Genomic DNA, 72,089 nt, shown 5'->3' on the forward strand with positions numbered 1-72,089 from the left:
GCATATGGATATTATCTTGATGATAAAGACGGACCACAAGATGATGTAGATGAACATGTTTTCTGTAGGTACTAGCTTTTTTGTTTATGCATTGAAGATTATAATTTTAGAATTTGTAATGATTATACATCACTAGCTCCAGTTCATCGATATAATGTAGGCATGTATTCCGTAAATAGTCATACATGCTTTATTAAAAGAACTTGCATGACATCTTTTGTCCTACCCTCCCGTGGCAGTGGGTCCATATTGGAAACTAAGGGATATTAAGGCCTCCTTTTAATAGAGAGCCGGAACAAAGCATTAACACATAGTGAATACATGAACTCCTCAAACTACGATCATCATCGAGAGTGGGCCTGGTTGTTGTCACTCTGGGGTTGCCGGATCATAACCGTAGTAGGTGACTATAACTTGCAAGATCGGATCTAAAACATGGATATAATGATGAATTCATAAACGGTTCAGATCTGAGTTCATGGCACCTGTGCCCAAAGTGACAAGCATTAAGCATGGCAAAGTCATAGCAACATCAATCTAAGAACATAGTGGATACTAGGGATCGGGCCCTAACAAAACTAACTCGATTACATGATGAATCTCATCCAACTCCTCACCGACCAGCGAGCCTATGAAGGAATTACTCACTCCCAGTGGGAAGCATCATGGAAATGGCGATGGAGATTTGTTGGTGATGACGAAGAACGAAGCCCCCCCTCTCCGGAGCCCCAAACAGACTCCGAATCTGCCCTCCCGAGGAAGAACAAGGCTTGGCGGCGGCCCCGTCTCGTGGATCGTGATAATTATTTCTCCCTAATTTTTTTCTGGAATAATGTGATTTTATAGTATCAGGGGGGTCATCAGCGGGGCCACCAGGTGGGTACAACCCAGCTAGGCGTGCCCAGGAGAGGGGGCGTGCTCTGGTGGGTTGTGCCCACCCAGGGGCCCCTCTCTGGTGGGTCTTCGCTCAAAAAATTCTTATTATTGATATGAAAAATCCTCACAAAGTTTCGTTCCATTCCGAGAACTTCCATTTTTGCACAAAAACAACACCATGGAAGTTCTGCTGAAAACAACACTAGTCCGGGGTTAGTTTCATCCAAATCATGCAAATTAGAGTCCAAAACAAGAGGAAAAGCGTGAGAAAAAGTACATATGTCGGAGATGTATCAACTCCCCCAAGCTTAAACCTTTGCTTGTCCTCAAGCAATTCAGTTGATAAACTCAAAGTGAGAAAGAAAAACTTTTACGAACTCTTTTGCTCTTGTTTGCATAAATAAGCTTAAACAACACCCAGGTTTTCAGCCAACATTATAACTAACCATGTCGACAACAACTCTTAAAGATTATAAGGACTCATATCAATGAAATAATTAGCTAGCGAGCAATAATAAGATATCTCAAACGACAACACGTTGTCAAAACAACCATGATATAATATAGCAATAATGGTATCTCGCTAGCCCTTTCTGAGACCGCAAAACATAAATGCAGAGCACCTCCAAAGTTCAAGTAGCGACTAAACATTGTAATTCATGGTAGAAAATATCCAGTCATGATGCACCCAACATTAGCTACACACAATGCATAAATCATGACCGCTGTGCTCTACTCAGTTTCTGGCGCTTGTTTTTAGAAGGTGATGACACAACATAAAAGTAAATAGAAAGTCCCTTCACAGAGGGAAGCAGTGATTTGCAGAGGTGCCAGAGCTCATTTTTTAAAACAGAGATAAATGATATTTTGAGACATGCACCCTTCTTATTCACTTCATGACCATCCATTATCAACACCTTCCATGCTAAGCACGCTAGTGGTGGTTCCCAAGCGGTAAAAGTAAAGGTTTTGACTCCATTGGGAGTTTTTGTTTGATTATTTAAGAGATGAACTCTTTTTGTATTTTGAAGTTTGGGACTGGGCATCCCTATTACCGCCCATTTTCTCGTGCGATGGCAAGTGAATAAACACTCGACCTGAGAATAACCCACTTAGCACGGAAGATATCGACCACCTCCTGTCGTTCCATGAACGATCCAGGCACACAAAACGGATAATTTTTTTAGAAGTTTTTAGAGCTGGCACATGCAAATTTACTTAGGACGGCATGGTAATACCGTATATAGGTAGGTATGGTGGACTCATCTGGAATAACTCTGGGTTCAAGGTTTTTGATGTACAAGCAGAATCCCCACTTAGTATAGGCGAAGGCTAGCAATTTAGATTGAGAAGCGGCCAGCTAGAGAGCAACAACGATCATAACCATGCATTATGCGTAAGTAACATTGGACACTAGCATGAGTAGGATATGAACACCATGAACATAAAAATTATAGAGGCTATGTTGGTTTTGATTCAACTACATGCATGAACATGTACCAAGTCAAGCCACTTGAACATTCAGAGGAGGATACCATATCATCATACTACATCACAATCATTTTAATGCTATGTTGATATCCAAGCTAAATCATTATTAACTCCCATCTACTTATGCATGGCATGAGAAACTATAATCTCTAATTATCATTGCAAACATGTTTAATCATAAAGGGCTGAATCATGGGCACTAGGTTAAACATATTTACCCAGACAAGACAAGTCGAGTTCATACCAGTTTCTCTTTGCCACGGCCAGTTCATCGAATGTCGTCATTATTTCCTTTCACTTGCACGACCGAATGATATGAAAATAATAATAGTGCAAGAGTGCCATGGACTAAGCTAGAATTTGCAAAACTTTTATTCGACAGTTGAAGACAAGGTAAAATGGGCTCTTTATTAGTTCAACAGTTATTCATATGAGAGCCACTCAAAATTTTCATTGTGGTCTTCTCCTCGGTACAACTCGAATAAAAGAAAAGAAATTCATAGAAACACACTAAAATATTTTTGGAGTTTTCGGTTTTCTTAAGAAAGCATATAAGGGAAAAGAAAAAATGAGAATAACTATTTTCACGGGAAAGCTCCCAACAAGCAAAAGAAGAACAAGGAAATCTTTTTGGGTTTTCTTTTTAGTACTACAACTAAGCATGCATAGAAAGCAAATTAACTAAACTATTTGTTTTGGTTTTTCTAAAAAAATTCAAACACACAAGAAGAAAGCAAAAAAAACTAATTCTAAGCATGGATGATACAATGAAAAAGTGTGAGCACCGACAAATGAAATAAGTAGACATGAATGTAAAGTCGGTGGAAACATGTACTCCCCCAAGCTTAGGCTTTTGGCCTAAGTTGGTAGTAGGGATCCTTAGGAGCGGGCATCCATTCATCCCACTGCGGAGGTGCCTGTGCAGCCTTAGCAGCAGCCTGAGCGTTCCAGTAGGCGAGGATGTCTGCAGGCATAATCCGGTATCTGCCCCTGGCAACAGAATCAAACAAAGCAGGTGCAGGCAAGCAGATAACATCACGAGTGTCAACGCTATAAACCAAGTTATAAAGAATGGCAATATCAGAATGATCATGTGCAAGAAAGTGATGTGATCCATGGCTGCACGGTCTAGGTAAACTATGGTAAGAGGGACATCATGGGGGCGTATGATACGTCCATTTTGCATCATGCTTTTATATCGATATTTATTGCATTATAGGCTGTTATTACACATTATGTCACAATACTTATGCCTATTCTCTCTTATTTTACAAGGTTTACATGAAGAGGGAGAATGCCGGCAGCTGGGATTCTGGGCTGGAAAAGGAGCGAATATTAGAGATCTATTCTGCACAACTCCAAAAGTTCTGAAACTTCACGGAAGACGTTTTCAGAATATATAAAAAATACTCAGTGGAAGAGATTCACCAGGGGGGCCACACCCTGCCCACGAGGGTGGGGGGCGCCCCTACCCCCCTGGGCGTGCCCCCTACCTCGTGGGCCCCCTGGTGGCCCTCCGGTGGCCATATTCTGCTATATGAAGTCTTTCGATGGGAAAAAATAGGAAGCCATCTTCTCGGACGAAACTCTGCCGCCACGAGGCGGAACCTTGGCGGAACCAATCTAGGGCTCTGGCAGAGCTGTTCTGCCAGGGAAACTTCCCTCCGGGAGGGGGAAATCATCGCCATCGTCATCACCAAGGCTCCTCTCATCGGGAGAGGGCAATCTCCATCATCATCTTCATCAGCACCATCTCCTCTCAAAACCCTAGTTAATATCTTGTATCCAATTCTTGTCTCCAAATCCGGGATTGGTGCTCGTAGGTTGCTAGTAGTGTTAATTACTCCTTGTAGTTGATGCTAGTTGGTTTATTTGGTGGAAGATCATATGTTCAGATCCTATATGCATATTAATACCCCTCTGATTATGAACATGTTTATGCTTTGTGAGTAGTTACATTTGTTCCTGAGGACATGGGAGAAGTCTTGCTATTAGTAGTCATGTGAATTTGGTATTTGTTTGATATTTTGATGAGATGTATGTTGTCTCTCCTCTAGTGGTGTTATGTGAACGTTGACTACATGGCACTTCACCATTATTTGGGCCTAGAGGAAGGCATTGGGAAGTAATAAGTGGATGATGGGTTGCTAGGGTGACAGAAGCTTAAACCCTAGTTTATGCGTTGCTTCATAAGGGGCTAATTTGGATCCATATGTTTCATGCTATGGTTAGGTTTACCTTAATACTTTTGTTGTAGTTACGGATGCTTGCAATAGAGGTTAATCATAAGTGGGATGCTTGTCCAAGTAAGGACAGTACCCAAGCACCGGTCCACCCACATACCAAATTATCAAAGTACCGAACGCGAATCATATGAGCGTGATGAAAACTAGCTTGACGATATTCCCATGTGTCCTTGGGAGCGCTTTTCTCTATATAATATTTTGTCCAGGCTTGTCCTTTGCTACAAAAAGGATTGGGCCACCTTGTTGCACCTTATTTACTTTTGTTACTTGTTGCTCGTTACAAATTATCCTATCACAAAACTATCTGTTACCACTTGTTTCAGTACTTGCAGAGAATACCTTGCTAGAAACCGCTTATCATTTCCTTCTGCTCCTCGTTGGGTTCGACACTCTTACTTATCGAGAGGACTATGGTAGATCCCCTATACTTGTGGGTCATCAGCGTATCGCCACCTCGCAGTGATCCGCCAAACGAGTAGCAAAAATGCCACCATGTATTTTCCCTTGAGATTTATTAAGATGGAGGCGACGAGCCACAATAGCCCCCATGCTATAAGTGTTGTCTCCCTCTATTGCACGAGTAAAACAGCAAGGTCTGGTGAACTAAGTACACCCACCTTCTCCCTAGCAAGCAAACATTTGGTAATAAAAAGTGCAAAGTAACGAACAGCAGGAAAATGTAAGCCATCGGTAGTGATGGCTGAGACTCTCCTCTCATCACCCACCGTCAAAGTGCGACAGAAATCCTCAAACTCAGCCGACCAAGGCTCAGCCAAGCTCCCATCAGATGGGATCATGCATATGTCACAAAATTCAGTAAGTGGTATCTAGTGGTTTTCAGCATATAAGTCAAAGCTCACTTCAGGAGGATTATTTCTAGGCAAGAATGTAAAGCTTTGAACAAAGACATTTGTGACGATTTGGTGCTGGTCACACTCATCTGTGATGAAGTCGGTGAGACCGACATTGGTAATGAGTTGCATGAACTCCTCATGAATTCCGGCTTCTTGCAGGAACGGGATGTGCGGCCATTCGCACGGCCGTACCTCCACCAACCTCCAAGGGTGGAGATCATTGTCAGAGGACTCCCCAATAACACCCTTGGAGTTCTTCTTAGAGCCAAATTTCCTAAAGATATTCATGTCCGCATACAATTTTCTGAAAATAAAATTTTTGGAGTGACAACAATTTGTCAACAAAACTTTGTAAGATTGATAGCAACTACTCATAGGGATACATAGAGGCCATAGCAAGCATTCAAACAACTTAGAACACTAAGAATTCAACATGCAAGCACATCTACAGCAGCACAAAGAGTAGCTAATTATTCAAAGTATAAACCACTAAAACAAAAACTAATTGGACAAATGATGGAGTCACATACCAAGCAACAATCCCCCGAAACAATTTCGGAAACGGAGCTTCGAGTAAAGAGATCGAAATCCGCGGGTTTGAGCTCAAGAACATGGGAGAGAGAGCAAGAGTGATTTTTTAGAGGTAAGTGATGATGTGGGATGAAGAGGTAAGTGAGGGGGCCCACGTGGGGACCACAACCCACCAGGGCATGCCTGGGGGCTCTGGCGCGCCCAAAAATTCTTAAATATTCAGGAAAAAATCATATAAATTTTTTAGGGCATTGTGAGAACTTTTATTTTGGGTCATTTTTTTATTGTAAGGGAAATTCAGAAAACAGACAAAACATGACATTTTATTTTATTTAACTAAAACATGGAATAAAAAGTAGGGACAGAAAGTAGTGCTTACTAAATTAATCAACTTCATACCGTTCAAAAATGATTCGTTAATAAGGTTGATCAGATCTTATTAACAACCACTTTCGATTAGCATGAAACCGAAGAACTTCCATAAATCACTAAGTTACCTCAAAGGGGATATGCATTTCCCCAACAATAAGCATTTCATATTTCTATTTGGCAGTAGGTAGAGGTATTTGAAAACTTCCAATAGTGATTGTTGGAGATTTTTCAATAACATTAATATCATTCACTTGGAATTATTTCTTCGGAAAGTGCATTGTATGCTCATTACCATTAATATGAAAAGTGACCTTGCTTTTATTGCAATCAATAACAGCCCCTGTAGTATTCAAGAAGGGTCTACCAAGGATAATAGACATGTTGTCATCCTCGGGCATCTCAAGTATAACAAAGTCAGCCAAAATAGTAACATTAGCAACAACAACGGGCACATCCTTACAGATACCGATAGGTATGGCAGTTGACTTGTCAGCCATTTGCAAACATATTTCAGTAGGTGTGAGTTTATTCAAACAAGTATTTTATATAAAGAGAAAGGCATAACACTAACACCAGCTCCTAAATCACACAAAGCAGTTTTCACATAATTCTTTTTGATAGAGCAAGGTATAGTTGGTATTCCCGAATCTCCAAGTTTTTTAGGTACTCCATCTTTGAAAGTGTAATTAGCAAGCATAGTGGAGATTTCAGCTTCCGGTATTTTTCTCTTATTTGTGATGATGTCTTTCATATACTTTGCATAAGGAGGCATTTTAAGGATATTAGTCAAGCGAGTACGCAAAAGACTGGCCTCAGCATTTCAGCAAAGCGCTCAAATTCTTTATCATCATTCTTTTTAGTTGACTTGGGTGGAAAAGGCATAGGTTTTTGAACCCATGGTTCTCTTTCTTTACCGTGTTTTGTAGCAACAAAGTCTCTTTTATCATATCTTTTATTCTTAGGTTGTGGGTTATCAAGATCAACAAGTGATTCTATCTCAACATCATTTTGTGGTTCTTTTTCATTATTTGGTTGAGAGTCTTCATGAACCTCATCATTGTCTTTTTCATTATCACTAGGTGAGTGTTCATTACCAGATTGAGTTTCAGCATCAGAGATAGAAGTTTCATTATCATTATCAGGAGGTTTTTCTATTTCAGGTTCACTAGAAGTATGAAAAGTCCTATCATTTTTATTTTTCTTTTTCTTTCTAGAAGGACTAGCTGCACTAGTGTTATTTCTTTGTGAATCTTGTTCAATTCTTTTTGGGTGTCCCTTAGGATATAGTGGTTCCTGAGTCATTTGACCTCCTCTAGTTGCAACTCTAACAGCAAAGTCATGCATATTATGATTCATTTCATCAAGTAATTCTCTTTGTGATTTAGCAACTTGTTCTAACTGAGTTTGTACCATAGAGGCATGTTTTCCAACACCTCTAACATCATTTGATATTATGAATAACAAGTCACTCAAGCGAGTAATCATATCAAAATTATATTTCAACTGTTTCATAACATTTGCATTGAAGTGATCTTGTTTTCTAATGTAGTTTTCAAACTCATAAAGGCATTGACTAGGATGCATATTGTGAGGATTATCATTTTCATTAAACTTCATAAGAGAATTTACCTCTACCACCTTAGGCATTGGTGGTGTATTAAGCCCATGTATTTCTTCAATAGGAGGTAACTTTTTAACATCCTCAGCTTTAATACCTTTTTCTTTCATAAATTTCTTTGCCTCTTGCATATCTTCAGGACTGAGATATAATATACCCCTCTTCTTTGGAGTGGGTTAAGCCGGTGGTTTAGGAATAGTCCAATCATCATAATTTTTTAATATGTTATTCAATAATTCTTCAGCTTGAGCAATAGTTCGTTCCCTGAAAACACAACCAGCACAACTATATAGGAAGTCCCTAGAAGCATCGATTAGTCCATTATAGAAGATATCAAGTATTTCATTTTTCTTAAGGGGGTGATCAGGCAAAGCATTAAGTAACTGGCAAAGCCTCCCCCAAGCTTGTGGGAGACTCTCTTCTTTAGTTTGCACAAAGTTAAATATTTCCTTTAAGGCAGCTTGTTTCATATGAGCAGGAAAATATTTTTCAGAGAAGTAATAAATCATATCCTGGGGACTACGCACACAACCAGGAGCAAGAGTATTGTACCAAGATTTAGCATCACCCTTTAATGAGAAAGGAAATAATTTGAGAATAAAGTAGTAGTGAATTTTCTCATCATGGGTAAAAAGGGTGGCTATATCATTCAACTTAGTAAGATGTGCCACAACAATTTCAGTTTCATAACCATGAAAAGGATCAGATTCAACCAAAGTAATTAACTCTGGATCGACAGAGAATTCATAATCCTTATCATCAATAAAGATGGGTGAAGTAGCAAACTTAGGATCACATTTCATTCTAGCATTCAGAGATTTTTCTTTATACTTGCATAATAATTTATCTAGATCATCTCTATCATTGCAGTCAAGAATATCTCTAGTTGCTTCTTCACTCATAACATAACCTTCTGATACCTTAGGCAATTCATATCTAGGAAAGCTAGTTCTATAAGGTGTTTCAGGAGATTCAGTTTCAAGCTCATCATCAGATTCAACAACATCATGTTGTATAACTCTAGCAATTTGTTTATCAAGAAATTCACCAAGTGGCACATCATCATTATCAAGCAAGGTACTAGCATCATCATAAGCATCATTCATAGTAGAAGTAGCATCATCAATAACTTGCGACATATCAGAATTAATAGCATGTGGTGGTGTTGCAAGTTTGCTCATAAAAGAAGGTGAATCTAAAGCAGAACTGGATGGCAGTTCCTTACCTCCCCTCGTCTTTGAGGGAAATAGCTTAGTCTTTGGATCCTTATGATAATAACCCCAAGTGACTCAACAAATATAGCTATGCTCCCCGACAATGGCGCCAGAAAAGGGTCTTGATAACCCACAAGTATAGGGGATCGCAACAATTTTTGAGGGTAAAGTATTTAACCCAAATTTATTGATTCGACACAAGGGGAGCCAAAGAATATTTGAAGGTATTAGCAGCTGAGTTGTCAATTCAACCACACTTGGAGATTAATTATCTACAACAAAGTGATCAGTAGCAAAGTAGTCTGATAGTTTTGATTGTAGCGATAGTAGCATCGGTAACAATAACAGCGATAACAGTAATTTGTAACAAGTGTAACAGTGATGATAACAATAGTAACTTAGCAGAAACAATATAAGATAAATTCGTAGGCACTGGATCGATGACTTGTTGGATGATATTCATTATGTGACAGTTATAACCTAGGGCGATATGGCACTACTTCCAGTTCATCGATATAATGTAGGCATGTATTCCGTAAATAGTCATACATGCTTTATTAAAAAAACTTGCATGACATCTTTTGTCCTACTCTCCCACTACTAGGAAAAAGGCTAGTACTAGCGCTGGAAAAGTACCTACTAGTAGCGCGGGTACCCGCGCTACTACTATCGCGCTGCAACTAAATGGTTAGTAGTAGCGCGGGTACCACCCACGCTACTACTAACCTAACTACTAGTAGCGCTCACTTGTTACCAACGCTACTACTAACAATTTAGGAATTAAAAAAAAATAAAAGTTAGATACAGTACTCATGGATGGTAATAAACGTCACAGAACCATCTCAAGATTCCATTTAACATCAGGCACACACAACCATCATCAAGAGGTGGGTACATTCCCTGGTGTTCCATCACCAACCTAAACAGACCACTGCTCTAGATGTATCTACCAAGTCTCGGAGTTTAGACGCCGTTGGACCCGAATCCTCCCTTCCCCCAGACGGTGATGTCAAGGCCCTCCACCTTGGTGACCCCCAGCGTCAAAATCACCTGGACAATCATCCATGCGACGTGGCCACCGGGCTTCACGATGAAGTCCGCCTCCGAGTGGTTGAAGAGCACATCACCCATCGGAGACGCTAGTCAACGTCGATCACCCCTATTCCCACGTCGAGAAAGTGAGAACTTGTTAGTACGAAAATTGCATCAGTTCAACCAAATAGTATATTACAATTCACCAAAGTTTTAAATAGCGCGCTAAGCTTTTTACCAGCGGCTCGGCCAAAATCTATGAAACGCTATAGCGCAACTATAGCGTGCTAAGCCTCATTTAGCGTTTCAGCATAAATCAATAAAAAGTGAACAGTAAAAGAACTTGTTGTTCTACAAACGAACTAGTATTGTAGATATTTAGATATAGCAGAATCATGAGCATTCATTCATTGAAATATAGCAGAATTGCAAGCCCAAGGATTTCTATAGAGAGGCTAGAATTTAGTAGGATGTTGTTTTTTAAGAGCATAGGGTTACACAGTGATAAAGATCCAGCAACAGTCTAGTTCTTGCAAGCTACACAAATGTTCAGGATTACTTGCAATTTGGTTTTTGCAAGCTACAAAGATGTCCAGGATTACTTGCAATCTCGTTTTTGCAAGCTACAAAGATGTTCAGAATTACTACTTATCTAGTAGTACTAATGTTGCAAACATATTATGAAGCAGTCCAGACTGTACAGACAGGTGATGGAACATTGAAGCAATCACTCTCCCATGCTGTTCAGGATCATCAACCAAACTCAATTTGCAACTACAAAACTACGGAAACATTTCTTTCCGTCTAGAAAAGCAGAGAGGCCTAACCTACAGGTTGACCTTTCCTAAGAATCAAACAAATGTTGAGATACAAATCAGCAAATAAACTTCCAATGTATGTGTAATTATGTATATAAGTGAAAACTTCAGCAACATTATTTTTTGTTGCGAATCAGGAGCATTCAGCCATTCACCAGTTTTCTGTATTAGCACAAGGATTCACAAGAAGATGAACAGAGGATAGACTAGCTTATTTGCCGATGGGATTTGCTGGCTCATGATCGCCTCATGGATGCCGTCATTGCCAGCAGCAGAGGAAGTGGCCAGTAGGAAGCAGCCGAGATGAAGTGGCCTTGAGCTGCATCGCCTAGTGGACGCCGCCGCCGCTGGGAGGGAGGGGCGAGGTAGGTCAGCCATGTAACACTTGATTCCCAGTACACTTGTAAAAATAAAACACTTGATTCCCAGTAGATGCTTCTATCAACTCATCAATGTGATGATATGAGGGCATTAGAAAGGAACTAATTCTATACATATTACCACATTTGCTAATAAATACATATAAAGTTATATTTCAAGAGATTCGGTCTTTCCTTTGGAGTATTTAAGAAAATCCCTTGTAATTCTTTTAAGGAAGTCCATAGCAATCAAACGGGGAGGTGTTGACTTGTAATTTAAAAATATATACACCATGACTGCTTCAGATGTTCAGTTATATACGAAAAAGCATGATGCGTGTACAAATGAAATGGTTACTGAAAAATGATCTTACCTTGTTCGAGCAGAACATGTAGTGATCCATAAACATAGTAAATGTTCTCTGAAATCACAGGATCATGCCTCGTGGTTCCACAGGATGGTGATGCGAACACATCATTTTTTTAGAATTAAGTAGCAAACCTGCAATGCACAAAATAGATCAAATGGTTAGCAAACCTGCCATTCGTCCTGAAGCTAGTTTTGTCATATTTTTTTATGTACTAAAATCTTGTGATCAGTCATCACTCAAGGAAGCTTTTCATTTTTTTACTCTCCAGTATGTGAATGCAGTGAACTTACTCCTCCCAACGAAGACTAATAGAGCTGCCTGATTTTTTTACTGCAGTAATTCTTTCGAACTGTTCTAAAATCTTTGCATCTCGCACATCAAGGAACTCCAACTAAATATAGTGTACAAACTACTCATAAACCATATTGCTCTAGTTGATTTACTCACTGTTGTCAATTATGCTTTATAAAATTTTGTAATTTACAACGAAGGTGAAGTAAAAAACAGTAGATTTGTTTAAGAACATGACACTGAGTACTTATAATTTATCTTAAGATTTCTGGATCAAGAAGCTGAAGGAAACAAAGGTGAAGTAAGAATGCGAGGACATGAGTCATACCTGCAAGATGAAGAGGATGCACCCCTTACTGAACTTATCTAGAATGGGGCACAAAACTGACAAGAATGAAAAAATATTCAGGTAAACTAGAAGTGACACATTACTGAAAATTACAGTCCAAAACCACTTTAAATTCAGGCCACCAAAAAGAGAAGGAATACACATTACTGGGCAAAATGCACATTAAATTACACTGTAATTATTGAAGTGGTAGTTTCGGTCTTTTATTAGTCTATCTTACACTGCAATTTTACATTGCAAACACTAAGATTACAAAGGGAATCCACTGAAATTACATAGGGATTTACAGTGTAAGTATCAATATTAGATTGATTGAACTTATCCTTTGCACAAGTGGGAAATCTGAAACCCTTCGTGTACTTGTGCCGCTGCTACTAGTACCACTTAAGCACTGACAACAATTGAGCAAGTAGCGCGGGATGAAATGAATACAACCATCTATCCAATTGAAATGACAAAGTTGCAACCTATCAAATGTACAGAGAAGAAAGGGGTTCAGTTTTCAGAGTAGGGAGCAGAGAGGATGAGATGATAGAACCTAAGGAGTAAGATGATAGAACATCCAGTATGTTGTGCTGAATTCAAGTGTTCATTCCACAAAATAAAATTTGGCTAACCCTTTTAACATAGTTGAATCAGCGCAGATACATGAACCTACTCTTGCATAAGATATAATCACTAAATCTACTCAAATATTTGACAAGCTAGTTATTGTCTATGAGAGCATCATTTCCTGGCCGGCAACTATTTTACAAAAACAACTACTGCAACAGCTTCAAAATAGAGTAAATACATACTTCCACAAAGCATGAACGCTGAACTTAATATGTATGTGTGGCACCCCGGCTCAGAGCAACTGGTTTACCATGCATTGCCAGCCCAGAGACCATGTCTTCTGGCAACACACAACATCTTGGTACAGAAAACAACCTCTTTATTGATGCTAGTGGATCAAAGTTTATATTACAACAGATAGCGAGGTCAAGCAGCACACACGGTGCGACTGAAAAATATGTACATTATTTAGTGAACATAAAGGCCTCGATCATAACAACTACGTGGCAGCGGAACAACATCGTAGTAGAACTCCATAGCACAGGGACACCAATGTGGACACAATCTAGACTCGGACATCACTCCTTTCCGACAATGCTTTCCTGAAATCTGGCATGACATGCCAGGTTAGTACATTGAATGTACTTGCAAGCTCACAACAGACATAAACATAATGACAAACAATATCATGATAATTAACCAATTGTTAATAATGCAACAATATAACCAACATGATGTGATCATGCTCTTGCGAGAAAAATCCCTTTTACCAACAGTGATCACTTCTTGGATCACAGCCATACCATCCTCACAATATTAACTATGAATATCTCGTGATCTTTCCGGCGATCACAACCACGACCCAAATTTGGTCTAAAACGACGATCCTTCCGGGAATCACAACCACGACCCAAATTTGGTCTAAAACGATGATCCTTCCGGCGATCACAACCATGACCAACACTTGGTATTGTCCATCCAGATGGCCTTCCTGCCATCATCAACAGTGCAGAGTTCATAACTTAGTGTGCCAGATTTATTAAATGTGAACCCATGGTGTGACCTACTTTCGAGCGTGTCCGCAACCGTGGACTCGGCTATCAATAAATTAATACACTCTACAGAGGTAGCGCACTGTACCCACACCACGGAACCCATGGCCTCACACTCCCATTCGGGTGGACCAACGGCATTCCGACGAAACCCCTCCATTGCCATGACACTCTCCCGACCACTCCGACTCACTCCCCTCTGGGCTAGTCCTGGGTGGCCCCTTGTCTACCAAAGACACACGACCACCGTCGTGGCCAACACATAAACTATCCCACACGGGGACACGGTACCAAAAATCTCAACAACGGGCACACAAGGTTATGTCTGCTTACCGGCCCAGGGTACCGCACGCCCATAACCTTCCCTCGTTGGAGGCACCGGCCAGAGGCATGACAACGGATCGAATAAAGGCCTTCCCGTAAAGGCAAATGTGGTTGCACTGGGAAAAACTCGATTCAGTGGCACCATGACCCGGTTAACGATATATTCAAGTTGAGTTATTATCAGGTTCAACTTAAAGTGAAAATAACCAGTGTCATAATATGCCATTAAATGCACCACTAACATATGCATCACATATCAACTGAAATGATCGAGTCAACTATCTCCACACCAAGAAAAAACATCAACAACTCATGATACTTCTCTGGTTAGGATCAAACCTTACTTTAACCAAAATCTTTTCTAGCAAGTTTATCATTTTCTCAAGCAAGAAAATAACTCCATATAATTACTCATATCCATAACTATACTACTCTACCATAGCAAACTTTAATTTTAGTTTCTCTACCAACTTAGTTATCTTTAAACTTTCTATAAATCAAGCATATTAACTTAACCAAGCAACTACAGAATATAAATATCATAATAGTTATCTAAATGCATGGATTAAATCATTCATTCCTGTAGGAAAATCACAAATATTGTAATGGCACCATGAAAATGTTGTTGTGGCTTGCCTTAGTGCAGATGAGGTTCACAAGCCTCCTGGTGATCCTCAAGACAAGCCTCACCCTCTAAAAATAATTATAAACACAAAAAGAAAACATCAAGAACCCTTCTGAAATTCACCAGAAAATCTAGACAGTAGGGAAAAATCCCACTTTTGGTGAGCTGCTAGATTTCTTTACAAAGAACACAATGCAAAAAGAATCAATTCATTTGGACTTATGGTTAAAGAGTTTCGGTTGTTTGAAGCTCTCTGGAAAAAATATGAAACTTGAATTAAATAGAAACAGATTGGGGGGTGATGTCGAAGGCATAAAGCCTCGGGGCGCCACCACTCATACCACTTCGCGCGCGTACTGAGTGGCTGACTAGCGAGCCCCGCTAGTCAGGTGATGGGGAGAGGAGGAAAGAAACAGGGGACGGCGCGGCTTCGCCGGAGCAAACGCCGACGACGAGGGCTTCTTGGCCAAAATGAAAGGGGGGAATCGAGAGAGGAGACGGAGGCACACCTGCCCGTACCCGTAGAGTAGCTAGGGGTGGTCAGACGGCATCGGAACCGTCCTCTCTAGCGGAGACAGGAAGCAGAGCTCGCGAGAGACGAAGACGATGGCGAGCAGAGGTGACTCCAGGGGCTCCAACTGGACGAAACGACACCACCACAGAGTGGCGGAGGCCCTGGAAGGGTTGCCCAGGCCTGGGAGGGGCCGGAGCTACGGAGACGACCCGAGGGGATCGCCGGTGATCTAGAGCTCGGGGACAGCGGCCCGCGGCCTGCCCGGCCGGGCTACGGTTCTCTACGAGGTTGTGGAGTGTGTGGGAGTGGAGGATGGTGCTCGAGGAGGCTAGGGAGGGCTCCATTTATAGGCGAGCATCAAGGGGGGGATCGGGCTCCGTCGGTGACACCTGGACACGCTGCCCGGCAACGAGTGGCGTCAGAGAGAGAGGGAGAAGGCGACGCAGCTCACGCGAGGACTGTGGGCGAATGGGGACGAGCACAGGATCGAGAGGAAGGCGACGAGCATAGTGCAGAGTGCACTGTTGTATTGGCCGGACCGCGCCCGTGCTCGCTGCTGTGAGCTCCAGCGTCGGTGAGTGCCAGGGGAGAGTTAATGGAGCTAGGACAAAGATTCTGGTGAGGTTTGGCATGCTTAGGCAGGCGGGGAAGCGAGCACGCGTGAAACAAAGCGCTCGGCGGCACTAAGAGCGCGTCGACACGCAGATTGGCATCGTGTACACGCGTGGTCACCGCGTGAACTTTGCCCTTAGGCTGACCTAAGTCCAAAACTCATGTCTGGCTTGTTGTTCGTGGTAGTTTTGAAGATTACCACGATTTGGTTTGGATCCGAACGCAGTAGGAAAGATTCACAAGCCTAGTAAGTTTCTGATCAGTAACTTTGAGAGGTTACTAAGGTCAGACGGCTGGGAGTTGGGAGCTGGGCTTTGGAGGTTAGCAATCATCTACTAAGGTGATGATGCACAAGAAAAATCAGCCACATTGGAGAAAGTAAAAGGGTAGTTACTGTAGAAACCACCATTTCTGTCCAGAACAAAAAATCTTTTTTGTAGCAAAAATATTTCAAAAAGTGATGAAATATTTTTGCTCAGGAAGGTGCCCTAGGGTTCAAAGAATATTTGTGAATTTTCTCAGATTTTTGTGGGCAAGAAAAACTAGTGTTGCTTTGGAGCACATTGAGATGACTAGGATTTAAGAGAGGAAAATGAGTATTTTTCATTTAAGAAAAATATTCCAGTAATGATTTTGAGATGAACCAGAGTGGGAATGAGGGTTTGAGAGGTAAAGGTGACACTTGGGTGAAAGCCAAGGGGTACCCAAGTGTTTAAGTCCATATGAAAAGATTCAAAACTCAAAATTTCAAATCCAAACCAACTAAAATCCAAGCAAAGAAAAGAGGGCAAAAACCAGGGTGTCACAGTATGTCATGGATAGAACTACTGATATGAATTGTTACATAGAGAATAACCAGGTCGGAGGCTATTGAGCACCCATATAACTATATTGGTTGCTCTGCAGCAGCAATAGAAGAAGAAGAGACAGAGGAGATGGGCAAGAGAGGTACCTTCCATCCATGGCTTCAGGGTCGGAGCCCGCACCTAGCAGCTTCTCCATGGGCCACCCCCTTCAACTGCCTGCACACAACCGCGCGAGCACACAAACACACACATCAGATCCAGGAAAAAAGCAAGTGATCCCCGCCCGAATCCAGCGAAACCCTAGCAAGCAAGCAAGGGAAGGGGGTGCTCTGCTCATCGGAGATGGAGACGGAGAGGGTCACAGGTGGACTGATGGGGCTCCTGCACTTGCTCCTGGCCATGGGCTTGAGGAGGCAGGTGACAATGGATGCAACATGTGAAAGCTTGGTGAGGTCAGCAGGGGCAGCTGTTGCCGCCGAGGGCGCGGGCGCGGCCGCATCATCTCCTCACCTCCTCCGACTCTGGCGACGGCGGCCATCCCCCTCTTAGTCGCTTGGGGGCGGAGGAGGCATCAGCGGTGGGATTGGGCGGAGCTGCGGAGCGGGCAAGATTAGGTGGGGTGTGGGAGGGAGAGGGACAAGTTGCGGTGCGGTGCGGTGCGAGTGCGACTAGCTCACTAGCTGATTTCGTCTATCCATAGTAGTAGCATGGAAATAGTAGGCCCGCGCTACTGCTATTCTGTAGCAGTAGCGCAGCTTTTATACCCATCGCTACTACTATAACGTGTACCCGAAGATACTTATTAGTAGCGTGGGAATAATGGAAAAGTGCTACTACTATTTTTTAGTAGTAGCGCATTGTTTTTACCCATGCTACTACTAAATAGTAGTAGCGCGGGGCTGAAAACCGAGCTACAACTAAGCTCCTGTGTATAGGCATTTTCCTAGTAGTGTCCCGTGGTAGCGGGGTCCATATTGGAAACTAAGGGATATTGAGGCCTCCTTTTAATAGAGAATCGGAACAAAGCATTAAAACATAGTGAATACATGAACTCCTCAAACCGCGGTCATCACCGAGAGTGGGCCCGGTTGTTGTCACTTCGGGGTTGTCAGATCATAACCGTATTAGGTGACTATAACTTGCAAGATCGGATCTAAAACATGGATATAATGATGAATTCATAAACGGTTCAGATCTGAGTTCATGGCACCCGGGCCCAAAGTGACAAGCATTAAGCATGGCAAAGTCATTGCAACATCAATCTAAGAACATAGTGGATACTAGGGATCGGGACCTAACAAAACTAACTCGATTACATGACGAATCTCATCCAACTCCTCATCGACCAGCGAGCCTACGAAGGAATTACTCACTCACGGTGGGGAGCATCATGTAATTGGTGATGGAGATTGGTTGGTGATGACGAAGAACGAAGATCCCCCTCTCCGGAGCCCCGAACGGACTCCAGATCCGCCCTCCCGAGGAAGAATAGGGCTTGGTGGCGGGTCCGTCTCGTGGATCGCAATAATTATTTCTCCCTGATTTTTTTCTGGAATAAAGTGATTTTATAGTATCACAGGGGTCATCAGCGGGGCCACCAGGTGGGTACAACTCACCTGGGCGCGCTAGGAGAGGGGGGCGTGCCCTGGTGGGTTGTGCCCACCCAGGGGCCCCTCTCTGGTGGGTCTTGGCTCCAAAAATTCTTATTATTGATATAAAAAATCCTCGCAAAGTTTCGTTCCATTCCGAGAACTTTCAATTCTGCACAAAAACAACACCATGGTAGTTCTGCTGAAAACAACGTCAGTCTGGGGTTAGTTTCATCCAAATCATGGAAATTAGAGTCCAAAACAAGAGGAAAAGTGTGAGAAAAAGTAGATACGTCGGAGACATATCAGTTACCTGACTGTATTCGAGCAGAACGTAGATGTGGTTGAAGCTATGGTTGCGGCGGTGGTGGTTTGAGATGCCGATAGGGGGAGGCGCGGGGGGGGGGAGATACTAAGGAAATTTGATGGGTAGGGATGTGGTTGGAGGAAGAAATTCTGAAACGCCTAATGAAAATTTCACTGCGAAACTTGAAACTTGGGCGGGGGAAACACACAATGTAGACGAAGCGCGTAAAATACTTGTGTGCGAGAAAACAGAAACTTGGCAGATCCTGTCTCCAAAGAATGTACACGTGTAGTTGATTTTTTTCGGACAATGGTACTCCTGGTTTATTAGGAAACACCGCATAGGTAATTGAATTATGGATCGTTAACGCAAAAAACGCAGACGGGTACGACATAGAAACTGTGTGTTTTGTGATCTTCTAATGATTAACGCAAAAAAAACGCACACGGGCACACATGCTAATAAATGCTCAAAGCCCTCAAAGGATGCTCTTACCGACATTGTATGTTAATACTACAAACTTAAAGTACTACTGGTAATTTTGTCTAATACTACAAACTTAAACTACTTCGCACATGCTGCCATCAGGGCATGCTGGCCAGATGCCGGCGTTCTCCGTCCCGGCCTTGTAGGCGCAAGCCCATCATGCTTCGATCTCCGCCAAGCTCTCCTCACCACAGCGTGCAGTCTCTTCTTTCTTGCGGTGGAGGGACTCTCTTTTCTTGACTGCTTTCTTCCTTTTCCGCTCCTTCTGTGCGGCTTTGGCCGCCTCTAGATCCACCACCCATTCGGCCATGGCAGCCTCAAAGTCCGCCCATGTAACTATGTGGCCACTAGCGGTGATGAACTCAGCGCGGCGAGATGCCATCACTTCCTTACCATGTGTGTGGTCGTGGGCGGCGAGGAATGCGGCGCAACGGGATGATCGCTTCCTTACCAATTACTGTGCGCCGCGGTGCCATGGACGACGCCTGGAGAGAGCTCTGAGACGGAGGGGCCGGGCAGCCGTACAATGCGGTGGTATTCAAGAGCTCAACGACAAATACAACATAAATTTGGCTTCCCATACAATTTTGCTCGTTCATTATCGCACACGGTTCATCTCCATCGCTTCCAAAAATAGTGTGCGATGAGCCTATTGTGTGTTGCGTTATGATTGACCGGAACCCTAGCCACACAGGTCGCGCATGTGCACCGTAGGATGCGCCACGATTGAACGGCAATCCACGTCCCTCACATCACAGCTGTGCAGCTGTAGCAGGATTGGATTTATATGTGCCAAATGCCTAGAAAATGCACATAATCCCCTAAATATGGTAAACGAGCCCGGAAAAATGCTAAATTTGAAGACGGTGATTTGCAGGGTGTATGTTCATCATAGAAAAAAACTCCAGGGAAAAGAACGAAGAAAATTTGGATTCCCCTTCAATCTTGGTGATTTCCCTCTCGAAAGCATGGAACTTCTTTGGTGATGGTTCGTTTATGAAGGGCGTGCATGACAACATAAGCCAAAGCTTCTCAAATTTTTACTAGGGCATGGTGAGGTCATACCATGTCACCCCATGCCAGGCATCATGTTTTTCAAGCATTTATTTCATTTTTCTATAGTTGAAAACCCAATAAACAAACTTTTGTGGTTGACTATTGCCACACATTTCATTGAAATATCTGTCCATTCCTTGTAAAAGGCACGAGAATTTACTAAATGGCACAAGCATGGTTTTCCAAGCCGTTCTTGTGCATCCTTTCATGCATCGATTGTCTGAACTTGAATTATGTGCATTAATGCCTAGGAAATGCACATAATCCGCTAAATATGGTAAATGAACCTGGAAAAGTGCCAAATTTGAACACGGTGACTTGCAGGGTATATGTTCATCATAGAAAAAAACTCATGGAAAAAGGACAAAGGAAATTTGGACCCCTTCAATCTTGGTGATTTCCCCCTCAAAACCATGAAACTTCCTTGGTGATGGTTCGATTTGTGAAAGGCGTGCATCAAGACATAAGGAAAACATTCTCCAATTTTTACCAGGGCACGGTGAGGCCATACCATGGCACCACGCCAGGCGTCATGTTTTCCAACCATTTATTTCATTTTTTGTATAGTTATTAACCCAGTAAACGACGCGTTTATGGTTAACTATTGCCACACATTTCCTTGAAATATCTGCCCATTCCTTGTAAAAGGCATGAGAATATACTAAATAACATGAGCATTTTCTAGACCATTCTTGTGCACCTTTTCATGCACCGATTTTTTGAATTTGAATTATGTGCATTAATGCCTAGAAAATGCACATAATCCCATAAATATGGTAAATGAGCCCAGAAAAATGTCACATTTGAACATGTTGCATTTGAGGTGGTATGTTGATCTTGGAAAAAAACTGAATGACAAACTAGACAGAAATTTGGATTCCCCTTCAATCTTGGTGATTTCCCTCTCGAAAGCATGGAACTTCCTCGGTGATGGTTCAATTTATGAAGGGCATGCATGATGACATAAGCCAAACCTTCTCAAATTTTTACCAGGGAATGGTGAGGTCATTCCATGGCACCATGCAAGGCGTCATGTTTTTGAAGCATTTATTTCATTTGTTCTATAGTAGAAAACCCAATAAACAAGCATTTGTGGTTGACTATTGCCACACATTTCATCAAAATATCTGTCCATTCCTTGTAAAAGGCATGAGAATTTACTAAATGGCACGAGCATGGTTTTCCAGGCCGTTCTTGTGCACCCTTTCGTGCACTAATTGTTTGAACTTGAATTATGTGCATCGATGCCTAGGAAATGCACATAATCCCCTAAATATGGCAAATGAACCCGGAAAAGTGCCAAATTTGAACACGCTGATTTGGAGGGTGTATGTTCATCGTAGAAAAAAACTCATGGACAAAGGACAAAGGCAATTTGGACCCCCTTCAATCTTGGTGATTCCTCCTCAAAACCATGAAACTTCCTTGGTGATGGTTCAATTTATGAAAGGCATGCATAACGACATAAAGAAAAAATTCTCAATTTTTTACCAGGGCACGGTGAGGCCATACCATGGCACCACACCAGGCGTCATGTTTTCGAAGCATGTATTTCATATTTGTATAGTTATTAACCCAGTAAACGACACATTTATGGTTGACTATTGCCACACATTTCCTTGAAATATCTACCCATTCGTTGTAAAAGGCATGAGAATGTACTAAATAGCACGAGCATGGTTTTGCCGACCGTTCTTGTGCACCTTTTCATGCACCGATTGTTCGAATTTGAATTACATGCATAATTAATGCCTAGAAAATGCACATAATCCCCTAAATATGGTAAATGATCCCGGAAAAATGTCAAATTTGAACACATTGCATTTGAGGCGGTATGTTGATCGCTGAAAAAAAACGGAATGACAAACTAGGATGGAAATTTGGATTCCCCTTCAATCTTGGTGATTTCCCTCTCGAAAGCATTGAACTTCCTCGGTGATGGTTCGATTTATGAAGGGCGTGCATGACGACATAAATCAAACCTTCTCAGCTTTTAACCAGGGCGCGGTGAGGCCATACCATGGCACCATGCCAGGCTCATGTTTTTCAAGCATGTATTTCATTGTTCTATAGTTGATAACCCAGTAAATGACACGTTTGTGGTTGACTATTGCCACACATTCCCTTGAAATCTCTGCCCATTCCTTGTAAAAGGCCTGAGAATTTACTAAATACCACGAGTATGGTTTTTCCAGGCCGTTCTTGTGCACCTTTTCAAGCACCAGTTGTTTGAATTTGAATTATGTGCATTAATGCCTACAAAATGCACATAATCCCCTAAATATTGTAAATGAACCCGGAAAAGTGTCAAATTTGAAGACGGTGATTAGCAGGGTTTATGTCATCGTAGAAAAAAACTCATGGATGATGGACAAAGGAGATTTGGATTCCCATTCAATCTCGGTGATTTACTATCGCACACAATGCATCTCCATCGCCTCTGCAAACCGTGTGTGTTCACTCACACATGCAAAAGGAAAAATAAAACCCTCGCCCACTTCATCCGCACCCATTCACCGCGGACTCCTCCACAACTCCCCACCTCATCAACTTCTACCGCGGCAGCCACCCTAAGCTTGACGGTTGTTGTCGACGGTCGTAGGTCACACTCCAAACGGCACGGGATTTCGCCCCTACCGCTTTCTGCCGCCTATCTGCACCGACATTCTAGACTCTAGTCGACTGGGGTTTTCTGCGGGATTGGGCCGAGGAATTTTCTCATGGAGAAGGTAATAAATTTAGCAAAATATTCACTCATCTCTTATCATAGTCCGTCCGTCGCTGTTAATCAACCGGAGGAAATCGCCGTGGAATCATTTTTGTTCTAGCTGATTCATGGGTGTTCATTCATGTGTCCACAGTGCAAGCACAAATCAGGCAAGTGTGGTCGTGGCCAGTCGGAAATGAAGTTCTATCTCACCATTCCGGATGACTTCAAGGAGTGCTCGGTGTTGGGGAACGAAGCATGCAATTTCTAAATTTACCTACGAACACGCAAGGTCTATCTAGGATATGCATAGCAACGAGAGGGGAAGAGTGTGTCTACATACCCTCGTAGACCGAAAGCGGAAGCGTTAGATTAACGCGGTTGATGTAGTCGAGCGTCTTCGTGATCCAACCAATCAAGTACCGAACGTACGTCACCTCCAAGTTCAGCACACGTTCAGCTCGATGACGTCCCTCGAACTCTTGATCTAGCAGAGGGTCGAGGGAGAGTTCCGTCAGCACGGCGGTGTGGTGACGGTGATGGTGATGTGATTTGCGCAGGGCTTCGCCTAAGCACTACGACACTATGACCGAAGGAGTAAACTGTGGAGGGGGGCACCGCACACGGCTAAGAGAACAATTGATGTGCTTTGCGGTGCCCCCTGCCCCCGTATATAAAGGAGGAGGGGAGGAGGCCGGCCACAAGGGGCGCGCTAAGGAGAGGGGAGTCCTACTAGGACTCTAGTCCTAGTAGGATTTGCCCCCCTTTTTTTCCTTCTACCGGAGGGGGAAGAGGGGAAGGAGAGGGAGTAGGAGAAGGAAAGTGGGATGGCGCCCCCTTCCACAGTCCAATTCTGCCTCCTCCCTTGGGGGGGGGGGCGCACCAGCCCCTTGTGGGCTGGTTAGCCTCCCTCCTATGGCCCATATCTTTCTCGGGGGGTTCCGGTAACCCCTCCGGTACTCCAGTATGTACCCGATACACTTCGGAACCCTTCCGGTGTTCGAATACTACCATCCAATATATCATCCTTTACCCCTCGAACATTTCGAGACTCCTCGTCATGTCCATGATCTCATCCAGGACTCCGAACAAACTTCAGTCACCAAAACACATAACTCATAAATACAAATCGTCATCGAACGTTAAGCGTGCGGACCCTACGAGTTTGAGAACTACGTAGACATGACCGAGACACCTCTCCAGTCAATAACCAATAGCGGAACCTGGATGCTCATATTGGTTCCCACATATTCTACGAAGATCTTTATCGGTCGAACTGTTATGACAACATACGTTATTCCCTTTGTCATCGGTATGTTACTTGCCCGAGATTCGATCGTCGGTATCTCCATACCTAGTTCAATCTCATTACTGGGAAGTCTCTTTACTCATTCCATAATGCATCATCCTGCAACTAACTCATTAGTCACATTGCATGCAAGGCTTATTATGATGTGCATTACCGAGAGGGCCCAGAGATACCTCTCTGATAGTCGGAGTGAAAAATCCTAATCTCGATCTATGCCAACCCAACAAACACCTTTGGAGACACATGTAGAGCATCTTTATAATCACCTAGTTACGTTGTGACGTTTGAGAGCACACAAGGTGTTCCTCTGGTATTCGGGAGCTGCATAATCTCATAGTCAAAGGAATATGTATAAGTCATGAAGAAAGCAATAGCAATAAAACTTAATGATCATTATGATAAGCTAACGGATGGGTCTTTTCCATCACATCATTCTCCTAATGATGTGATCCCATTCATCAAATGACAACACATGTCTATGGTTAGGAAACTTAACCATCTTTGATTACCGAGCTAGTCTAGGAGAGGCTTACTAGGGACACTGTGTTTTTGTCTATGTATCCACACATGTATCAAGTTTCCAGATAATACAATTCTAGCATGAATAATAAATGTTTATCATGATATAAGGAAATATAAATAACAACTTTATTATTGCCTCTAGGGCATATTTCCTTCAGTCTCCCACTTGCACTAGAGTCAATAATCTAGTTCACATCGCCATGTGATTTAACACCAATAGTTCACATCACCATGTGACCAACACCCAAAGGGTTTACTAGAGTCAATAATCTAGTTCACATCACCATGTGATTAACACCCAGAGAGTACTAAGGTGTGATCATGTTTTGCTTGTGAGATAAGTTTAGTCAACGGGTCTGCCACGTTCAGATCCGTATGTACTTTGCAAATTTCTATGTCTAAATGCTCTCCATGGAGCTACTCTAGCTAATTGCTCCCACTTTTAATATGTATCCAGATTGAGACTCAGATCCATCCAGATCAGTGTTAAAGTTTGCATCGATGTAACTATTTACGATGAACTCTTTATCACCTCCATAACTGAGAAATATTTCTTTAGTCCTCTAAGGATAATTTTGACCCCTGTCCGGTGATCTACTCCTGGATCACTATTCTTCCCCTTTGCCAAACTCATGGCAAGGTACACAATAGGTCTGGTATACAACATGGCATACTTTATAGAACCTATGGCTGAGGCATAGGGAATGACTTTCATTCTCACTCTATCTTCTGCCGTGGTCGGGTTTTGAGTCTTACTCAACTTGATACCTTACATCTCAGGCAAGAACTCATTCTTTGACTGATCCATTTTGAACTCCTTCAAAATCTTATCAAGTTATTTACTCATTGAAAGTCTTATCAAGCGTCTTGATCTATCTTTATAGATCTTGATGCCCAATATGTAAGTAGCTTCACCGAGGTCTTTCTTTGAAAAACTCCTTTCAAACACTCCTTTATGCTTTCCAGAAAATTCTACATCATTTTTGATCAACAATATGTCATTCCCATATACCTATCAGAAAGGCTGTAGTGCTCCCACTCACTTTCTTGTAAATACAAGCTTCACCGCAAGTCTGTATAAAACTATATGCTTTGATCAACTAATCAAAGCATATATTCCAACTCCGAGATGCTTGCACTAGTCCATAGATGGATCGCTGGAGCTTGCAGACTTTGTTAGCACCTTTAGGATTGAGAAAACCTTCTGGTTGCATCATATACAACTCTTCTTTAATAAATCCATTAAGGAATACAATTTTGACATCCATTTGCCAGATTTCATAAAATGCGACAACTGCTAACATGATTCGGACAGACTTTTAAGCATCGATATGAGTGAGAAAATCTCATCATAATCAACACCTTGAACTTGTTGAAAACCTTTTGCGACAATTTGAGCTTTGTAGATAGTAACACTGCTATCAACGTCCGTCTTCCTCTTGAAGATCCATTTATTCTCAATGGCTCAACGATCATCGGGCAAGTCAATCAAAATCCATACTTTGTTCTCATACATGGATCTTGTCGTGTCAAAACCGGCGGATCTCGGGTAGGGGGTCCCGAACTGTGCGTCTAGGCCGGATGGTAACAGGAGACAAGGGACACGAAGTTTTACCCAGGTTTGGGCCCTCTTGATGGAGGTAAAACCCTATGTCCTACTTGATTAATATTGATGATATGGGTAGTACAAGAGTAGATCTACCACGAGATCGAGGAGGCTAAACCCTAGAAGCTAGCCTATGGTATGATCGTTGATGTGTATGTTGTCCTACGGACTAAAACCCTCCGGTTTATATAGACACCGGGTAGGGTTAGGGTTACATAGAGTCGGTTACAATGGTAGGAGATCTGCATATCCTATCGCCAAGCTTGCCTTCCACGCCAAGGAAAATCCCTCCCAAACACGGGACAAAGTCTTCAATCTTGTATCTTCATAATCCAAGAGTCCGGCTGAAGATATAGTCCGGCCATCTGGACACCCCCTAATCCAGGACTCCCTCAGTAGCCCCTGAACCAGGATTCAATGACGACGAGTCCGGCGCGCATATTGTCTTTGGGAGTGCAAGGCAGGTTCCTGCTCCAAGTACTTCATAGAAGATTTTGAACACAAAGATAGTGTCTAGCTCTGAAAAATAAGTTTCCACATATTGCCATAGAGAGAATACTATTTACACAAATCTAATCTGCTAATGTATTCCATAGTATGAGATCACACCACGGCCAAGCTTTTATTCAAACCGTTTTACTATCCCATCTCAGCGCGTTATGCGAGGCGGTTTCCTTGGCACGTCTTGTTGAAGCAGAGATCGTGTCCCCTTATTTCAGGATTCTCATCAATAGGGCGTGGGTAACCCAATCGCGCCATCGATTACGGCACTTGGAGATAAGCGAGTTTTGCCAGGCTGGTGGGGACATGTAGTTGCGTCCACCCATATAAGGGGATAAAGATCCACCTTTTCACCTACGCCTTCTTCCTCCTTCGCCTATCCATTCTTGCGCACTCGAGCCCCAGTGCCCAAGTCCGCACTCCCCACCTCAACCTTCTCCAGCCATGTCCGGAGCGGGAGGCAAGTGGATGGTCTCCTCCGTCATGGAGGGACATATCAAAAAGCTGAGGAAGGTTGGATACCTGTCTAACGACATCACGTACCAGCTCCCCGAGAAGGGGCAGCTCATTCCCACCCCTAGGCCCCATGAGAGGGTGGTGTTTCTCCCCCATTTCCTCCCCGGACTGAGCATCCCTCTCCACCCATTTGTCCGGGGGCTCATGTTCTACTATGGCCTGGATTTCCATGATCTGGCCCCGAACTTCGTCCTCAACATCTCGGTGTTTATCATCGTGTGCGAGGCCTTCCTCCGCATCCGCCCCCATTTCGGCCTATGGCTCAAGACTTTCAATGTCAAGCCGAAGGTGGTGCGTGGCAGCCAAGCGGAGTGCGGAGGCACCATGGTGGGTAAGATGGCCAACGTCCTATGGCTCGAGGGCTCCTTTGTGGAGACCCTGAAGGGGTGGCAATCGGGGTGGTTTTACATCACCGAGCCCGCGCGACGCTGAATGGGTCGCACCCCCCGAGTTCCGGTCCGGACCCCCAATGCGGCTCACGTCCTGGAAAGAGACGGGCCTGTCGTGGGGTAAAAAAGGAGAGCTGGCCAGACTCCAAACATGCGTCAAAACCCTGGTGGACAAGAAGCTCAAACTTGTCAACGTAGTCCAGGTTATGCTCATCTGCTTGATCCTCCCATGCCAACAACGGGCTTTCAACCTGTGGGAGTTCGACCCGGCGCGGCACCAAACTCTGAGCAGGCTCTTCGACAGGACGTACAAAGATGCCTGGAAGGTGCTTTTCAAGGGCACCGAGGCTCCCGCATTCACTACTGAGGATCACGGATTTAGTGCGCAGCGTCACGCTCTCGCGGTAAGCTGTTTTTTTTTATTTTACAGGGTATCAGTTTTTCATAGTTTGACTCTATGCGGGATCTAAGCTCCCTTTCCTTTGACAGGATTGGCAGGTGATGTCCGAAAAGATCAACTGTCCGGCCCCTTTGCCCGAAGGCCCAGCGGACGCTCGCTTGGCGAGGCTGCTGGTTCCGGCACCCTATGTGGTGCCGGAGAAGAAGGTCAAGAAGAAGGCCACGGGGACTCGAAAGAGTGCCCGACGCCTGAAGGTGTCGGATTCGTCATCCGACGAATCCAAGACGCACTCCTCCCGTGAAGACAAGGAGGAGGAAGAAGAGACCCCTCCCCCTCCAGCGGGGGAAGGGAAGAAAAGGAAGGCCGCCCCAACTGGGAGGCCGAAGGGTCCAAGAAGGGGAAAACCCTTCCTCCGGACTGCTCCACCGACGCCGACGGCGGCAGAGAGGAGTGGGCGCCTAGGGCCAAGCCCCTGGCAAAATCGTAAGTATCCGGCTACCGGAGTAATTCATAGCATTCGTTTATTGCACAGCTTTCCCTAACGTCGAATATGTTTATGCAGCCCACCCAAAGACCGGCTCGACGCGTCGTCGAGTGGCTCACTGGACTCGTCGGATGTGAACTCGCTCCCGACGGCTTCCTCCCCCCGCCCTACGGACGACACCGAAGTGTTGTCTCCACAGTTTCCAAGCCGGGAGGAGGTGGTCCTAGAGGCGCCGCAAGGTGACCTCCCGGACTCTAGGAGTAAAGGGGATGAAACCCCCCAGGGCTCCAAGTCCGGCTCAAGGCCGGACACCGCTCCAGAACCTTCAAAGGTTCCAGAGTCCGGCGGGGGACCTCCTTCCAAGAGGAGCAAGTCCACCGTGTCGGCGGCCTCCGTCCAACCGGAGGCGCCGGACAATATGTTGGAGGCGCTCCAAGGAGCCTCCATCGACGAGGAGCACCGCACTATTATGAGTGCGGTGGTCCAGAAGGTTCAGTCCGCCAAAAACGGACTGACTGAAGCTTGTACTAGCCTTTTGACAGGCTTTGAGGTAAGTAAAGAAAGTGTAAATAATAGTACCACATAGACAGTATCCCCTGATGCTCTGTTTGGCGTTCGGGAAGAAAAGCCGAATAGAGGATCAAATAGAATTCGTAGGAGTCTAACAAAAATGAGTCAATATGCATGTGCAGGCTACCCTGCTTGTGTCCGCCGCACTGACTGCGGAAGTGGACACACTAAAGCAGGACCTCGAAAGGTCCGAGCAAGAGCTCGAGCGTGCCAAGAAGCAGCTCGAGGACAATGAAGGTAAGAAACACCTTGTTAAATATATATATATATATATAAAGGTGCAATTGCAAAAAATGACAGGATTATCGTGGCTATTGTAGGGGCCACGTCTGAGGTGGCGACCCTTAAGCAAGCGTTGGACGAGGCCGAGAAGAGGGCAGCCTCGGAGCGCACAGAACGGGAGAAGTATGAGGCCGAAGTTGGCAAGGTGCGACAAGAGCTCCAGGCTCTCATGGAAAAGCATGAGAGTTTGGAGCTTGACTCAAAGACGCGAGCGTCCGAGCTCGCGTTGGCTATTGAAAATGCCAAGTCTGCCAAGGCCGAATCCCAGAAGACCCTCCAGGAGTTGGATGAGGTGAAGAAGATAGCAGCGGGTAAGGCATTCTTTATGCAAAGCAAACACATAAACGTGAGTTACTTGTTACTTACCTGAATTTGGAGCTCTCCAGGAGCGTTCGCAGATCTTCCCCGGAGTGTATCCGAAGCCGCTGCATTCTATCGAGTTGAGGAGGGCAGCTCGACGGAGAAGGTGTTCTGGTCTCAGTACGCTGAGGCCGGACACCCCGTGCCCCTGAGCGACCAGCTGAAGCAACTGGTCGAGCTTCACAAGGAGGCCGAACAGGCCATGAAGGGCCTCATTGTTCGGCTATGGCCTGGAGGGGCCCTGCCTGGCAGCTATTTCGGGCTGGTGCGGCGGTTGGTGGAGGCCTATCCAAGGCTTCAAGTCATCAAGCGCTCCGTCTGCATTGAAGGTGCCCGTAGGGCCCTTGCCCGTGCTAATGTGCATTGGGGCAAGATGGATGCTGAGAAGCTGGTGAAGGATGGGCCACCGCTGGGGAAAGAGCATCGCAAGCCCGAGAATTACTATAAGGATGTTCTGAAGGGTGCCCGCCTTGTGGCGGATGAATGTTCTATGGATGTAATTTTTGAGTAAAACTCGCTCATTTTGTCCTGCGCTGAAAACTTGTTCATATGCGCTAAGCAATGCTATTTGAATTTAAAATATTACCTTCGGTGCGGCTGTTTATCAATTCTGAGAGATAGCGAGTCATCGGCTTCTGCCCCTGTGCCGCTAGTGCTGGGGTGTTCGGGGATAAACCTGAGCGCTCTTTTTCCCATGTTTGGGTCCTTCGAGGGAGGCGCTCAGCCCAACGAACAAGGCAATCAGACTATAATGCGTGAACACTCTCACTTAGCCATAGAATTCTATAATTTTAAATTTTGGCGAAGCCCCTGGTATTCGGAAGACCGAGTTTGGGGCGCTATCCATGCCTTGGCCGGACAGAGCCGGCTCCTCGCCCTAAGCGGCATAAGTCTTTAGGGACTTGAAAAAACCTCTCGAACAGCGACCAGCTCTCGCTTCATCATGACAGTCAATTTTAGCTTTCTCCACTGAGGTGCTCGACCCAGCTCAACCGGGGCACAATCGCAGTGGTTCTCCTAGTGCTACCTTAGCCGATATAGCAGAACGTAAGGAACCAAAACATAGGAGACGGGCAAACCCAACTATTGACCCGAGACATTCGGAGCCGATGCATATAAGGCTATAAGTTTGGGGTGCCGCACTTGTTAAAGTGTTCAGACTTCTCACACTATATTGAGGGGTACTAAAGCCCCTGGTGTATTTTGGCCGTACCAACGTGTACGGGTGCAACATGTCGTTAAGGAACATATATAAAGAAAAAAAGGTAATGCAAAAATAGACGAAAGCTATGCATTGTTTATTAAAAAGGGCTGCGATCAAAGCAGAACGATACAAATAATGCGATAAGTGGAAGGTTGGACTAGTTAACATGTCCGTTCTAGGGGCAAGCTGCGGAATAGTATGCGGAACGGGTATACTGCTTGTGATAAAGACCACCTGGGAGTTCCGTAGTGCGGCGTGGCTTGTCTGCTTCCCTGGTTCTTGCATCGTTTTGTGCGACAATTAAACTGCCGAATAGGCCTTCCGAAGGATGATGTCCTGAAAGTAAGAGAAAATTAAAAAATCGGCAGCCCCTGGTACGGTTTAAGCCGTGTTTTGGGCGTGCCGTGATGGTGCCCCTCCCCCTGTGCCCATGGTATCTCTAGAGCGTAGTTATGTACGCGAAGTACTGGCGTCGCCTTTTTGCGAGGGTTGGGGTTGGGGCCGCATTGCTACGCCTGCTCGGATCGTGCCAGGCGGTCTTGTTGTAGGTTACTCCGGGTGCGCTTGACGGTGTCTGGTCGTTTAGTGGCTGGACTGGGGAACTTCCTGGAGAGGCTGCTTTGAACTTCCGCTGCAAGGGCCGCCATGTGCTCCTCCATTCGGAGGGAGCGTTCGGTGTCTCCATTGACCGTAATTACTCCTCGAGGGACTGGCATCTTGAGCTTAAGGTATGCATAATGCGGTACCGCATTGAACTTAGCGAATGCGGTTCGCCCGAGCAGTGCATGATAGCCACTGCGAAACGGGACTATGTCGAAGATTAACTCTTCGCTTCGGAAATTATCCGGAGATCCGAAGACCACTTCAAGTGTGACTGAGCTTGTACAGTTGGCCTCTACACCTGGTATTACGCCTTTAAAGGTCGTTTTGGTGGGCTTAATCCTCGAGGGATCTATGCCCATTTTTCGCACTGTATCCTGGTAAAGCGGGTTCAGGCTACTGCCACCGTCCATAAGGACTCTAGTGAGATGAAATCCGTCAATAATTGGGTCAAGAACCAATGCGGTGAATCCGCCATGATGGATGCTAGTGGGATGGTCCCTTCAATCAAAGGTGATCGGGCAGGAGGACCTTGGGTTGAACTTTGGGGCGACTGGCTCTACCACATATACGTCCCTTAACGCACGCTTCCGCTCCCTTTTGGGGACGTGGATTGCGTATATCATGTTCATCGTCCGCACTTGTGGGGGAAAACCCTTCTGTCCACTGTTGTTCGGCGGCCGGGGCTCCTCGTCGTCATCGCTATGCAGCCCCTTGTCTTCATTTTCGGCGTTTAACTTGCCTGCCTGCTTGAACCCCTAACAATCCCTGTTGGTGTGATTGGCTGGCTTTTCGAGGGTGCCATGTATCTGGCATGAGCGGTCGAGTATTCGGTCCAAACTGGACGGGCCCCTAGGATTCCTTTTGAATGGCTTTTTCCGCTAACCGGATTTAGATCCCCTGAATCCGGCATTAACTGCCGTATCCTCAGCATTGTCACCATTAATGTGGCGCTTCTGCTTGTTGCGATGCGACCTGCCACTACTGTCCCTGGTGTCCGAATTACCAGGGTTCTTGGTCATATTGTTGCTATGAGCAAGCCAGCTGTCTTCTCCCGCGCAAAAGCGGGTCATGAGTGTCGTGAGTGCTGCCATAGATTTCGGCTTTTCCTGTCCAAGGTGCCGGGCCAGCCACTCGTCACAGATATTGTGTTTGAAGGCTGCTAGGGCCTCAGCGTCCGGACAGTCGACTATTTGATTTTTCTTTGTTAGGAACCGTGTCCAGAATTGCCTGGCCGATTCCTCTGGCTGCTGAATTACGTGACTTAGGTCATCGGCGTCTGGAGGTCGCACGTAAGTGCCCTGGAAATTGTCGAGGAATGCGTCTTCCAGGTCCTCCCAACAACTGATTGATCCTGTTGGTAAGATGTTAAGCCAATGCCGAGCTGGTCCTTTAAGCTTGAGTGGGAGGTATTTGATGGCGTGGAAATCATCGCCGCGGGCCATGTGGATATGAAGGAGATAATCCTCGATCCACACCGCAGGATCTGTTGTGCCATCATATGATTCGATGTTTACGGGTTTGAAACCCTAGAGGATTTGATGATCCATTATTTCGTCTGTAAAGCAGAGTGGGTGTGCAGCGCCTCTGTACTGGGCTATATCGTGACGTAGCTCCAATGAGCCTTGTCTACTGTGTTCGGCCCCGCCGAATTTGTGGCCGGCGTGACGGTTACCATCTCGAGCCGTGGGGCGCCCACGTGGTCCGTAGATCGACCTTGTTCGCCTTGCCTTATCCTCCAGCATGTCTCGTAAGTCCGGCGCATATTCCCGTGCCTTGGTACGGGGTGCGGCTTGAGTGGAGGGCCGAGAGGCCTCTCTGTCGCGACCACGAGATGGCCGGTCGGCCGCATCAAGTGCTTCCTCCTCTAATCAAGGTAGCAACCTGCGCTTTGGGTAGCTCTTGGAGGGGCGTTCGAGTTTATGCTCTTCGGCCGCAAGGACTTCAGTCCATCTGTCGACTAGCAAATCTTGATTAGCTCTAAGTTGTTGCTGTTTTTTCTTGAGGCTTCTTGCCGTGGCCATAAGCCTGCGTTGAAAACGCTTTTGCTCGACGGGATCCTCTGGCCTTGGCCATAAGACTAGAGAACTCTGTCAATCACTATCTTATCTGGAAGATTAACTCCCACTTGATTCAAGCGATTGTAGTACCCAGACATTCTGAGCACATGCTCACTAGCTGAGCTATTCTCCTCCATCTTGTTGGCAAAGTACTTGTTAGAGGTCTCATACCTCTTAACACGGGCAAGAGTGTAAAATATCATTTTAGCTCTTGGAACATCTCATATGCTCCATGGTGTTCAAACATTTTCGAAGTCCCGGTTCTAAGCCATAAAGCATGGTGCACTAAACTATCAAGTAGTCACCATACCGAGCTTTGTCAAATGTTCATAACGTCTGCATATGCTCCTGCAATAGGTCTGTCACCTAGCGCTGCATCAAGGACATAATTCTTCTGTGCAACAATGAGGATATCCTCAGATCATGGACCCAGTCTGCATCATTGCTACTATCATCTTTCAACTTAGTTTTCTCTAGGAACATATCAAAAATAAAATAGGGGAGCTATACGCGAGCTATTGATCTACAACATAGATATGCAAATACTATCAGGACTAAGATCCTGATAAATTTAAGTTCAGTTAATCATATTACTTAAGAACTCCCACTTAGATAGACATCCCTCTAGTCATCTAGATGATCACGTGATCCATATCAACTAAACCATGTCCGATCATCATGTGAGATGGAGTAGTTTCCAATGGTGAACATCACTATGTTGATCATATCTACTATATGATTCACGTTCGACCTTTCGGTCTCAGTGTTCTGAGGCCATATCTGCATATGCTAGGCTCGTCAAGTTTAACCTGAGTATTCTGCATGTGCAAAACTGGCTTGCACCTGTTGTATGTGAATGTAGAGCTTATCACACCCGATCATCACGTGGTGTCTCGGCACGATGAACTGTAGCAACGGTGCATACCCAGGGAGAACACTTGTACCTTGAAATTTAGTGAGGGATCATCTTATAATGCTACCGCCGTACTAAGCAAAATAAGATGCATAAAAGATAAACATCACATGCAATCAAAATATGTGACATGATATGGCCATCATCATCTTGTGCCTTTGTTCTCCATCTCCAAAGCACCGACATGATCTCCATCATCACCGGCTTGACACCTTGATCTCCATCGTAGCGTCATTGTTGTCTCACCAACTATTGCTTCTACGACAATCGCTACCACTTAGAGATAAAGTAAAGCAATTACATGGCGGTTGCATGTCATACAATAAAGCAAGAACCATAAGGCTCCAGCCAATTGCCGATAACTTTTACAAAACATGATCATCTTATACAACAATTTATATCTCATCACGTCTTGACCATATCACATCACAACATGCCCTGCAAAAACAAGTTAGACGTCCTCTACTTTGTTGTTGCAAGTTTTATGTGGCTGCTACGGGATTCTAGCAAGAACCATTCTTACATACGCATCAAAACCACAACGATTTTTCGTCAAGTGTGCTGCTTTAACCTTCAACAAGGACCAGACGTAGTCAAATTCGATTCAACTAAAGTTGGAGAAACAGACACCCACTAGCCACCTGTGTGCAAAAGCACGTCGGTAGAACCGGTGTCATGAACGTGGTCATGTAATGTTGGTCCGGGCTGCTTCATCCATCAATACCACCGAATCAAAATAAGATGTTGGTGGTAAGCAGTATGACTATTATCGCCCACAACTCTTTGTGTTCTACTCGTGCATATCATCTACGCATAGACCTGGCTCCGATGTAACTGTTGGGGGACGTAGCATGCAATTTCAAAATTTTCCTACGAACACGCAAGATCTATCTAGGAGATGCATAACAACGAGAGAGGAAGAGTGTGTCTACGTACCCTCGTAGACCGAAAGCGGAAGCGTTAGGTTAACGCGGTTTATGTAGTCGAACATCTTCGCGATCCAACCGATCAAGTACCGAACATACGGCACCTCCAAGTTCATCACACGTTTAGCTCGATGATGTCCCTCAAACTCTTGTTTCAGCAGAGGGTCGAGGGAGAGTTCCATCAGCATGACGGCGTGGTGACGGTGATGGTGATGTGATTCACGCAGGGCTTCGCCTAAGCACTACGATACTATGACCGGAGGAGTAAACTGTGGAGGGGGCATCGCACACTGCTAAGAGAACAATTGATGTGCTTTGGGGTGCCCCTGCCCCCATATATAAAGGAGGAGGGGAGGAGGCCGGCCACAAGGGGCGCACAAAGGAGAGGGGAGTCCTACTAGGACTCCAGTCCTAGTACGATTCACCCTTTTTTCCTTCTACAGGAGGGGGAAAAGGGGAAGGGGAGGGACTAGGAGAAGGAAAGGGGGGTGGCGCCCCCTTCCCTAGTCCAATTCAGCCTGCTCCCTTGTGGGGGCGCACTAGCCCCTTCTGGGCTGGTTAGCCTCCCTCCTATGGCCCATATGGCCCATATCTTTCCCCCGGGGGTTCTGGTAACCCCTCCGATACTCCCGCACGTACCCGATACACTTCGGAACCCTTTCGGTGTCCGAATAATACCTTCCAATATATCAACATTTACCTCTCGACCATTTTGAGACTCCTTGTCATGTCCGTGATCTCATCCGGGACTCCGAACAAACTTTAGTCACCAAAACACACAACTCATAAATACAAATCCCCATCGAACGTTAAGCGTGCGGACCCTACGGGTTCGAGAACTATGTAGACATGACCGAGACACCTCTCCGGTCAATAACCAATAGTGGAACCTGGATGCTCATATTGGTTCCCACATATTCTATGAAGATCTTTATCGGTCAAACTGTTATGACAACATATGTTATTCCCTTTGTCATTGGTATGTTACTTGCCCGAGATTCTATCGTCGGTATCTCCATACCTAGTTCAATCTCGTCACCAGCAAGTCTCTTTACTCATTCCCTAATGCTTCATCCCGCAACTAACTCATTAGTCACATTGCTTGCAAGGCTTATTATGATGTGCATTACCGAGAGGGCCCAGAGATACCTCTCCGATACTCGGAGTGACAAATCCTAATCTCCATCTATGCCAACCCAACAAACACCTTTGGGGACGCCTGTAGAGCATCTTTATAATCACCCAGTTATGTTGTGACGTTTGATAGCACACAAGGTGTCCCTCCGGTATTCGGGAGTTGCATAATCTCGTAGTCAAAGGAATATGTATAAGTCATGAAGAAAGCAATAGCAATAAAACTTAACGATCATTATGCTAAGCTAACGGATGGGTCTTGTCCATCACGTCATTCTCCTAATGATGTGATCCCGTTCATAAAATGACAACACATGGCTATGGATAGGAAACTTAACCATCTTTGATTAACGAGCTAGTCTAGTAGAGGCTTACTAGGGACACTGTGTTTTTTCTATGTATCCACACATGTATCAAGTTTCCGATTAATACAATTCTAGCATGAATAATAAACATTTATCATGATATAAGGAAATATGAATAACAACTTTATTATTGCCTCCAGGGCATATTTCCTTCACTCGGTATGTTCAATCTCAAGCTACCACGGGTCTGCATGGCCTAAATTTGGGAACATATACCGTCTGTCGCTATATTATCTATATATATCTGCATCAAATCTTTGTTACATTATCTATTTTTAATTCTATATTTTTGTACTTTGCTTTCATCTATATATTGATATGTTCTATCAGTTACTCCCATATTTGGATCTTGCTATGTTATTTCAATATATCTAATTTATGATCTTAATTTTCATTTCAAGCAGTACATCCCTTGCTTTGCAAGAACAGGAGTAGAAGGAAATCTTGGGCTTTACTTTGTTGATGAGTCACAGGATGTCATATTGACAACGCAACATGGATTTACAATGACGATTAGCGTAAAACTTGATAAAGATGGTTCACTCCTATTTTAATGCGGACCTTTGGAGAAAAATGTCTAAGTGTTATGAACTGAAAGCTGGCAATAAAATTCTAGTGCGTGCACCACAACCTGGTCTAATTAACACGGATGTTTACTTCCCCAACGTCATCAGACGATCAAAGTTGGATTGAGGTTAATGTCCTTTCAACTTTCTCCATGCTGTCATATTACTTAGCAAAATCAGGGTATTTGTTCTGACTAATTGATCACTATTTAAGCAACCAATTGTGATTTCATATTATGACTCTATTCCAAGGCAGTAACAAATTCTATTTACCAATTTATGTGCAATATATATTCTTCCGCCATGTTCTGAATAAATAATACCTTTCCACCTTTTAAGAAGGATATGTTGGATGCATAGTGAACGATCTGTATGTTACTAAGCGTACCAAATTTCATTGGAAGGACTTGAAGCATGTCATAAACTTTGTTGATAATCTGACAGAGATAGCACATCCTATGAACGCTGGATTTTGGGTGGGGTTAATTAGACTTATGGTGCACACATTGAACAAGACCAATTGTGTGCACAAAACATTGGTAAAAAGTCTTATTTTAATGTTGATGCTCATAAACTATATATATCTTCAACGATATGTTACAATTGGTTTTTATTCTACATGTCAATAGAAATTGCTCGCTGTAGCAGTTCCTGGATCGATTTCCCGGTGTGGTCGAATTACACTTGTGCCTGCTAATAATGCCAAAGTGACTGCAAGGTACTGCATTTCCCACAGAAATGGAACCATTCAAATTAACAAGTTCTCGCTTGTCGTGGCAATACATCCATATTGGAAAATTGGAGACACTGTTCTACTCATGCTCTACCAAGGCACAGGAGGGCTCTTCCTTTTCATTGACGAGATGCCGAGTCGCTGTGATCAAGCTGCTTCCAGCTGATAGTTGTGGTTATTGGCCCTCAACCTCTTAAAATGTGGTAGCTATTACTATGTTAAGTATGTAGATATGGACCATAGGGTTGTTGGCCCTTAGCCTCCTAAAATGTGATGGTTGTTACTATGTTAAGTATGTAGATATGGACCATATGATTGTCAAAACCGTGTTACGAAGATCCTCCTTTTGTTGAATAGTGTAACCACTATATATATGTTACTCAAATGCTGTTACCCAAGTTCTTAAATTTTCATGGAAAGTATTAGTATCGTACACAGTTCATTGATTTTAAGCGTGTGCCCGATGTCCAAAAGGCATTTACATATTAACTGTCCATATTGCAAATTCACACACATGTTAAAATAAGGAAACGTATGTGTACCTTACTAATCATCGCACACGAGTACTCACAGACGCATCGTGCGTGATACTCCTAGCCACCGCAAGCAACTAGTTTGCATTTTTCAAAGATTTTGTACACACAGAATCACACACGAACTAACTGTATTAACCATCTGTGTTGTAATTTCTCATCGCAAACAGTTCATCCGAGTCGGCTGTTTGCCACATATCACACACATCTTGTTTACACAACTCATTTGTGTTCCTTTGGCTCATCACAAATAGTTAATCCATGTGAACTGTATGCCGCATATCACACACATCTTGTTAAGTTGAACCATTTCTGTTGTGTTCCCTAATCGAAAACAGTTTGTCCGAGTGAACCGTATGCCGTATATCACACACATATTGATATGGCTGCCCATTTCTATTGTTCTGCCTATTGCGAACAGTTCCAATGGATTAACCGCGTGCCCTGCATCGCACACACAACTACAATCTGAATCGTGTTTGATGGCTTCGCCATCACAAACGTTTTGCACCTTTTTGACGGTTTTTTAACACCACTGTTTGCGATTATTGCATCGCACACAGTTTCATCAAAGGGTCTCTGATCGTAGTGTCGCGTTAGCAGTATCCTCCAGTAGTGATTGTAGCATTACATTGAGCGATACTTCATACATCCACAATCTTTGGAAAAGGTAACTTTGGTATTGTTCTCTCATTTTCCTTCTCACCACCACTTGGTTATGATGGATAGGCCAACTTCTTCGACGAACCCACTATTTGAGGAGCAAGGTGACAAACGCGACTACGTCACCAAGAACCACTTTTTCGTCACCCAATGAGCTCTCCATCAAGAAAGTGAAGCTTTGGGTGAGCGCATTGAGCAACTCGCTACCGACCTCCATCAATCGGAAGCAAGGAACCATGACTACCTCGACGCCAAGCTCACTACACAAACGGAAGAATTCCACAACATGATCATGAGCCACCCGTCTTCCTTAACCTCTTTGCCAAGACAACGCCACTCAAGCCACCGCTCAAGTCATCAATCTTTGGCCTACTCTTCTTCCGATGGAAGTCCTCCCCGATCTCGCTTTCATCGACGTGACGATCCACACGATAGCCAAGCTCAAGAAAATCCATTCCATGGAAATGGTTTGCAAGACCGAGTTCGAGCACGTGAAAGGGCGAGATGCCAAGCACAAGACGCCGTGGACCAAGAGCAACCTCCACAAGTGCAACGTCAAGCACCTCAAGACGGTGAGGCAATCCGACAAGTACAAGAGCGTCGTGAAGCACAAGCACTTGAAGCACAACCACCAAGTGCATGAACAAGAAGAAGCACTTCATCAAGCACGACAAGAAGAAGCCGTCTAACATGAAGAGGAACAAGAAAGGCAAAACCAAGCGCATATGCCTCGTCCTCCTCAATGACAAGAGCGACACCAAGTGGAATGAATGCTTGAAGACTCACCTCCATGCCAAGAGCGACATCAAGAGGAACGAGCATTTGAGGACCTTCCTCCATGGCAAGAGAGGCATCAAAACCACCACTATGATGAAGAACTCCGCCACGACAAGCTCAAGTTCACCATGCCCAAGTTCTCCGGAAGCAATGATCCCGAAGAATACCTCTCATGGGCATTGAAGGTCGACAAGATATTCTGTCTTCACAACTACGACGAGGAAAATAATATCACCATGGCCTCCCTTGAGTTTCAAGACCATGTCCTCATTTAGTGGGAACAAGTGATCGAAAGACGATAAGCAAGAGGTGAACCACCCATCACAACTTGGACGCAAATGAATGATGTCATGAGAGCTCGCTTCATGCCTACACACTACAGCCATGATCTTTTCAAGAAGTTACAACTCCTCAAGCAAGGCATGAAGATGGTGGAAGAATACAACCAAGAAATGGAGATTGCCATGATAAGAGCCAATGTCAAGGAAGATGATGAGAAAATTATGCCACGCTTCTTGAACGGCCTCAACCACCCCATCAAGCGGATTGCCGACTTTCAACCCTACTCCAACCTCCTCGAGTTAGTTCACCAAGCAACCAATGCCAAGCGACAAGTACAAGATGACTTCAAATATGCCAAGTACTCGTCCAATACCTTCGGCTCATAAACTCAAGCTCCCATGGCTTCGGCACCTCCTACCTTGACTAGAACATCACCAAGTACCAGAGACAAGTCAAGTTCCAAGCAAGGTACGCCTTCCTCAACTCGTCCTTTGGCAAGAAACTACAAATCCAAGACTCCCTCATCATCGGTGACATCGAATGATATCGTCAAGACAAGTTCTCTCAAGTGATTCACATGTGGTGGCCGAGGACACAAGTCCTTCCATGCGCCAACAAGAGAACCATGATTTTCAACGATGATGGCACATACGACTCCATGAGTGAAGAAGAATTGGAAGCCCTTGAGCATGTGGCCATGCACCAGCACATGAACAAAGATGAAGATGATCAAGTCTTTTGGGATAATGATTCAAGTCCCGCCCTCGTGGTTTCCATGGTCTTGACGCTCCAACACCAACAAGACGAAGACCAACGGTGCCACATCTTCCACACCAAAGCGGGCATCAATGGGCGTTCCATGAAGGTCATCATCGACGAAGGAAGTTGCCACAATTTGGAAAGTGAAGAGCTATGTTCCAAGCTACAATTGGTCAAGAAGAAGCATCCTTGTCCCTACAAGGTCCAATGGCTTAGCGACTCAGGAACCATTCAAGTGGAGCACACCGTACAAGTTTCCTTCAAGATCGGCGCCTATGAGGACACCTTGGAGTGTGATGTGGTTCCTATGTCCGTGTGCCATCTCCTCTTAGGGAGACCTTGGCAATTTGACTGCGGCGTCATCCACAATGGAAGAACAAACCACTATAGCTTCAAGATGAAGAGAAGGGAGTACATGCTACGACCCATGTCACCAAGTCAAGTGATCGCCGACAAGAAAGCATTGACCCATCATGGAGAGACTAGTGAGAAAGTGAACCACCACAAAGAGAGTGAGCGACACAAGCCCAAAATGAGCGACTCTTCACCGAGAGAGAGAAACTTAGTCCTCCTAGCCACCAAAAGAGAGATGAGAGAAGTGTGTGAGAACCCATCGAGTGTCATCCACTATGTCCTACTATGCAAAGATGAGGTGTCAAGAACTAACCCTTTTACTCTTCTCACTCTAGTGTTCTCTATATCTAACTTGTTGCAGGAATTCGCGGATGTCTTCCCCGATGAGCTACCTCTGGGTCTCCCTCTGATACGTCTCCAACGTATCTATAATTTATGAAGTATTCATGCCAATATATTATCATTCTTGGATGTTTTACAATAATTTTCTAGCAAATTTATATCATTTTTTGGGACTAACCTATTGACCCAATGCCCAGTGCCAGTTGCTGTTTTTTGCTTGTTTTTTACATCGCAGGAAATCAATATCAAATGGAGTCCAAACACCGCGAAACTTTACAGAGATTTTTTTGGACTAGAAGGAACCCAATGGGCCAGAGCTACACCTGGGGGGTGCCCCGAGGGGGGCACAACCCACCAGGGCGCGCCAGGGCCCCCTGACGCGCCCAGGTGGGCTGTGCCCACCTCGGTGGCCTCCTGCACCCCCTCTTTGCACTATAAATTCCCAAATATTCCGAAACCCTTCGGGGTTAACCTAGATCAGAAGTTCTGCCGCTATAAGGCTCCGTAGCCACCGAAAACCAATCTAGACCCGTTCCGGCACCCTGCCAGAGGGGGGAATCATCTCCAGTGGCCATCTCCATCATCCAGGCGGCCACCATGATGAGCAGGGAGTAGTCAACCCTCGGGGCTGAGGGTTTGTACCAGTAGCTATGTGTTTAATCTCTCTCTCTCTCGTGATCTATATCACGGGCTTTGTAAATATAGATGGATAATATGATGTTTCTCCCCTCTATACTCTTGTTGTGATGAATTGAATCTTTACCCTTTGAAGTTTTGTCATGTCGGATTGAATGTTCAGATTTGAGAACAATGATGTATGTCTTGCGGTATGAATACTTGAGGTGACAATGGGGTATCATATTGATTCACCTGATATACGTTATGGCACTCAACTTGCGGATTCCCGCGGTGATATTGGGGTAATCTATGCATAGGGGTTGATGCACGTTTTTATTATCTTTTTCTGATAGAAAGTTTGGGGTCTCTTTGTAGTTCTTTGTGTGGATTGAGTATTATGAATATGAATATGCTTTGGTGTTATTCTAGTACAAACTCTAGGATAGATCAAACATAAAAAATAGCTTTGCGTTATTTTAGCATGAACTCTTGAATAGATCGAGCGAAAAGAATAGCTTTGAGGTGGTCTCGTACCCTACAAACAATTTCTATCTTTTGTTCTCCGCTAATAGGAACTCGGGAGTGATTCTTTGTTGCACGTTGAGGGATAATTATATGATCCAACTATGTTAGCATTGTTGAGAGGTCGCACTAGTGAAAGTACGGACCCTAGGCCTCATTTTTAATCATTGCAATACCATTTTTGTGCCCGTTTACTATTTTCTACCTTGCTGTTTTTATTTATTCAGATTATAAAAATATATCTCTACCATCCATATTACACTTTTATCACCATCTCTTCGCCGAAGTAGTGCACCCATACAATTTGCCATTGTATTAGGTGTGTTGGGGACACAAGAGATTTCTTATATTTGGTTGCAGGGTCATTTGAGAGAGACCATCTTCATCCTACACATCTAACAGATTGATAAACCTTAGGTCATCCACTTGAGGGAAAATTGCTACTGTCCTACAAAACTCTGCGCTTGGAGGCCCAACATGTGCCTACAAGAATAAAGTTGCATAGTAGACATCAAGCTCTCTTCTGGCGCCGTTGCCGGGGAGGCGAGTGCTTGAAGGTATATCTTTAGATCTTGCAATTAAATCTTTTAGTTTCTTGTTTTATCACTAGTTTGGTTTATAAAAGAAAACTACATAAAATGGAATTGAGGTTGCATCATATTATTGATAATCTTTATAATATCTTTCTTGAAAATGATGGATCGTAAAATTGTGCTCAATTGTTAGAAGAAGAAGTCAATAAAATGTTTGGCACAAAATATTTGAATGATGAGCATGATTGCAATGTTGTTAGTGTGAATTCTTTGAATATCCAAAATGCTAATGATGATTGCACAAGTCATGACAAAAATGTTTCTTATAAGCATGTCACTTTTTGCGGAATGAATTGGGAGTGCCTTTGCACACTAAAAGGGAAGATAGATTTTGTAAGAAGCATAAATATTTAGAAATGAAAAAGTTTCAAGAGAGGCTAGATGATTGTGCTGAAAGATGTAATTTTTTTCGCCATCCTTGTGAACTTTGCAATGAACATGGTCATTTAAATCTCCAATGCAAATTGTTTCATGTTCAAACCGTGTCAAAAAATTGTGATAACTTGATTTCCCTTGAGCATCATAAAGAGCTTAGTCTTCTTTTGGGGTATAAAGAAATGAAACATAGAACTAAGGGGTTTCCAAATCCCGAGAAATTTCTTGATTTTGATCTAGAGGAAATTTATATGTTTTGTGCAGTAAATTGCATTGAGAATTCTTATATTGCCAACTATCTAAAGACAAGAAAAAAATGGAATATGAAGAGAGTACTAATGAAAGGGAAAATATTTCCCAATAACCTCCTAGCGTTTATTATGATGAATCAAGTATGAGGAGGAGCTTCCTATCCATTCAATCTCTTCACCAAAAAGCTTGAAAGAATTAATTAAACCCACACATGATGTGGTGAAGAAGAAGAAAAGAAGAAAGAATAGAGGTAAAAAGGTATCTTTCCCAAATAATGTTGCTCCTTCCATTGTGCCTCATGAAAGTGAATCAAATATGTTGATGGAGGATGATGATATTGAGCATGATTTTGTGATACCTACTACTTTATGTAATGATTATGATTGGGAAGACAACGATATCAATTATGATCTTGAAAATCTTTTTAGCACTTGCTTGTAAGAATATGATAATAATGTTTTCTATACTATTGGTGCCATTCATGCTATTGATAAGAATGATTGTGATGATATGGAAAACCACAAGCTTGGGGATGCTATGTTTGATGAGTATGAAATGTTTGAAGATTTATTTGCTAGAAATAATGCTTGTCCTAAGATTGGGGATGCTTTGCTTAATGAATATGATCATTTGATTCCTTCTACTTTCGATAAGAAAATTTATTATGATGATAGCATGCCTCCTAGTTATGATGATTACATTGATGAAAGTGGGTTTGGAAGAGTGTCAACTCTAGGTAGTAGTGATCCCACTATTTTGGAGGGAGTTGAATCTTGTTACAATATTGAAGAAAGTGGATTTGGAGAGGTCATGACTTTATTTAGTGATACATCCACTATTTTGGAAGAGGTTTTAATTGACTATGACAATGAAGTTGCTATCTATGATTATTATTATGATGACATGTATGCCATAAAGAGTGACAAATCTTCTATGCTTGTGCAGCATGAAAAGAGTGTTGTATGTGATAGTTATATTGTTGAATCCATTCATGATGCCTCTGAAAATTATTATGAGAAAGAAACTTATGCCCTTACATATCTCAATAATATCAAGTTTCTTCTCTATGTGTTGATTGTTTTGAAGTTACACTTGTTTTGCCTTCCTATGCTAGTTGATTATTGTTCCCATAAGTTGTTTGCTCACAAAATCCCTATGCATAGGAAGTGGGTTAGACCTAAATGTGCTAGTATTTTGCTTCATGATGCTCTCTTCATGCTTCAATTCTTATCTTTTATGCGAGAATCATCGAAATCATCATGCCTAGCTTAGAAGGCATAAAAGAAAAGCGCTTGTTGGGAGACAACCCAACACTTTTTCCTACTGTTTTTGTGTGTTCACATGATTAGGCTACTGTAGTAATCACGTTTTATTGCTTTTGTTTCAATAAAGTGCCAAGTAAAGCCTTTAGGATCATGTTGGGTGATAGTTGAGTTGATCTTGCTGAAAAACAGAAACTTTTGCGCTCAGGAAAACAATTCTCATTTTTAATAGAAGCATGATAAAATGCTAATTCTTATTGCAGAAGATTAATACAAATTTCCCAGGCTGTCCTAATTTTTTTAGAATTTTTGGAGTGGCAGAAGTATGGTTTTGGTATAGATTACTAGAGACTATTCTTTTTTTGATAGATTCTGTTTTCAATGTATAGTTTGCTTGTTTTCTAGTTTCTATGGCTTATATTGCTCAATATAAATTGTAGAAATTATATTATATAGTAGGCATTGTCTGGAAACAATTATGAATCTTGTCTTGACACTACCAAAAGTGGAATGGTTTGCTCTTTATCATACTAACCTATCTCACAAAGTTCCGTTAAGTTTTGTGTGATTGAAGTTTTCAAGTTTTGGGTGAGACATCTATATGTGGAGAATAAGGAGTGACAAGACCCTAAGCTTGGGAATGCCCAAGGCAACCCAAGTTAATATCTAAGGAAGATCCAAGCAACAAGGCTTGGGGATGCCCCGGAAGGCATCCCCTCTTTCGTCTCCAACATTAGCAGTAACCTCACTTGGAGCTAGGTTTTCATTCGTCACATGATATGTGTTTTGCTTGGAGCATCATTTTATTTTGTTAGGATTTTGTTGACGCATAATGTGCTGCCTAGTCTCTTCCATCAGATCGGTCTTTTGGTTGCATTAGCTAGAGCATGTACTTCTACATGGTATTAGAGCCAAGAGGTCTTGAGTTCAAGACTTGGCTGGCACAATTAAATTGCAGCCCACTTTTGGTCCACGTTTAGGCCCGAGGGAGCCACATGTGAGGGGGAGTGTTGACGTATAATATGCTGCCTAGTCTCTTCCATCAGACCGGTCTTTTGGTTACATTGGCTAGAGCATGCACTTCTGCAGATTTGCTTTCTATTATTTAGAATAATGTTTTGCATCTTTTATTTCAATAAAAGTGGCAATGATAGCCTTTACTATGCTTATTTCGCAAGTATACATGTTGCTATTTGAAAATAGAAAGTTTACCGCTGTTGCAAAAATTCCCTAGAAAAGTCAGAATGTGATAAAATGTTGAAACGTTTTGCAAAGTGAGCTCTGATAAATTTTCTGCAGTGTGGTAAATTTTCATAATGTTTGGAGTTGAATACGTATTCATACTCTTGCATTCCTTATAGACTGTACTGTTTTGGCAGATTGCTGTTATGTTTGCATATGTTTGCTTGTTTAATGATTTTATTTGAGGATAGGAGTATTAAATATGTAGAGGCATTTAGTATTCAATGTTGAATAATAATTTTAGTGATTTTCTACAGTGGAGAATGATAAGGTTTTTTGCATTGGTTTATACTAACTTATCTCACGAGTTCTTGTTGAGTTTTGTGTGGATGAAGCTTTTGAGATTTAGGAAAACCGTAATATGAGAGGAATTAAGGAGACACAAAAGCTCAAGCTTGGGGATGCCAAAGGCATCCCAAGATAATATTTCAAGAAGTCTCAAGCATCTAAGCTTGGAGATGCCCCGGTAGGCATCCCACTTTTCTTCTTCAACAATTATCGATTAGTATCGGTTGAGCCTAAGTTTTTTGCTTCTTCACATGAGTTGTGGTATTCTTAGAATGTCATTTTATTTTTATTTTGCTTGTTGTTTTAATAAGATATTTAGATCTGAAAGTTTTTAAATAAAATACAATCCTCAAATAGTTGCCAGGGAGGTTAAGTAAGAGGCATTCACATCCCATGAACGAAACTCTTCTCTATGTCATTTACTCTTATGCTTCACTTATATCCTATGAGTAAATTGTTGAATAAATTGAATGTCATAAAGTTGAAATCATATCATGCCTAGTGGTAGCTTCACATTGGGTTTAGAAAGTAAAATATTTTGAGGCCTGACAATCACAATATTGGTCATACAAGCAATTAATGAATAATTAGTATAAGGAAGAGAACTTTCACATGCAAATACACTATCATGGCAATCTTCTGTGATTTTGAGCCCCCATCAAAATATTATATGCCAAAATAGTTAACGTTGGACAAGGAAGACAACGTAATGGTTTATGTTTGTTCGTATTCACATAGAAGTTATATTGTCATAGATCCTTCAACATGTGGTGCTTGCCCCCCATCTTTGCTAGCCAAAAATTCGCACCAAGTAGAGATACTACTTGTGCATCCAAAAACCCTTAAACCCAAATCTTATTTTCAAGAGTCTACCATACCTACCTAAGGATTGAGGAAGATCCTTCAAGTAAGTTGTCATCGGTGCAATAAGGCAATAAAGATTGCTTCTAAAAGTGTAAGATCATTTAGTGTAAGAGAAAATTGAGCGTTGTACGAACTTGTGATGGTAAATCAATAAAAGCGACAGACTGCATAATAAAGGTTGCTATCACAAGGGACAATATAACGTGACGTTCTTTTGCACTAAGGGATTGAGCACACAAACAAGTAAGCGCATGGCAACCTCTGGTTCCCTCTATGATGGGCCTATCTTTTACTTTTCAGTATTTACTTTTATGCAAAGAGTCAAAGTATTCCTCTCTATTCCTTTTTATTTTATCTTTTGGTAAGCATCATATGGTGAGGAAAGATCTAGGCACATATTTCTAGTTGAATATGGGTAGCATGAGTTATTATTGTTGACATCACCCTTGAGGTGAATACGTTGGGAGGCGAAATTATAAGCCCCTATCTTTCTATGTGTCCGGTTGAAACATTTTGCTCATGTGTACAAGGCGAGTGTTAGCAATCATAGAAGACTATATGATGGTTGAGTATGTGGATCTCTTACTTAAACTCCATTGAATAAGTTGAATCACAATTGCTTGGTGACTAAGAACATAGGTTGTTGGTTTCAAGAAACTTCATTGAATCTTTACCCTTTGAAGTTTTATCATGTCGGATTGAATGTTCAGATTTGAGAACACATGATGTATGTCTTGCGGTATGAATACTTGAGGTGACAATGGGGTATCATATTGATTCACCTGATATACGTTATGGCACTCAACTTGCGGATTCCGCGGTGATATTGGGGTAATCTATGCATAGGGGTTGATGCATGTTTTTATTATCGATTTTCTGATAGAAACTTTGGGGTCTCTTTGTAGTTCTTTGTGTGGATTGAGTATTATGAATATGAATATGCTTTGGTGTTATTCTAATACGAACACTAGGATAGATCGAACGGAAAAAATGGCTTTGCGTTGTTTTAGTACGAACTCTTGAATAGATCGAGCGAAAAGAATAGCTTTGAGGTGGTCTCGTACCCTACAAACAATTTCTATCTTTTGTTCTCCACTAATAGGAACTCGGGAGTGATTCTTTGTTGCACTTTGAGGGATAATTATATGATCGAACTATGTTAGCATTGTTGAGAGGTCGCACTAGTGAAAGTACAGACCCTAGGCCTCATTTTTAAGCATTGCAATACCGTTTTGTGCCTGTTTACTATTTGATACCTTGCTGGTTTTATTTATTCAGACTATAAAAATATATTTCTACCATCCATATTACACTTTTATCACCATCTCTTTGCCGAACTAGTGCACCTATACAATTTGCCATTGTATTAGGTGTGTTGGGGACACAAGAGATTTCTTGTATTTGGTTGCAGGGTCGTTGGAGAGAGACCATCTTCATCCTACACCTCTCATGGATTGATAAACCTTAGGTCATCCACTTGAGGGAAAATTGCTACTGTCCTACAAAACTTTTCACTTGGAGGCCCAACACGTGTCTAGAAGAATAAAGTTGCGTAGTAGACATCACCCTCCTCTACGTGGCATTGAACACCGGATCGTCCTCATCCCCGGTGCACCTCTTCCGAACAAGGCTCCATACCGCGTCAACCCTAAAGAAACTAAGGAGATCCAATGGCAAGTACAACAACTCATCGACAACGGACATGTACGTGAACGCTTAAGCCCTTGTGCCGTCCCGATTATTCTTGTGCCTAAGAAATACGGTAGTTTTCGCTTGTGTTCCGATTGTAGACCCATCAATGCTATCAGCGTTCGCTATAGGCATCCCATTCCACGCCTTGACAATATGCTAGATGAGCTTAGCGGCGCCACCATTTTCGCAAAAATTGATCTTAAAAGTGGCTATTAGGAAATCCGCATACAAGAAGGTGATGAATGGAAAACCGCTTTTAAAACTAAATTTGGCTTGTACGAGTGGTTAGTTATACCTATAGGTTTATTGGAAGCTCCCTGTACTTTCATGCGTGTCATGCATTATGTGCTTTGCCCATACATTGGCTTATTTGTTGTGGTCTACTTTAATTACATACTCGTGTTCAGCAAGTCTCTAAAAGATCATGTTAACCATCTTCAAGATGTTTTGCAAACTCTTAGGAAAGAATGTCTCTATGCTAATATGGAGAAATGCATTTTCGGCTTTGACAAACTTGTTTTCTTGGGTTTCTTTGTGTCCTCAAAGGGTGTTCATGTTGATGACTCTAAAATTGAAGCAATTAAAAGTTGGCCTCAACCCACTAATTGCGACAAGTGCATAGTTTCCTTGGTCTAGAGGGGTTTTATCACCGCTTTGTGAAAGACTTTAGCACTATTGCCGCATCGTTGCATGCCTTCAGTAAGAAAAATGCACCCTTTGTTCGGGGAACCTTACAATCTACCGCATTTGATGAACTCAAATCTTTGCTTAGACATGCTCTGATTCTTGCTTTGCCTAATTTTGACAAAACTTTTGAGGTTCATTGCGATGCTAGTGGTAATGGGATTGGCGGAGTTTTGATGCAAGAAAAGTGACCCATTGCATATTTTTGCGAAAAACTTTCCAGAGCTCAACTTAACTATCCCATCTATGACAAAGAATTGTATGCTTTAGTGCGTGTATTGCATGTTTGGGAGCATTATCTTTGCCCACATGAATTCATCATACATACCGATCATGAGACACTTAAGTACCTTAAAGGTCAAACCAAGTTGAATAAACGCCATGCTAAATGGAGTGAATTTATTGAATCTCTCTCTTATGTGATAAAGTACATTAAGGGCAAAGAAAATGTTGTGGCAGATGCTCTTTCCCGCAAATGCATGCTTGTGTAGGAGATATGCCCTAGAGGCAATAATAAATGTTATTGATTATTTCCCGGTTCATAATTATGTTTATGTTCCATGCTATAACTGCTATGGTTCTCGAGTCTACAATAACCATGAGGCTCGGAGGAAGACTCATATGCACGTGTGGAATAATAAACGGTAAAATATATTCCTAGTCTGGCCTCTAAGACTAGCTCAAGTGTTGCATGATGGTTCTGTTTTCCTGATCATGGGCATGTCTATGCCAGCAACCTTGAGGGCACAATGTTAAGAGAACATTTGTGTTGAATCGACCCGGATTCATGTTATGCTATGAGATTCTTTTCGTCACAAGTTTATGGTTAATATCAAAGTGATAGTTAATGTTTGCACAATTCCTTAGACCATGGGAGTATCGAGTTTCTTCATACTTGCTTCATGAACTTTGGGGTTTGTTAAACGTCATTCGTAAATGGGTGGCTATGACGGCGGCTTACGGGTTCATGGAAAAGTGTGTCAAGTAACTTGATAGCTAAAGATTGGGATTTCCTCCTTCGATGATGGAGAGATATTCTCGGGCCCTCTCGGGGTTACGCTATCCATCATTGTCTGGCCAGACACAATGTGATTTGATCACAGGGAAGCCAGAACACAGAAACGAGAAAAGAGAACAAAACCGATAACGAGGTAACTTGCATGGTGGACAAATATTTCGTCCATGGGGATGCAATAAATCTCACCTCGGTTGTTTGTGACATATCGTGAAGCAACATGAATAGCTCACTGCAACTGGAGGTTCACTCGAATATTCATTCGTGTGGGTATAGGGGTCAATATGGGTGTCCACGACTCCGATCTTGATCATTGATAGGAAGGGGTTCCCGGTCATGTCTATACTTCACCGAACCTATAGGGTCACACACTTAAGGGTCATCTATCTGCTGAATACTAGACAGGGAGTCTGAGAGAAAATCACCGAAAAGTTTCGGACAGCGAAAAAGTTCCATAGAGAGAGGTCATCGGATGAGTTTCGGTGAAATCGAAAAGTTGTTTCGGGATATACTATTAAGTCAAATTGGTTTCTGCACATGCCTGATAATTCTTGGAGGGTGCCAGAGTCATTTTGGAAACTTTCTGGATTTTTCCGGGATAAAAGCTGGAATTGCTCCGGAGCGGTCGGAACCACTTCAGATACTTTTCTCAGGTGAAAATCACTAATCTGGAATTGTTTCGGAACATGTTGAAAATTATTTTAGTGAGTAATGGAAATGTTATAAGCCCACATAAATATTTTCAGTTCGAACGGACGCTAAAAAATGTCGTCGTGAATAGTGAAAGTGCTTTTTGTGATATTTATGGAAAGCCACCTTTTGGGGCTTTTCCCAAAAGGCTTTTAGAAGGACATGAGGATCAAGGAACCCCCTTTGGGGGGGGGCATGAAGGTGGGACGTTGGAGGGTGCAGCTCCTCCCTGGAGCTCCACTTGTCATCCCTTTATACCCTTTATGCCCTTTTATGTGTGACATAAAGTGTGGGCATTTTGGGTTTTTCATGTTTCCCCCTACCCCTTGGGTTTTGCTATAAATAGAGGTGGAGAGGCACTCTCCACACTCACTCTTTCTCACATACAAGTGCCATTGCAATGATCTGGCTTCTCTCTCCCTCCCCACGAAATAGTTTCCTAGAGCCTAAAGGCTGTCTAGGTTCCGGTGGGAACTAGTTCTGGACGGCGAAGCCCTGCCGGATAGATGACACCGTATGTGTGAAACTCTGTAGAGAGATCATAGTTTCTGTCTTAGTTTGAGAGTGCCTCCCGAAGGTCCTGCCGAAGTGCTGTCCGAGTGACCATCTGGGTTTTGAAGGTCTTCCCAAAGGGCTGTCCGCGACACCGTCCGGGGGACTGTCCGACTGCCTCTCGGAGGGCTGTCCGATGGGTAGATGAGGGTATACATCCTCGTGGTTGGGAGGTTGTAAATCCTAGCTGCGGGGATCTGCACCGCCGATCGTCATCGACTCTACTTCCCGCTGTGCTACGAGTCGGTAACGGAAAAGATCAAACCTTGTATGCAGTCTCCATAGTGGTCCTGGGCTGGTGCGTAAGTCAAATATTTTTGTTTTCTGCTGCGTTACCTTACAGCTTGCTACCCAACTTGAATTGAATGTCATTGGCTTTGATCACATCAAAGACTTGTATGAGCATGATGTTACTTTTGCTACTCTGTCGAGACCCTGATCCTAAGTCACACCGATCTAGCATGTAACACATCCTATCACTTTTCGGCCTCACGCACGGTATTCCCACGGCTGCAGCCTTACCTAGGTCGGGACTGTTTGCGCCTTTTGGCTCACGTATATGATTGTGTCGCTAGCATCCGTATGACAGAGAACCCGGACTGACATGACTAGTCATAAACCCAAGGTGGCACAAACTTACAGGGATAGACATACATAACCCAGCAATGAACGTGTTGGTCATCAGCGTATGAACCCAAGTCGTAGCAAGCTACAAGGACTTAAAGGAACAATGGGTGACATTTCCCTGAAGGGACAGACACAGGAACAAAGAAGGATACATGCCAACCAACCTAAGTGTTCCGGAGCTGTAGCGAACTACCATGGCTCAGTGGAAGCACTAGGAGACATTTACCCATAAGGAAGGCTACCAAGAATAAACAACTAGGTGTCAGATCCCACACATAGCAATAGACATTACACGTACGCATAACATGCAAGTATGCGATGTACAACATGGCATCGCTGAAGGAAATATGCCCTAGAGGCAATAATAAATTTGTTATTTTATATTATTTTTCCTTATTCATGATAAAGGTTTATTATTTATGCTAATATTGTATTGATTGGAAACTTAAATACATGTGTGAATACATAAACAAATACCGTGTCCCTAGTAAGCCTCTACTAGACTAGCTCGTTGATCAAAGATGGTTAAGGTTTCCTAACCATAGACATGTGTTGTCATTTGATGATGGGATCACCTCATTAGGAGAACGATGTGATGGACAAGACCCATCCGTTAGCTTAGCATAATGATCGTTTAGTTTATTGCTATTGCTTTTTTCATGTCAAATACATATTCCTTCGACTATGAGATTATGAAACTCTCGGATACCGGAGGAATACCTTGTGTGCTATCAAATGGCACAACATAACTGGGTGATCATAAAGATGATCTACAGGTATTTCGGAAGGTGTTTTTTGAGTTGGCATAGATCGAGATTAGGATTTGTCATTGCGAGTATCGGAAAGGTATCTCTGGGCCCTCTTGGTAATACACATCATAAGCTTGCAAGCAAATGACTAAGCAGTTGGTCACTAGATGATGTATTACGGAACGAGTAAAGAGACTAGTCAGTAACGAGATAGAACTAGATATGAAGATACCGACGATTGAATCTTCGACAAGTAACATACCGATAGACAAACGAAATTATGTATGTTGTCATAACAGTACGACCGATAAAGATCTTCATAGAATATGTAGGAGCCAATATGGGCATCTAGGTTCCGCTATTCGTTATTGACCGGAGAGGTGTCTCGGTCATGTCTACATAGTTCTCGAACCCGTAGGGTACACATGCTTAACGTTCGTTGACGATATAGTGTTATATGAGTTATATGTTTTGGTGACCTAATGTTGTTTGGATTCCCGTATGAGATCACAGACATGACGTGGAGTCTCGAAATGGTTGAGAGGTAAGGATTGATATATAGGATTATCGTATTTGGGCACCGGAAGTGTTTCGGGACGTACCGAGAAGGAATCAGGTCACTAGAAGGGGTTTCGGGCTTCCCCGGGCAAGTTATGGGCCTTATGGGCTAAAAGAGGAGACAGACCAGCCCACAAGGGGGTTGGTGCGCCCCCTGCCTTGTTTGTCCATCCCTCGGGAAGGAAAAGGGGGAGGGCTAGCCCCTCCCGCCTTTCCCACTCATGTGAGAAAGGAAAGGGGGGGCACCCTTCCTTGCCTTTCCCCGCACTCCAAATAAGGAAAGGGGGGTGGCTTGGGAGGGACCCCAAGTAGGCTTCCTCCTACTTGGGTGCCTCCTTTGGCTGCTCCTCCCTCCCTCCCACCTATATATATGTGGGAGGGGGCGCCTAGCACACAACAGATAATTGCCTAGTCGTGTGCGCCCCCCCCCCCCCCGTTTACACCCCCGGTCATATTTTCGTAGTGCTTAGGAGAAGCCCTGCGGAGATCACTTCACCATCACCGTAACCACACCATCGTGCTGCCAGAAGTCATCTACTACCTCGCTATCTTGCTAGATCAAGAAGGCGGAGGACTCACCGAGCTGAATGTGTGCAAAACGCGGAGGTGTTGTACGTTCGATACTTGATCGGTTGGAGCGCGAAGAAGTTCGACTACATCAACGGTGTTGTTAAACACTTCCCCTTATGGTCTACGAGTATATGTATACATACTCTACCACTCGTTGCTATGCATCTCCATGGATAGATCATTGCGTGTGCGTAGAATTTTTTTTGTTTTCCATGCAACATTTCCCAACAGTGGCATCAGAGCCAGGTCTATGCGTAGATGATATGCATGAGTAGTACACAAATAATTGTGGGCGGTGATAGTCATACTGCTTACCACCAACGTCTTATTTTGATTCGGCCGCATTGTGCGATGAAGCGGCCCGGACCAACCTTACATGTCCACGCACATGAGACCGGTTCCACCGACTGACATGCAACTAGTTTTGCATAAAGGTGGCTGGCGGGTGTCTGTTTCTCCTACTTTAGTTGAATCGAATTTGATTGTGGCCGGTCCTTGAAGAAGGTTAAAACAACAAACTTTATGAATCACCATTGTGGGTTTATGTGTAGGTAAAAACGGTTCTTGCTAGAAGCCTATAGCAGCCACGTAAAACTTGCAACAACAAAGTAGAGGATGTCTAACTTGTTTTTGCAGGGCATGTTGTGATGTGATATGGTCAAGATATGATGTGATATATGTTGATGTATGAGATGATCATGTTTTGTAATATCGACAACCGACAGGAGCCTTAGGGTTGTCCCTTTATTTTATGAAGTGCAAGCGCCATGTAATTGCTTTACTTTATCACTATGCGTTAGCGATAGTTGTAGAAGCAATAGTTGGCGTGATGACCTCGATGCAACGATGCTACGATGGAGATCAAGGTGTTGAGCCAGTGACGATGGATATCATGACGATGCTTTGGAGATGGAGATCAAAAGCACAAGATGATGATGGCCATACCATGTCACATAGTTTGATTGCATGTGATGTTTATCCTTTGTGCATCTTATTTTTCTTAGAACAGCGGTAGCATTATAAGATGATCCCTTCACTTAATTTCAAGATAAAAGTGTTCTCCCTGAGTATGGACCATTCCTATAGTTTGTCGTTTTGAGACACCACGTGATGGTCGGGTGTGATAGACTCTACGTTCACATACAACGGGTGTAAGACAGTTTTACACGTGCAGAATACTTGGGTTAAACTTGACGAGCCTAGCATGTACAGACATGGTCTCGGAACACTGGAGACCGAAAGGTCAAACATGAGTCATATAGTAGATATGATCAACATAGAGATGTTCACCATTGATGACTACCCCATCTCACATGATGATCGAACATGGGTTAGTTGATTTGGATCATGTATCACTTAAATAACTCGAGGGATGTTAATTTAAGTGGGAGTTCATTAGTAATTTGATTGATTGAACTTAAATTTATCATGAACTTAGTCTTAATAGTTTTTGCATATCTATGTTGTAGATCAACAGCTCGCAATATAGCTCCCCTATTTTTGATATGTTCCTAGAGAAAAATAAGTTGAAAGATGATAGTACCAATGATGCGGACTGTGTCCGTGATCTGAGGATTATCCTCATTGCTGCACAGAAGAATTATGTCCATGATGCACCGCTAGGTGACAGACCTATTGCAGGAGCAGATGCAGATGTTACGAACGATTGGCAAACTCGATATGATGAATACTTAATATTTTAGTGCGCCATGCTTTACAGCTTAGAAATGGGACTTCAAAAACATTTTGAACGCCACGGAGCATATGAGATGTTCCAAGAGCTGAAATTGGTATTTCAGACTCATGCTCGTGTTGAGAGGTATGAGACCTCTGACAAGTACTTTTCCTACAAGATGGAGGAGAATGGAACAACTAGTGAGCATGTGCTCAGAATGCGTGGGTACTACAATCGCTTGAATCAAGTGGGAGTTAATCTTCCAGATAAGATAGTGATTGACAAATTCTCTAGTCAGTATCACCAAGCTACTAGAACTTTGTGATGAACTATAATATGTAAGGGATGACGAAAATGATTCTCGAGCTCTTTGTGATGCTGAAATCAGTGATGGTAGAAATCAAGAAAGAGAATCAAGTGTTGATGGGTAACAAGACCACTAGTTTCAAGAAAAAGGGCAAGGGAAAGAGAGGGAACTTCATGAAGAATGGCAAGCAAGTTTCCGCTCCCATGAAGAAGCCCAAAGCTAGATCCAAGCCTAAAACTGAGTGCGTCTACTACAAAGGAAATGGTCACTGGAAATGGAACTGCCCCAAATACTTGGCGGATAAGAAGGATGGCAAAGTGAACAAAGGTATATTTCATATACATGTTATTGATGTGTACCTTACTAGTATTAATAGTAGCCCTTGGGTATTTGATACCGGTTCAGTTGCTAAGATTAGTAACTAGAAATAGGAGTTGCAGAATAAACAGAGACTAGTTAAGGGCGAGGTGACGATGTATGTTGGAAGTGATTCCAAGGTTGATACGATCACCATCACACACTCCCTCTACCTTCGATATTAGTGTTGAACCTAAATAAATGTTAGGTGTTTGTGTTGAGCATGAATGTGATTTGATCATGTTTATTGCAATAAGGTTATTCATTTAAGTCAAAGAATAATTGTTGTTCTATTTACATGAATAAAACCTTCTATGGTGATACACCCAAGGTGAATGGTTTATTGAATCTTGATCGTAGTGATACACATATTCATAATATTGATGCTAAAAGACGCAAAGTTAATTATGATAGTGCAACATACTTGTGGTACTACTGTTTAGGTCATATTGGTGTAAAGCGCATGAAGAAACTCCATGCGGATGGGATTTTGGAATCACTTGATTATGAATCATTTGATACTAGCGAACCATGCCTCATGGGCAAGATCACTAAAACTCCGTTCTCCGGAACAATGGAGCGAGCCAATGACTTATTGGACATAATACATACCGATGTATGCGGTCCGATGAGTGTTGAAGCACACGGTGGGTATTGTTATTTTCTGACCTTCACAGATGATTGGAGTAAGTATGGGTATATCTACTTGATGAAATACAAGTCTGAAACATTTGAAAAGTTCAAAGAATTTCAGAGTGAAGTGGAAAATCATCATAACAAGAAAATAAAGTTTCTATGATCTGAGCATGGAGGCAAATATTTGAGTTACGAGTTTGGCCTTCATTTAAAACAATGTGGAATAGTTTCACAACTCATGCCACCTGGAACACCACAGCGTAGTGGTGTGTCCGAACGTCGTAACCGTACTTTATTTGATATGGTGCGATCTATGATGTCTCTTACTGATTTACCACTATCATTTTGGGGTTATGCATTAGAGACAGCCGCATTCAGGTTAAATAGGTCACCGTCTAAATCCATTGAGACGACACCATATGAACTATGGTTTTGCAATAAACCTAAGCAGTCGTTTCTTAAAGTTTGGGGATGCGATGCTTATGTCAAAAGGCTTCAGGCTGATAAGCTCGAACCTAAATCAGAGAGGTGCGTCTTCATAGGATACCCTAAAGATACTATTGGGTACACCTTCTACCACAGATCCGAAGGCTAGATCTTTGTTGTTAAGAATGGGTCCTTTCTAGAGAAGGAGTTTTCTCTCGAAAGAAGTAAGTAGGAGGAAAGTAGAACTTGATGGGTAATAAGAGAAATCTGTTCTCGTGATGCCTACACCAACTAAAGAGGAAGCTAATGATGATGATCATGAAACTTCAGATCAAGTTACTACTGGACTTCATAGGCCGAACATAGCACGTTTTCCCACCAGAGTGGTACGGTAATCCTGTCCTGGAAGTCATGTTGTTAGACCATCACTACTAGGAAAAGGCCTACTAATGGCGCACCAGTTTTGCCTACTAATGGCGCACTACTGGTGCGCCATTAGTATCACGCCACTAGTATTTTTTTACTAATGGCGCACCAGTAGTGCGTCATTAGTATGCCTAGAGGTGCGCCATTACTATCTGACTTAGTAATGGCACACCACATAGAAGTGCGCCATTAGTAATAATTTTTTTTCATTTTTTTCATTTTTTTTCATTAGTATCACGCCACATAGAAATCTGTTCTCGTGATGCCTACACCAACTAAAGAGGAAGCTAATGATGATGATCATGAAACTTCAGATCAAGTTACTACTGGACTTCATAGGCCGAACATAGCATGTTTTCCCACCAGAGTGGTACGGTAATCCTGTCCTGGAAGTCATGTTGTTAGACCATCACTACTAGGAAAAGGCCTACTAAAGGCGCACCAGTTTTGCCTACTAATGGCGCACTACTGGTGCGCCATTAGTATCACGCCACTAGTATTTTTTTACTAATGGCGCACCAGTAGTGCGTCATTAGTATGCCTAGAGGTGCGCCATTACTATCTGACTTAGTAATGGCGCACCACATAGAAGTGCACCATTAGTAATAAATTTTTTTCATTTTTTTAAAAAATTCAAATTTTTTTATTTTCATCATGAAACTTCAGATCAAGTTACTACTGAACTTCATAGGCCGAACATAGCACGTTTTCCCACCAGAGTGGTACGGTAATCCTGTCCTGGAAGTCATGTTGTTAGACCATCACTACTAGGAAAAGGCCTACTAATGGCGCACCAGTTTTGCCTACTAATGGCGCATATCACGCCACTAGTATTTTTTACTAATGGCGCACCAGTAGTGCGTCATTAGTATGCCTAGAGGTGCGCCATTACTATCTGACTTAGTAATGGCGCACCACATAGAAGTGCGCCATTAGTAATAATTTTTTTCATTTTTTTAAAAAATTCAAAAAAAAAATTTTCTTAATCTCGGGTCACTATGGCTTAATCTCGAGTCAATACGCTTAATCTTAGGTCAAATCGCACTCTGTGGTCAAACTTCCCGAAAGATCACCCATCCTCAAACTACTCCAGCCCAAGCACGCTTAACGTCATAGTTCTATCGAACCCCAGCACCACCTCACTTCACAGGCACTTGTTGATATATCTATCATATCAATCCTATTAAACCTTGCTGATGTCTAGGACTTTGTTCATGTTCATGAGTATGATGAAATTTTGAAAAAATATTTCAAACTTCCCGATCATATTACGTATCATATTTTGAAAAATAATTCAATTTTTTTTTTCAAAACCAATTTTTTCTGTTACTAGTGGCGCACCTAGCATACGGTGCGCCACTAGTAAGTTTGAATTTTTTTGAATTTTTTGCCTCCGGATCTTAGAAGCCCCGTAACTTTTTTTGTTAGGTTTTTGGGGATTTTGAAAATGTTTAACGGGGTTCCCCCTGTTAAATTCGGATGTAACTTTTCGAGTAGATGATTTTCATATAAAAAACTTTTTCATCCAAGTTCGTACGCAAAAGTTATGCCCATTTTACAAATTCTCGAGAGATTTCGCAAATAAAGTCGAAATTCATATTTGTAAATTTTCACAACAACTAGACCACATATCACATGGGAAACTTCTTTTCTTTTATTTTTTTGACATTTCCATCATTTATTTTTATTTTTTAAACTGAAAAGGCGGTCCACGGGGGGGGGGGGTGCATTCGGTGGAAGTGCTGGCCAAGTTACTAATGGCGCACCTAGTAATGGCGCACCACTCCCACGGTGCGCCATTAGTAGTTTTGAAAAAAAATTAAAGTTTTTTACTAATGGCGCACCGTGGGAGTGGTGCGCCATTACTAGTTCAACAAGTAATGGCGCACCACTCCCCCGGTGCGCCATTAGTAGTTTTGGAAAAACATATTTTTTTACTAATGGAGCAATTTAAAAAAAAATTGTTACTAATGGCGCACCGTGGGTGTGGTGCGCCATTAGTATTTGGACACTAATGGCGCACCAACACATGGTGCGCCATTAGTATATACTAATGGCGCACCACATGTCTGGTGCGCCATTAGTGTCATTTCCATCTATAGCCCTTTTCCTAGTAGTGCATGGCGAACCTATGAAGAAGCTATGATGAGCCCAGATTCCGATAAATGGCTTGAGGCCATGAAATCTGAGATAGGATCCATGTATGAGAATAAAGTGTAGACTTTGGTGGATTTTCCCAATGATCAGCAAGCCATTGAGAATAAATGGATTTTGAAGAGGAAGACAGACGATGATGTTAATATCACTATCTACAAAGCTCAACTTGTCACAAAAGTATTTTTGACAAGTTCAAGGGTTGACTACAATGATACTTTCTCACCCGTAGAGATGCTTAAGTCCATCCGAATCATGTTAGCAATTGCCGCATTTTATAATTATGAAATCTAGCAAATGGATGTCAAAAACTACATTCCTTAATGGATATTAAAGAAGATTTGTATATGATGCAACCATAAGTTTTTGCCGATCCTGAAGGTCCTAACAAAGTGTGCAAGCTCCAGCGATCCATCTATAGACTAGTGCAGGCATCTCGGAGTTGGAATATACACTTTGATGAGGTGATCAAAGCACATGGTTTTATACAGACTTATGGTGAAGCCTGTATTTAGAAGAAAGTGAGTGGGAGCTCTGTAGCATTTTTGATATTATATGTGGATGTCACATTATTGGTTGGAAATGATATACAATTTCAGAATAGCATAAAAAGGATACTTGAATAAGAATTTTTCAATGAAAGACCTCGCACTACAAGTATCCGGGTCTATTGCAACAAAATCGTTCGTGGCAATACATGCCGATTTGTGGCGATAAGTACCTATTGCCATGAAACATCATTTGTTGGCAGCCGTTGCGACTGGACACATGGTAATAGGTTATTGCCACAAAAAAGCAATCGTGACAATAAAGTCTGCTATTACAACAACCATGTTGGAAGTCGCCACATGTTTTCCTGTGGCAACACTCACTTGATGCCACAATTTTCTTTGTGGAGATAGTTTTAATGCAACATGTAACGAATTGCGGCGACTCATAGCTCGTGGCGATAGACATTTGTGGCGACAACCTATGCCAACGATGCTCATTTCGTGGTGCATACTCTTTCGTGGCAATAGCCAATTGTGGCAATAAACTATGGCAACAATCATTGTTTTCGTGGCATTAGGCATTTTGCCACAAACCGCTACATTTGTGGCATTAACTTATGGCAACAAATATTCCGATGACCGTAACAAGAAATTGCAACATACTAGTTTTGGTGGTGATAAGTAGGTATCACAATGGGTGAAATGTTTGTGGCGAGAAAATATTGTGACAATTTTAATTTTCGTGGTGCTAACATGTGGCAACCAAAAGTGGGTTGTGGCAATAGCCTATTGCAACCTAAAAAAATACAAGCTTTCAATTACAATATTCAAAACCATACGTATAATATGTAGATTAATAAAATTCATAATTCTCATAGTAAATATCCATCAACTGAAACTCAAATGTAATTTAGCCATCCCAATTAAGTGCCAAGACTAAAATGTCCGTGATCTAGAGTCAAGTCGAGCTAGTTCTTTGGATCCTGCAATCAAGAAATAAAAAAATAGTTCTAGTTAATGAGTCTGACGTAACATATGCCATACAACTATTCCAGCCCCATTGTCCAAAAGAACTGTTACCAGACTAACTAACTGGAGTAATACTGTGTCAGCAAGCATATAACTGAGGGGTCAGAACAGTTTTACAAGTGTAATAGTCTAAAGCGTATGCAGAAGTACATGTACTAAAAGCTTCTGCTATTGTTTTAAGTTGTGGCTCGATCTATAGTTTCAGTTAAGTTGTGACTCAATGCAGCAACAACGCATGGTGGAAGAGAAGAAGCAGCTAGCTAATTATGAAGGCCAATGACATGCTCACTCGAAAGTGGACCATGAGTTTCAGATTCTTTGTTTTCAACCTCTTGACATGTTTTGTCCTCAAAACGGAAAGAACAATTATAGGTGCCACATCAATATTGACACTATAAAAGATGAAACAAGAATAACATGATCCAACACATGAATAATCCCACCTGACGCAGAAGCATGTCGAATGCACATCATTGAATAACTATAGAATAACCAAAAGTCAGTGTACTCACTTAAACATCATGGGACTCTGTGTTAGACCATGTTCCATTCTTCGTGTGGGTGAGTTCCCACAGAGCAATAGAATCTGGATCTTCTCCAGTTTCCAAGTTTCTCTACAAGTAATATAGCAATGAGATGCTTCAAACATGAAACCGTAGTTAGCAGCGAGGCATACATATTTGGTTAGAATCATACCTTCTCAAAACTTAGTTACGAGTAAGATTTTGATCTAATTATGTGTTTTGTCTTCTGTTTCTTACGGTTATTGGTGTTCTTTCGGTTGTGTTCCTATCAACCAAATATAACCAGTCAGAAATGCAATTTCATCTTAACACATGGCATACAAAGATTGATCTTAGAGATAACATGAAATTTTGAATCAGTACCAACGTACTCAATCATGCATTCACTCTTCTGGTTGTAAATCTTCCGGCATATTAGGCAATCTAACTGCATTTGCTTTGTATGCCTTGTAAGTGGAGCTTAGAGTTGATCGCCGGCCTCTATATCGCTCTTTCGCAATTTTGAGAACTTTTTCTTCTGTTTCTGATGTATCTTCTAGGTCCCATCTGTCCTGTAAAGCATACAACAAATGAATATACATAAGCAGTGCATACCGTTGTACAATAAGATAATACATGTGAAAAAGGTTGTATGCACTATGATATGAGCAAAATGTCTCTGTAGTGTCCCAAATCATGATGCCACTTACACATTTATATGCGACCGCTTTGAATTGTGCCACAATGAACCAACAAAATGGCCAGCATTAAAAATCACAGAGAGCTTCCAATGGCATTTGCAAGAAAGAAACATAAAGGGAAACCAGGGAATCGATTATTTTGTGCAAGGTAAAAAGTGAAAGTAGTCATCCAACCAATTAACCAAAGACCACAATTTGTTTATACCTCCACTCAAACCATTCATAAGTAGTTTTTTGTTCTTGGTTTGTACATGGACCGTTGTCTAACATGAATGAAGAACAAGAAGGCTCTAACAAAAAAGATGATAAAATGAGCTCAAAGTAAACATATGGAAATATCCCTAATGCTAAACCTCACATGTGTGAGAGTCACTTCCAAATCATGTATGAATAGAGGAAATCCTTGTACTATTAAAATGAATCAAACAGATGAAATGCTTAAAAGAAGAGAAAAGTGTGATACATTTTTATCTCTACTTCCTCTACCTTCCACGGCTAATTCAAGGATATCAAAAAGGTCTAAAATACATATCAGAGCATTTAGTTTGAATTTTCTAATATGGAAGAAAGTGAATCAATCTCATCACTGAAGAGCATGAACAATATTACCTTCTAATCAGTCTCAGGCTTGAACAATTTGGCCAACACACATAGATCCAAAGTATTTGCACTACGGAGGCGCTCGTCACTGGATCCTTGCCGCCAGCCTACTCTTCCTCTCTTCAGGCCTGGAAAATTTGGGCAGAGACGAGTTTGATATAATTCCATGATACTTTAGCAGCTGTTAGAGGTGAATATTAGCATATGCAAAGAGAAGAACACTGATCCAAGCCACTTACACCAACAAACTCTGCTTTCAGTTAAGAACACAAAATCAACGAACGGAAAGTGGGGTCAACTGAAGCAAGGTGAATATTAGCATAACAAAGAGAAGAATACTAATTCAAGTCACTTACATTAACAAACTCTGCTTTCAGTTAAGAACACAAATTCAACAAATGGAATGTAGAGTCAACTGAAACAAGTTTTGATCAAAGTTGTCATGCTACAACCTGAAAAAATACAAATGTCTAAAAGTTATTTATAGAACTAACACCGCCTTCTACCATAGGATTCGTAGAACTAAAAAGAATAGGCTGCACAGAATGGCCTCCTATTTGAGTGCACCTTATATTTCCTACAATAAATGATTGAAATGGCTAGGCATTTGATTGAGCAGGTTCTAGCTAGAGAGGAACACATCTTCCCTTACGTGTGTGATTGCTAGCCTGCTAGGAGTTCTGTTGTACACCGTGTAGGCATGGATAAAATAGAATCTGCACATAGCAATATGAGAATTTGTGGGGATTAAGTTAAAAGTGACCCGAGCACTGATGTCTACTACACAACCTTCTTCTTGTAGACGTTGTTGGGCCTCCAAGTGCAGAGATTTGTAGGACAGTAGCAAATTTCCCTCAAGTGGATGACCTAAGGTTTATCAATCTGTAGGAGGCGTAGGATGAAGATGGTCTCTCTCAAGCAACCCTCCAACCAAATAACAAAGAGTCTCTTGTGTCCCCAACACACCCAATACAATGATAAATTGTATAGGTGCACTAGTTCGGCGAAGAGATGGTGATACAAGTGCAATATGGATGGTAGATATAGGTTTTTGTAATCTGAAAATATAAAAACAGCAAGGTAACTAATGATAAAAGTGAGCGTAAACGATATTGCAATGCTAGGAAACAAGGCCTAAGGTTCATACTTTCACTAGTGCAAGTTCTCTCAATAATAATAACATAATTGGATCACATAACTATACCTCAACATGCAACAAAGAGTCACTCCAAAGTCACTAATAGCGGAAACAAACAAAGAGATTATGGTAGGGTACGAAACCACCTCAAAGTTATTCTTTCCAATCAATCTGTTGGGCTATTCCTATGTGTCACAAACAGCCCTAGAGTTCATACTAGAATAACACCTTAAGACACAAATCAACCAAAACCCTAATGCCACCTAGATACTCCAATGTCACCTCAAGTATTCGTGGGTATGATTATACGATATGCATCACACAATCTCATATTCATCTATTCAACCAACACATAGAACCTCAAAGAGTGCCCCAAAGTTTCTACCGGAGAATCATGACAAAAACGTGTGCCAACCCCTATGCATAGGTTCATGGGCGGAACCCGCAAGTTGATCACCAAAACATACATCAAGTGAATCACGTGATATCCCATTGTCACCACAGATACGCACGACAAGACATACATCAAGTGTTGTCTAATCTTTAAAGACTCAATCTGATAAGATGAACTCAAAGGGAAAACTCAATTCATTACAAGAGAGTAGATGGGGGGGGGAGAAAACATCATAAGATGCAACTATAATAGCAAAGCTCACGATACATCAAGATCGTACCACCTCAAGAACACGAGAGAGAGATCAAACACATAGCTACTGGTACATACCCTTAGCCCCAAGGGAAACTACTCCCTCCTCATCATGGAGAGCACCGGGGTGATGAAGATGGCCACTGGAGAGGGATTCCCCCCTCCGGCAGGGTGCCGAAACGGGTCTAGTTTGGTTTTCGGTCGCTACGGAGGCTTCTGGTGGCGGAACTCCCGGTCTATTGTGCTCCCCGATCGTTTCAGGGTATATGGATATATATATATATATAGGCAGAAGAAATACGTCAGGGGAGCCACGAGGGGCCCACGAGGGTGGAGGGCGCGCCCTAGCGGGGTGGGCGTGCCCCCTACCTCGTGGCTCCCTCGTTTCTTTCCTGACGTGCACTCCAAGTCTATCAGGTTGCTTCCGTTCCAAAAATGAGTTCCGTGAAGTTTCGGGTCAATTGGACTCCATTTTATTTTCCTTTTCTGTGATACTCTAAAACAAGGAAAAAAACAGAAACTGGCACTGGGCTCTAGGTTAATAGGTTAGTCCCAAAAATCATATAAAATAGCATATAAATGCATATAAAACATCCAAGGTTGATAATATAATAGCATGGAACAATCAAAAATTATAGATACGTTGGAGACGTATCAGCATCCCCAAGCTTAATTCTTGCTCGTCCTCGAGTAGGTAAATGATAAAAACAAAATTTTTGATGTGGAATGTTACCTAACATATTTATCCATGCAATTCTCTTCATTTTGGCATGAATGTTCAGATCCATAAGATTCAAGACAAAAGTTTAATATTGACATAAAAATAATAATACTTCAAGCATACTAACTAAGCAATCATGTCTTCTCAAAATAACATGGCTAAAGAAAGCTATCCCTACAAAATCATATAGTCTGGCTAAGCTCCATCTTCACCACACAAAGTATTTAAATAATGCACAACCCCGATGACAAGCCAATCAATTGTTTCATACTTTTGATGTTCTCAAACTTTTTCAATCTTCATGCAATACATGAGCATGAGCCATGGACATAGCACTACAGGTGGAATAGAATGGTGGTTGTGGAGAAGACAAAAAGGGAGAAGATAGTCTCACACCAACTAGGCATATCAACGGGCTATGGAGGTGCCCATTAATAGATATCAATGTGAGTGAGTAGGGATAGCCATGCAACTAATGCACTAGAGCTATAAGTATATGAAAGCTCAACAAAAGAAACTAGTGGGTGTGCATCCAACTCGCTTGCTCATGAAGACCTAGGGCATTTTGAGGAAGCCCATCATTGGAATATACAAGCCAAGTTCTATAATGAAAGATTCCCACTAGTATATGAAAGTGACAAAACAAGAGACTCTCTATCATGAAGATCATGGTGCTACTTTGAAGCACAAGTGTGGTAAAAGGATAGTAGCATTGCCCCTTCTCTCTTTTTCTCTCATTTTTTATTTTTTTATTTGGGCCTTCTCTTTTTTATGGCCTCTTTTTTTATTTGGGCTTCTTTGGCCTCTTTTATTTATTTTTTCGTCCGGAGTCTCATCCCGACTTGTGGGGGAATCATGGTCTCCATCATCCTTTCCTCACTAGGACAATGCTCTAATAATGATGATCATCACACTTTTATTTTCTTACAACTCGATACTTAGAACAAGATATGACTCTATATGAATGCCTCCGGCGGTGTACCGGGATGTGCAATGACTCATGAGTGACATGTATGAAAGAATTATGAACGGTGGCTTTGCCACAAATAAAATGTCAACTACATAATCATGCAAAGCAGTATGACAATGATGGAGCGTGTCATAATAAGCGGAATGGTGGAAAGTTGCATGGCAATATATCTCGGAATGGCTATGGAAACGCCATAATAGGTAGGTATGGTGGCTGTTTTGAGGAAGGTATATGGTGGGTTTAAGGTACCGGCGAAAGTTGCACGGTACTAGAGAGTCTAGCAATGGTGGAAGGATGAGAGTGTGTATAATCCATGGACTCAACATTAGTCATAAAGAACTCACATACTTATTGCAAAAATGTATTAGTTATCGAAACAAAGTACTACGCGCATGCTCCTAGGGGGATAGATTGGTAGGAAAAGACCATCGCTCGTCCCCGACCGCCACTCATAAGGAAGACAATCAATAAATAAATCATGCTCCGAGTTCATCACATAACGGTTCACCATACATGCATGCTACGGGAATCACAAACTTTAACACAAGTATCTCTCAAATTCACAACTACTCAACTAGCATGACTCTAATATCACCATCTTCATATCTCAAAACAATCATCAAGTATCAAACTTCTCATAGTATTCAATGCACTTTATATGAATGTTTTTATTATATCCCTCTTGGATGCCCATCATATTAGGACTAGTTTCATAACCAAAGAAAACTACCATGCTGTTCTAAGGCCTCTCAAAATGATATAAGTGAAGCATGAGAGTTCATTAATTTCTTCAAAATAAAACCACCGCTATGCTCTAAAAAGATATAAGTGAAGCACTAGAGCAATAACAAACTACTCCGAAAGATATAAGTGAAACTCAATGAGTAGTTGAATAATTATGCAACTATGTGAAGACTCTCTAACATTTAAGAATTTCAGATCTTGGTATTTTATTCAAACAGCAAGCAAAACTAAATAAAATAAAATGACGCTCCAAGCAAAACACATATCATGTGGTAAATAAAAATATAGCTCCAAGTAAAGTTACCGATGAACGAAGACGAAAGAGGGGATGCCTTCCGGGGCATCCCCAAGCTTAGGCTTTTGGTTTCCTTGAATATTACCTTGGGGTGCCTTGGGCATCCCCAATCTTAGTCTCTTGCCACTCCTTATTCCATAGTCCATCGAATCTTTACCCAAAACTTGAAAACTTCACAACACAAAACTTAACAGAAAACTCGTAAGCTCCGTTAGTATAAGAAAATAAATCACCACCAAGTTACTGTTGTGAACTCATTCTAAATTCATATTGGTGTAATATATACTGTATTCCAACTTATCTATGGTTCATACCCTCCGATACTACTCATAGATTCATCAAAATAAGCAAACAACACATCAAAAACAGAATCTGTCAAAAACAGAACAGTCTGTAGTAATCTGGATCAAACATATACTTATGGAACTCATAAAATTCTCAAATAAATTTCTGGACGTGAGGAATTTATCTATTAATCATCTTCAAAAAGATTTAACTAAATATCACTATCCAATAAAAAATGGCAGCAATTCTCGTGAGCGCTGAAGTTTCTGTTTTTTTACAGCAAGATCAACAAGACTTTCCCCAAGTCTTCCCAATGGTTCTACTTGGCACAAACACTAACTAAAACATGAAAACTCAATCATAACAGAGGCTAGATAAATTATTTATCACTACTAGCACAAATGCCCGTGCGTTGCATCACCACCTCCTTCGCGCAAGTGAGCCACTGGGCTGACCCTAGTAGGCGCCATATAGCTGGGCTTCACCTAGTGCGCTTTATAAGGTTGATTTCTTTTCTTCCTTTTCTTTTCCAGAAATATTGTAAAATACATAAACAATTCAAATGGACTCCAAATTTAATTATTCAAACTAGCACAAATGCCCGTGCGTTGCAAGGGGACAGAAAGTTCATGTGTCTATATAAACGTCCATCAATGCGGCATGCCAACATCCATACGGTGCCATCCGAAGACGACACGCCAAGGTAAAATGTATATCAGCAAAAACTACACAATGAATGAGTTTGCTTTTCTCTTATTTTTTTGGATTATCAGGTATTCATCTTGATATAAAAAAGATGACCATAGGCCTAAATTACTTGCTACATTATAATTCTATGCAAAAACCATAGTATGAAAATTATCAAATGATAACCTCAGAGCGCCTTTGCTTCCTTGAACGTCATGCCATGTAAAAAAATCATATAACAGCTGATGATGGCTTGTAGAAGGACGACCTCATCCATTTTTATCACAACCTTGGAAAAACAATGTTGGCTGCGAAGGAAAATAACTTAGGAATGAGGAAAAGCATGTCTCTACAAAATGAAAAAAATAGCGCGCTATAGAAAATAGCGCGGGCCCTGAAAATATGTTATTAGTGTGCTATAGCGCGCTACAACGTGCTATTAGCGAGACATTGTACATAAATTAATTTAGCGAGGCAATTCTCTACACGCTATAGCGTGCTATTAGCGGCACTATAGCGTGCTATTTTTTCCAGTGACATAAAGAGCAACGACACTAAGACAAATAAACCAGCACCTGAAGGTACTCGCACATAATTGGATTATCGACTTCATTAGTTCTACACATGCAACTTCTAACATGCTGGAAACAAAAAGAACTACATTTCCTAAGAACCGGTAACCTGCCACTATTCTTGTGCCTAGAGCAATCTTTAGTACCGCTAATTGCAAAACAAAAGCAATATATAGGATTTTCAATTATTGTTCCAATCTAAACTAACAATTGCTTGAGGTCACGCACCATAATCGTCTTCCTTGGAGGAGGTTGGAAGACTGCTCTACCCGTTCTTGTTATCTGGTTCCCCATGTAAGAAGGGATGCACATCCTTGTGAACTAATAAAAATGGATGTGAGAATTGATAAGGAACGACACGGTTCAGATCTGGAAATGAAGAACAGGGAAATGGAAGAAAAATGTCATTTTTCAAGTCTCCATGACAACAAAATGATAGGAATTAACACACTCAACATAAGCTTGTAACGCACCCAATTTATTTTAGCAAAAATTCCTTCAGTTACAATTATAAAAAGAGAAGGAAAAATAATAGAATGTACATTGTAATAGACAATGCTGCTGCACCACAAAACAGAGGGCTCACTCCTTGGCTAATATAATTTCCTCACTCCCGGCAACCTAGAACCCATTAGCAGCCGACCTCTGCATATATGTGATTGCAAACTTGCACTCACTATGAAAGCAATAACACAAGAAACAGTTGTAGAAAATGAAGCACTCTATTTTTGACTTTGTTCTGATTTCACAAAGAGCTTTTTTCTTTGTTGGCTACTCAAAATTATTTTCTTGCCTCCACCACTCCAGCCTTTTTGCCACTTCTTTGTGAGCTAAATACCGGTTCATTGCTACGGAAGGCTTATATAATAGGGTTTTCCATGTTCTGCAATAAAAGAACTATAAAATATTGGTAAACTACATAATGATTTGCAACAAAAAAGTGCTTTAAGGATCCGTCAACCAAATGCCAATTCCATCTCATCAAAAGATTAACATGAGTGGAGGAGGTTATTAGGATCATTTAGGGACCTACTGGACACTCCTCACTTTAGCAGTTCCAACATGTCACTACATCTTTTTCATCATGGAATTCTCATTATTTGTCGATATCAACCATCGTCATTTCCTTATGGGGAGATACATCTACTTTCTTGTAGAACTCGTGTAGGCATCACACTCTTTGACGATTTTCTCCACTCTGTCACGCAACAGTTTATCATTCTGAAGAATGTGCTTGACATCTTTCCACATCATCAACAGGTTTGTTTGCCTCTGTCAAGGTTAAGTTAAAAGGAAAGAAGGATATCAGTAGGGTCAATGGCAGTTCTAATGCTAGTAACATTCTAGATAGTGTAAGAAGACAATAAC

This window comes from Triticum aestivum, chromosome 4A (assembly GCF_018294505.1).
Source record: "Triticum aestivum cultivar Chinese Spring chromosome 4A, IWGSC CS RefSeq v2.1, whole genome shotgun sequence".
NCBI lineage: Eukaryota > Viridiplantae > Streptophyta > Magnoliopsida > Poales > Poaceae > Triticum > Triticum aestivum.